General features: G+C 41.1%; 1 pseudogene; it reads left to right on the forward strand.

Moving 5' to 3' along the window:
* The first annotated feature begins 12411 nt into the window (after positions 1-12411).
* LOC114699429 lies at positions 12412-58473 on the forward strand (annotated as a pseudogene).
* Positions 58474-61806: the final 3333 nt, after the last annotated feature.

Here is a 61806-nt window from a genome sequence, read left to right on the forward strand (position 1 = left end):
AGCCAGAACCTGGAACAACCCAGATGCTTCTCAACGAAGAAGGGCTAAGAAATGTGATACATTTACACAATGGAGTACTACTCAGCAGTTAAAAAACAATGACATCATGAAATTATAGCAAGGGATGGAACTAGAAAAAAATCATCCTGTGAGGTAACCCAGATCCAGAAAGACAACACGGTTGTACTCACTCATAAGTGGATATTAGATGTAAAGCAAAGGATAACCAAACTACAATCCACAGCCCAGGGAAGCTAGGTAACAAGGAGGACCTAAGAGGGACGAATGGATCTTCCTGGGGAAAATAGACAAATCTCCTGGGTAAACTGGGAGGGAAAGTAGAGGGGGGGGGGATGGGCATGGGAACATGAGGGATAGGGATGGTCGAATTGGGGGAGAGATGGGGGGAGAACAACAAAAGAGATATCTTGATAGAGAAGGCCATTATGAGGTTAGGGAGAAACCTGGTGCCAGGGAAACTCCCAGGAATCCATAAGGATGACCCCTGCTAAGACTCCTGCAGTAGTGAAGAGAGTCGAGAGTACCTGAACTGGCCTTCTCCTGTAATCAGATTGGTGACTACCCTAATTGTCATCACAGAACCTTCATCCAGTAACTGATGAAAGAAAATGCAGAAATCCACAGCAAGCACTGGAGTTCTTGGAGTCAAGTTGAGAGGGGAGGGTTTATATAGCAAGGGGCGGGGCATAAGATCACCACGGAGAAACTCACCGAGACAGCTGACCTGAGCTTGTTCGAGCTTATGGACTCTAGACTGGCAGCTAGAGATCCTGAATGGGACCGACCTAAGCCCTCTGCGTGTGGATGATAGTTGTGTATTTGTGGGTCTAGCAGTGGTACCAAAATCTGTTCCTGGAGCATGAGCTGGCTTTTGAACCTATTCCCTATGGTGGGATGCTTGCTCAGCTTTGATACAGGGGGAAGGAGCTTGGTCTTGCCTCAACTTGGTATGCTATGCTTTGTTGACTCCCATGGGGGCCATTACCCTTTCTGAGGAGTGGATGAGGGGAAGCAGAAGGAGGTGGGTGAGAGGAGGGGGGGAAATGGTGGTATGTAAAATAAATTTTAAAATTGAATAAAAAGAACTATCAGGAAGCCACCTCACAGGCATGCCTAGGGTGTGTTTCTAGATAACTATCAAGTAGACAGGATTTACCATCATAAGAGGCAGAGATGCAGGATTGCAGAATAGCCGACAGGAGCTATTGTTTTCTGCAAAGGAATGTAATCAGTGCCAAGCAGAAAGTGGTCTAGGGAGTTAATATCCATCTCTCTTATGTCTGACTTCTCATGCAGACAATTCCATTGTGAAACAAGTTCAAGCCAGAAGCCAGAGGAGAAGAGGTCCATATAGATGCAGCCTGCTGGAGTGCAGAGCAAGATGGAGAAGAGCCGAGTAGCTCTGCAGCACCCAGCACAGTGGAGCCATCATCCAAAGTAAGACGCTCACAGACAGGCTGGTGAGCAACCTGCATCCTCCCAATAGAGCTGCGTGTATCCCTTCCATTGCAACTCTAATCCTGTCCCTGTACGTCTAAACCAGCTGCTAGATAATCTGCCCAAAATTCAACTATGATCTCTCAACAAAATATACTCTGCTCACTTGGGTGTAATGGCGCATGCTCATAAATCTAACACTCTGGAGGCAGAGACAGGTGGATCTCTATGAATTCAAAATTAGCCTGGTTTATCTATTGAATTCTAGTCTAGCCAGGGCTACATAGTGAGACCTTGCCTCAAAAACAAAAAACCCACTGTTTACACATATATCTAAATTGCAGGGACAACGGATTTATGGATTTGCTTCTTTTTCTTTTTTCCAGAACTGAGGACCAAACCCAGGGCCTTTCAATTGCTAGTCAAGCACTACCATTGAGCTAAATCCCAACCCCTGGATTTGCTTCTTATAGCTGAAAGTGCTAGATGAAAATTGGATATTTATGTAATCTTGGAGGAGATGAGAGCTCCTCCAAACACAACCTTAAAGCAAACCCACAGAAAAGATTAATAGCTTGTGGTACACAAAACGAGAAACTTCCCTTTGACAAAACCCACCATGAATAGTTGAAAAACCATAAAAATCACCAAAACAAAATAGTATCATTTCAGCAAATTGAAGAAATAGGAGTCTTGTCTAAATACATAAAGGACTCATACACATAGATAAGAACTGACCAAAATTTGGAGGAAGGCAGAAGAAAAATATCAAACAAATAAAAAGGCATGAAAATAAAAAGACACATAGGCTGAGGGCAGCACAGGCAGAAAAATGTTTACTCGAAGGAATGCCATCTGAACAGGAAACTGTTCTCCAACCAAAATCTCAACGGCTGCTCTCAGTGAAAACAGCCCGTCAGGCAGGGATTCGAGGAAAGGGCTCCCCTGAGTTGTTTGGAGGAGAATGGGTTATTATATGCTTTTTAAAAAGGCAGCTGTGAAATATTAAATATTGTAAAGCATTAAATATTCATCCCCTACACCCAACATCTTCACTTCCCCAAATCTAACAACGTAACTTTCTCCACACAGAATGAAGTCCAAGCAGCTCACTGCAGTATTATAACTTCCAAGTCCCACTCCACATCTCCCGGCTGCCATTGGTCTCTCCATCAATGGGAAACTATCTCTACTTGAAAAGCCTCTCACCTCCTTCTCGGCTTCACTCACTCTTCTGCAAACAGCTAAGCTGTCAGGTTTTTCCTGACCCGCATCCACTGAGTCAGGTTCCTTCTCCATGTTTTCATTGCACTAAGGACATAGTTCTTTACATAATTTACATAATACTTTCATATTCATTTACATATACAATTGTGTATTTGTCTCTACCATATTGGTTCCTATTCTTATATTCCCTACAGTGATTTTCAAAATGGGGGCAACTCTGCCCCCACCAAGAACATTTGGTAATATACAGAAACATTTGTTTTTAACATTTTTTAATATTTATTTATTTTTATTTTATATGTATGAGTGTTTTGCCTCCATGTATATATGCGCACCATATGTGTGCTTGATGCCTGTGGGGTCAGAAGAGGGTATTAGATCTACTGGACTGGAGTTACAGGTGGTTATGAGCTGACATGTGGGTACAGGTAACTGAACCCCAATCCTCTAGAAGAGCATCAAGTGCTCTTAACCACTGAAGCATCTCTCCAGCTCCTAGAAGAAAACAACTGGGAGCCAGAAGATGGCAACACTATTTAGTGTAGAGAAGGCAAAGATTTTGTTAAATAGTCAATAGTTCTGGCCAGCTGTCCAGAAAGTATTCAGTCCAAATGTTCATAATTGAGAAACAATGTGCTACATTTAGTTTTCCCCTGTCAGGGAACATAAATGAATACGTGTTCTCTCTCCAATCTCCACAAAACTATACTGAAGCAGGGTAAAACGAACTTCAGTTTTGTTTGTTTGGGGTAATTTAGTTTCACCATGTATCCCAGGCTGGCCTTGAACTGGAGATCTTCCTGTCTCCTGAATGCCAGGGTTACACTTGTGTACCACAATATGTGGATTTAAATGAAGCTTTTGTGCCAGAGTATTTGTGTTTGCATGTTCATGTGTGTGAAGATGCATGTGTGCTAAATGAACCTTTATAATCCAATTTTCTACTCCATGTCATGGGCCAAATACCATCCATGGCAGAGAATAAAGTGAAGGAAGACAAATGAGACAATGTAGAAGTCATGTCTGCAGCAAGGCTGTATTTTCATTGTTACTTTCAAAGACTAAATCATCGACATCAGAAGTGCTGGACAGAGTCATAATGCCTCTGTAGTCAAGTCCTTCACTTCATAGCTGAAGAACTGTGACTGGAAAGGTTAGCCTTGCTGAATCCTTGACCTCGCATCTGAGTTTCCAGCTTCAGTGGTGAAGCAAATTTAAATACATGCATAGAAAGATACTGCAAGCTGACTCCTGAAAAGAAATGATTATCCTTTTGGTTTGGATTATAAATACAATTTGTAGTATGTAAAATTAGAAGAAATAGTTGGAAGCCTAACAGAGCATTAGTTCAATTGAGTAATGTTACCAGAAGTTCACAGGGTTTATTTTAAAATTACATTTCTGGCATTTATGCAAAACAGGCAAATGTATTAAATGCAAAGTTAAGCAAATAATACATTCTTTCTACTGTAGAGATCTATCAGAATCCAGAAATATTTAATAGTTTGTCATAAAACACTCAAATATCAACAGACTTTCTGGCAAATAGGCTAAAATGTAACTACCTAATAATGAGTCAGCTCCTCCTGACGATTCCTGACACAGACAAGCACATTTCTTAGCCAGATTTAACTTAGATGCATCATCAGATCTGAGGTTCCAGATCCTAACAGGCTATGATCTTTTAAGACCATTATTTCTATATTCTTACACGTGTGTGTACGTGTGCACATGTGCATACCTGGAGGTAGAGACAATTTGTGGTTCGGTTCTTTTTCTCCTCATGTGACAACTCAGACTGTCAGTCTTGGTGTCAAGGACCTTACCCACTGATCCATCTCACCGACACCACCTCTGCTTTTTATACCAACACCCACTGTAATCAAATTTAAACAAATTATGGCAAATACATTAAAACATTATATTTTAACAATGTTTAACATATATGGACTTTATTAGGTGTTCCATGTATAGTCATCTGGTATGTTTAAGAGTGAGCAATCATATAAAAGAAATATGTCATAAGTGATTGAAGTAATAAAATCCCCAACTAAATAACATCTCATAATTCATGGCAAAGCATATATTAGATTCATTACATCAGTATATAGCTTAGCAGTAATTCTCCTGACGGCCATAAACCTGCAAGGTGTTGTCATCCTGAAAAATGAAGGGAGGGAGTTGGTGAGGGGACAAAATGGATAAATCTTCCCCAGTGCATGTGTCTTCAAGTTGCAAAGTTGTGGTGCATTGCCCCTAGTGGCAGAATTTGAGTCCTGTGATAAATGGAGTCTGCTTTCTGAAGAAAAGGCGGCTGATCCATCCTGCCATACTCACCTCTGAGGCTGGGCTCTAAAGGCATCCCAGGCACAGCGCCAAGAGCTTTGCTCTGAAAGGGCTGCCTGACCCATCATTTCATACTCACTTGAGCTGGACTCTAAAAGCGTCACACACACAGTGCAAACCGCTCTGCTCCTAATCCACTGGAGTGTCAAGGACTGGGTGTGAGTTTTATGTTCACTTAACCTTTTAATCCAATCACTCTGGCTACTTTCAAAACCATTCAACATACTTCTATTTTTAAAAAATGGTTGTGACTTTGGAAGGATTAATATGGCTGTAGTTTTGGACTTTGATGGGTTTTCATTCTACGTTTGAATTGTTTAGCAGTTAGAATTAATGCAGGGCAATGCCTTGCAGGAGTCCTACATAGATACATAAAATCATTACAATCCATACTCAAGATGGATTCTAGAACTTTAACACAGGTTATCAGGATTGTAGAAAAGACTCCTTATTGAGCATATGGTGTCACACACAAAGACTATCATTAAATATGCAATATGAACTCAGGCCAGCATCAGCATTTGAGATCTGAAGTCCCAGAATGCCTTACTCTACTTCCCACATTTTGGCAACGGGAAGGGTGAGTGACAGAGCAGGCAACCTAAGCCAGTTCTGTTTTAGATGGACTTTCAGAATTCAGTAAAATAAAATAAAAACAGAACATAGACCACACCTCAGTAACAAATATAGCTTCTTCAAGATTTAGGAAGCCATATATTTCAAGCCAAGTTCAAATGGTGCAAAGCAAACAAGTAGGATGTGATGTTTGAAGTCCGAGAACACTGTCAGGCAAAACCTGGAAGCAGCTGGGTTTCACTCTCTCCAAAGCCACTACACAAAACATTTCCTCATCGTCCCTTCTTAGGCAATAGAAACATCATTCAGCAGCAGGTATTCAAGGGAATGATGGAGTGACCTAGAAGAAAGAGCCCCTCAGGCCTTGGTTATTGGACTTCTGTTAGTTTTGATGGGACTTGGTGTTTCCCCAAATAATTCTGTGCTGTAAGGTCTTGACATATAATGCAGTGAGGACATCTTTACACTGTGTAAGATATGTCCTATCATTAGCTTTATTTAGAGTTGAGCCAATTGACGCACAGAGGTTGGTTTCCCAAACAAAAGGGGAGGGGAAAGAATTGAGCGTATGTGTCCTCCAGAATCAGCTTGAGTGACTTGGCTTCAGCTGTTTGATTGCCCACAGTGACTTGCAGAGGAGACAGCTCTCTCTAACACAAAGACTCTCCTCTTTCCAAGGGCAGGACTGCACTGATCTGTTCACAAGTTCTTCCTACTGGTCTCAGTGATCTGAATCCAGTCTTACTTAGTCTCACAACAAACAGAAAAAATAATCATTACAACACTGAAAACATCAAGCCAGTTGTGGTGCATGGTGTTAATTCCAGCACTTGGGAGGCAGGAGAATCTCTGTGAACCAACCAGGTCAAAATAGTGAGTTTGCAGGCCAGCCAGAGCAATGCAGGAGACATCTCAAAACCAAACCAAACCCCAACAACAGTTAGTGCATTCTGCGGTTTTCAGGAAACTCATGCAGATTTGCTCTCCTTTAGAATTCAGTAGCCAAGTGATGTAGATTGGCAGCTTTGTTTTGGGAGGAAGTCCCCCGCAGAACAAAGGCTTCCCTATTGTTGTGCCACTTTCAACTGTGAGCACGTGGCTACCCTGGTACCTCCCCTTCTGTTAAGTCAAAGCCTCTTCTGTGGAAGTCCACTCTTGGGACTACCATTAGTTTTGCTTTAATAGCTTAAATGTTAATGATATTAACATTTTACTATAAGCAAAATCATTTCTAGGAAGGCTCTACCTCATTGGCAAACTGGCAAGAATAAATTTCAGAATGAGTTTCAAATCTGGTCGAGGTTCAGAGAAGTTTTCCTGGAAAATAAATTAGCCTTCTAATCTCTTAAATATTTCTAATCTTTAAGATATTTTGGTTGTTTGGAAAGTCTCACTGTATTACCCAGGCTGATCTCAAACCAAAGAGCCAGCCATCTGTGTTTCCCAAGTGATGGACTGCAGAGTATGCCACCATGCCTAGCACATCTGACTTTAAAATACATTAGGACCATGTTGTAAAGGCCAACGTAAATCTTGTCTTGAACATGTGTGTGAAAGAATGTATATATGCACCTGCACATTTTGATCATTTTATGAATTTTAACAGGAAACTTTGTCCCCACCATCTGAAGCTCTTCCTGCACAGTGGACATTCCTCCCCCCACCCCCACCCACTGCAGTTCCAACACTAACTTCCACCAAAGAAGCTCAAAACTCAGCAGAATGGCTGTTTTTTAATTAGTCTGTGATCTGAAAACTCTTTGCTGATTAGTACCTAGGTTTGTGGTTTGGTTTTGGTGTTTTCCGAGCAGGTGTACATGGCCCTGACTGTCTGGAACTCACTATGTACACCAGGCCTGCCTGTGTCCCGAGTGCTAGATTATAGGCATTTGTACTATGCCCAGCTCAGTACCTAGTTCTCAAAGCGGCATTTAAAAGAAGTATTTGCCTTTGTGGTTTTCCCGATGCCTTATTTTTAATTTTCTAAACTACATATTGATCAGCACAGGGCATGTGCATCTGTACATAGACAGAGAATTATATAAGCCCAGACTGGGATATATACATAATTTCTTTCTAAATGGCAGGATGTAAAATAAAATCTAGGTAAGAGCAGTGTTGGCAAGCTCTGCCCCATGTCCTGGGACACCAGGTGTAAGCCTTCCCTTCTTCCCATGGCCACTCTGGAAACTGATGGCCCATCTGTTCAGTGCTGGTTGCCTCTTCCCTCCTCTCCCAGCTGTAGTTTAGGTCTTGCTAGGACTTCCCAGTGTCTCACTAGCCACAAAGGGAATCTACAGCTGACTGGCTGGCTTGTAGAATATGCTGTATCCTTTAGTAACCTGGCTGGTTATCCAGCCAATGAAAGAGACGATAAAGCAGCCTTCTTGTCTCCAAGTAGTTAAGAAGCAACAGAAATATCTTAGAAGTCTGGAAAACTCTATCAGAAAAGTGAATTCAGTAATTATCCAAGTGAGAGTTTGAATTCAGAAATTCCAACAATGGTTACAATAGGCATTTATTTAAAATGAACATCTGCAGAGCAAATAATTCTTAAATTGTATTCAGCTGAACCAACTCATAAAAATATGCTGAGACCAGGCATATCCACAGATTTAACTACAAGTTCACTTCTTGCCCATTCTTCTCTCTCTTTCCCCAATAACCTCTTTCAGATAGAGTTCAGGAGAAATTGTCCTAAAAATGAAGAAAATAACAGGTCATAAACCACAAATGAAATCCACTGCAATTAATTACTTTTGTTTTGTAACTTAAGAAAATATACTCCAAACCTCTCCAACTTCTAGAACTATGTGCTTTTTTTTTGGGGGGGGCGGTTCGAAACAGGTTTCTCTGTGTAGTTTTGTGCCTGTCCTGGATCTCGCTCTGTAGACCAGGCTGACTTGAACTCAAAGATCCCCCTGGCTCTGCCTCCTAAGTACGGATTAAAGGTGAGCGCCACTACCACCTGGCACTATGTGCTTTTAAATGTAAAACCTCATGAAGATCACACAGTCAGGAAGAGTACCAGGGAAAAGCAAAGTCTACAGCTCTCCTGGTATCAATGAGGCCTGAGGACAGGATTCAACATTCAACATCCAGGAGCTAGATCACTCAGTGGACTTTACAGAACTAAAACTCTGCATTAGAGCAGAACCAGAGGACAGGAGACAATAGTAGCCCATGGGCAGAAACCCTGATTCTAGCCCAGGCCTCCCATACTAGAGACGAGCTTTAGAAGTCACTTCAGCTCCAAGTCACCATGTTCTTCTTTGAAATAGAGCTGACAGTTTCTGCTACTGAAATGCTATTATGTGCGTGACTTGGAGAACACAAATGTACTGCCAAATGAGCGTGTCTCTCCTGTTTATGCACTGTAGCCTGAGTGGCCAATATTGCTAGACATATCAAACCTGTTCTAACTCCTCATATTTTGTCCACTGCTCCTTAGGCAAGATCTGATGCCTCAGTTGGTCCAGGCTCTCTCGATGCTAAAACGTCTGCTGTTCGAAGGTCAGGAAGCCTTCTTAATGGCTTTGTTCACATCTTCAGTCTCAGATGCTGTATGATCTCACATTAACCTGTGAAAGGAACAGATGAACCAGATTAAAGAGCTTCTCAAAAACAGTGTTTGTGTTTTTTTTATGTTGTTGTTTAAACCTTTGAGACAGGGTCTATGATCCCTGGCTAGCCTTGAACTCACTATGTAGACCAGGCTGGCCTGGAGCTCAAGAGATTCATTTGTTTGCCCACCTGGCCCCAGACTCACAACTGTCTTGAAGTACCATCTTCTTGCCTCTGTTTCCTCACTGCTAAAATCACAGTATAACTCACCATACCTGTAGGAGTTTTTCACATGTGTATACGTGCATATATGCATGTGTACCTTCATATGCATGCTGCACTACTATGTCAGCTTGGGTTCTGAACTCAGGCCATCAGTTCTGATGTGGCTCACTAAGCCACCTGCTTTACCCAGACTTGCTTTTCTAATTGGCAAAATATCTTTATGACGTACAACTCAAGACTTGGTGGAAAAAGCACCAAAGTTCAAGTCATTAGTAAGACGGAAACCAAAAGCATTTCACACCCCAGTTATTTCTTGAAGCAATATATGGCCTTTAAAGCCACTATGACAAAAATCACTATTTCCCTTGAACCAACTCAGAAATATTAAAATATGCATCTTGTCCTTGAAAACATGAGTGGGCCACATCTCTTCTGACCTGAGATCAAGGTATTAAGTAACTAGAAACAGTGCAAACAGCTTGGCAGGGAAGCATTTGTTTCATGAGTGTAACACCCAAGTGTATCCCTGACCCCACAGAGAAGGACTCCAGAAGCCCTCTCTGACCTTCACAAGCACAACACCCTGGTATATATGAAAATGATTAAATATTTTTAAAAGACATGAAAACCTAAAATTATTATAAGACCCGTAAGATTTATTGATGCTTTCATTCAGTTTCTAGACCACAAAGTGAAGTTTGTGCAAATTAGAAAGCTCTAAGAAAGCTCACAGATCCATAAAGATGTTAAAGAGCAAACATTTAAGACTTTAGCCTCTTGTCAAAGAACACAAACTTAATAAAATAGTTAATTTTAAGTATGATTCACAGAAACACAAAATAAAACATCTTTCGAACTAAAAGAATTCTTTAAAGTAGTGCATTTGGGAGAACAAGAGAGGAAGAGGGTGACAGAAAACAGACGCTCACCCAGTCTGTTGTTTATCGAATCCTGCAGCATTATGATACCATTCCAAAAATGATCCAGCCACTTCTTGACACTGCAACTGTAATTACCACACTGTCAGTTGCTACAATCCACTTATATTATTGAATGCATCGATAGGCAAATAGCTGTACTCTTATAAACCTAGAAGCAATTTCCCTTCGTATACAATGTAGATCATTATTTCACCTATGAGTCATGGAGAAAATCGTGCCTAATATTCACAGGAATACTTCTACCACTTCAGGTTCTCAAAGCCCAGCCCTCTGTCCTTACATCACTGCTATCATCAGAACTGAAAGGGCAGGAAAGGACTTGGAACATTTCTATCATTGTAGTTGCAGAAATAATTTTTCTCTTCTAAGTGAGTGGAGCTATGAGAGAATCAGGTTAGGTGGTAAACTTCTAATCTCCAAAATTTTTAGTCCATCTTTAAAATATACTTATTTCTGGAAAAACTTTATAGCATCAGTTATCATTTAAATATTAATAAATAATAAAAAGAAGCATATTTCCTCCTCCAACAGCTATCTACCAATCAAAGGAATTGGTATTTGAACATGGATAAAGAAATCCACTCCGTTTTTTTTTTTAAAACTCTTATGTAACAGAGCATGCCTATAATCTCAGCGCGCAAGAAGCTGACACAGTAAGAGTGTGAATTCCAGACCTTATCTAAACAAACAAATAATAATAATAATAATAATAATAATAATAATAATAATAATAAATAGGGCTGGAATGAAGCTCAGCCTTAAAGCTCATGCCTAAGCATGCAAAATACCCTATACAAAAACAAAACAAAAAAATCTCACAAGTCTTTGGGAACAAGTCTGAGCCAAGAAGGATAAGCTAGAAGAGGCCAAGGAAGCAGGACAGTGCTGATGTACAGGACAGAGTGGTACAGGCAAAGAAGTGGAGCAAGCCTAGCCTTCTTTTTAAAATGTGAAGGTGGGGAGCGCAGTGGGAATGCCAGAGGATATTCCTTTTTCATTTCTGCTCTCTGTTGCTGTTTCCCCATCCCCGTCAAAGCCCCCTAGGCTGACTGGCCACTGGGCTCCAGGGATTCACCTGTCTCCACCTCTCCAGCACTGGGTTAACAGCATGACTCGGACCGCAGGCTTTTTTTTCCATTTAGTTTTCTGAGGCAAACTCTCTTCCTTCCTACTCCTTAGTACAGATACTACATGGCTTCTCCAACTTTAGAAATCAAGTGTCGTGTGTTGAAATGTTTTAAGAGAATTAAAATGTAACAAACTACTGACGGAGCTCCAGTGGTGCACAGTGACCACCTAGCATGCACAAAGCCCTGGGTTCCATCTCCAGCAGCACATAAGAATGTGCGGTGGTCACACCTGAATTCCAGCATCCTGAGGGAGAGACAAAGATCCAAAGTTCAGGGTCATCCTTCAATACAAAGTCAATACAAAACCAGCGTGGCCTACAGGACACCTGCTCAAAAAATAATACAAATATAAAAGAATTTAAAAATCTAAAAACAAATGTGTAGGAGATAAACTGTCAACACGATTAGCAGTAATTATGGTAACGGTTAATATTCACCTAACACTTAGAACGTGCCACGCACTACTCGCTCACCCTTTCCACATTGCTGGATTAAAAACCTACTGCAGAAAAGGAAGCAGGCTTCTAGAATGGAGCCAATCCGAGCTCTGTTGAAATCAAGTCTCTAATACCAAACAAAAACCCCGAAGCAGAATCCCTTAAATTTAGTAAGATTCCTTAAGAATTGTCAAGCGGTGAAATTAATAATTTCATAATTTCTGGGACTCTTGAGAAGGGGACCAGTATTGTTTTTAAAGCTGTTCCAATTTACACCGCCAGAGGCAGAAATTAGCTTTTACTATAGGATGGGGACTACTACTTGAAGTGAACTTCGTTTAACATATTCTGGCATTCTATCCCATGACCAATTTGTTCTAGTGCATACGTTAGATAGAAATCCTTCAGCTCTGCAGCTCCAGCTCGCGTTCCAGATACACCACGGTTAACCCGAAACTTCAGGATACATTATCTCCCTGGATTCTTGACAGAAGCTCGCGGGGCGGAATGCGGGCTCAACAGCTGTTTGCTCCCACCACCGTCCCCAGCGTGAAAGAGGAAGACCAGCGTAGGATTTCGGTAGCTACTGCAGAGACGCGTCTGACTGCAGACGCTGCGCAGCCCACCGCGGCAGCATCCCAAGCCGAGGGAGGGAGCCGAACTCAGGCCAGCCACGGCGGACTACCCCGCAGAGCACCAAGCCTCGGCTGCTCAGGCCCGGCATGGCTCAGCGAACCGGTCCTCGTCGCCGACTGGGCCGCCACGCCCTTATGCGCAAGGCTGATCCTTAGCCAGAGTAGAAGGAGCAAGCGCTGGGACACAAACCCCCCTGGATACCCACCAAGAGGACCCGTCCCTTACCGTGAGGAAGCCTGCATCCTGACCCAGGGGCACCGCCGCCTTCTGGATAAGTCTAGAGCGCGCGAGGCTCGTGCGCAGGCGCGAGGAGGCGCACGCGGAGAGCTCGGAACTCATTTTGAGGCTTTCCTGTTGAGTGAAGTCTGCAGAGGGCCCAACAATTTGCGCGCCCTGCTGCAAGAAACATTCTTCGTGACACGATGGGAAAAATATCAAGAAAGTAGGAGACAGGGCACGTGTTATTCGAGGTTCTGTTACAAGAAGCACCTTTGCGGTATTAATGCATCAGTTGCTTGGAACAGGTATGTGGTAAAAGATTTTCAGGCACACAGCTCCTCAGTTAAAGATGGGTGAGAAGGAGGTCTAGGACGCCCGAGGATGCCCTTGGTGGTCGAATTCCTATGTCAATGGTGCAGCATTTAATACAATCCACACACCTTTCCATATTCCTTAAATTACCTCTAGATACTTTTAATACCGGCTATAAAGTAAACGCTACAGAAATAGTTTGTTATACTGAATTACTTTGGAAATAAGAAAGAAAAAATAAACATATATTCACTCGTCCCCAATCAGTGATAGATCGAATCCGTAGGTATAGAAGGTGACTTTGTTCTCATTTAATTCTAACTCTGGTGTAATTACTGTAGTTATCAGTATTAGAGAGAGAGAAAAAAACGTTAAATACTTATCCCAATGGAAGAGTCCAGTTTTTTTCTTTCTAGAATTGAGAAATCCAGTTCAATTCAGACCGCCTTATTCTAGATCATATGTTGCTGGAGGCTTCTCTCCAGGTTCCCCAAGCCCGCAGTCCCACAATCCACTTATAAATAATCACTCAGACGCTTATATCACTTACAAACTGTATGGCCGTGGCAGGCTCTTGCTAACTGTTCTTTATCTAAATTAACCATTTCTATAAATCTATTACCTTGCCACGTGCTGTGGCTTACCAGATCTTACATGCTCTGTTCCTGCGTGGCTGCAGTGTCTCCTCCTTCAGCCTTCTGCTTCCCAGCATCTCCTCTCTCCTGTCCACCTACTTCCTGCCTGGCCACTGGCCATCGGTGTTTTATTTATATAGAACGATATCCACAGCAATCATATGCTGCACAACTAACCCCAGAATACTTAAACTTCATAGGCTTCACTTTCTCTACCTAAAGATTCATATCAAACCATCTTAGTGAAAGTTAGATCAGTTCCCTTTAAAAATATTAAATATAAGGCACATGCCTATGATCCTAGCATTCAGTAGGCTGAGGTAGGAGGATCACTGCTAGACTTGTATACATAGTGAATTCGACACCATTCTGGTTACCCAATAAGACCTTTCCTAAAACAAAACAAAAAATATTAAAACTAGGATATAGAATCTGTATATACTATAAAAGCAGAGCATAGAATGTACAAGTTTCCACATTCAACAGGTGAAGTCAAAGACATAAGAGTAAGGACAGAAAATGGGGAAACTGACCTTGACTCAGCATGCTCTTGCCCTGCTGTACTTCCATCTTAAGCTGAGACCCAGACAGCAAAGAACTGTCTCGTTATGAATTCCAAATGTTATTTAATGCTTTAGTCACAAGTTCTGAATTCTGTTGCCATCTCCCTATTCTTCCGTTTCTGTGCCAATCTTCCTTGATCACTGTGTGCGCTCTAAGAGTGTATGCAGCGATCGATGTGAATCTGAAAGATAGGGATACACAAGCTCATCTGACCCTTTGCACATCGTTTTGCAGAGTGTATTCACTAAACTCTTCATCCTGACAAGTTTCAGCATCATGGTGGAAGTGTCTAGAGGGAAATCATATGCTAAGGTGTGTCAAAGCATCGGATACCCAGCCTTATAGGAAGTGACTGAAGCTTGGTGCTTGCTCATGCTCCTTAGTAATGGTTCAAAATGTTATAGGGACTGGGAGATGGCTCATGGTTACAGACACCTGCTCTTCCAGAGACCTGGTTCAGTTCGAACACCAATGTAAGCAGCTCATCACTACCTCTAACTCCAGCTCCAGGGATCTGATTCCTCTTTTGTCTGTGAGTACCAACATGCATGTGTGAACATACATTCATGCACATATACATGTAAGTAATTACTAAAATAAATCTTAACATTTTACAATTGTTTTATTTCTTTCCTCCTGGCATAGTGATTACACTAATTGCCCTTTAAATTTAGACATACATGTGATGCTTTGTTTGTAAAACCCCCAAACAAGTTTTAAAGAGTAATCTTTAACATTTTTTCCTGTAGTAGACTGGCAATTCCAGTCATTGATGTAGACAACCATGATGCACTAATCTGTACCATTAAACCGCTTATAGTTTCTCATGTTGTAGACAGCATGCATGAGAAACAGACCTTGTGATTTTAAATGGTAAAATATTAGGATTGTTCACCAAGCATCTCAGGCTAACCTATCTTTGTGTGCCTCTGTGTGTATTGTTTGTGTATCAGTATGTGTGCAACCAGAGATCTAAGTTGAATGTCTTCTTCAACCACCTTCACATAGCTTTGAGACAGTCTCTCTGTAGCTAGAGTTTTCCTGTCTTACCACATCGGACAAATCTTTGTCACCCGCCAGTCCACAACCCTCAGACCCAACAATTAAACACAGAGACTTATATTGCTTACAAACTGTATGCCGTGCAGGCTTCTTGCTAACTGTTCTTATAGCTTAAATTAATCAATTTCCACAAATCTATACCCTGCACATGGCTTACTGGCATCTTTCATGCTGCTTGTCCAGGGTGGCGGCTGCAGTGACACTTTCTGCCTTCCTGTTCTTTCTTTTCTCGCTCTGTTAGTCCCGCCTGTACTTCCTGCCTAGCCATGGACAATCAATGTTTTATTTATTGACCATTCAGAGTAACTGACATACAGACATCCATAGCACAGCCAAGTGCAGACATCTCAACACCTGCACTCAGGCCCATGGTCACTAATCATCCTCTATGCAGACTGCTGGGTAAAGCCACAAGAACCTGAGAACGGGCTCCACAGGACATACAGAACATCCCACAGCATCTCTCACTGAACTGAGCTCACCAATTTGACAAGATTGGCTGCCAGCAAGCCCTAGGATCCTTCTGTCTCCATCTTCCAGCACTGGATACCTGTCGCCTGCAGCCTCAACGATTGCATGGTGCTGGGATTAAACTGATTTCCCATATTGAGCAGCACTTGACGACTGAGTCATCTCCCCAGCCTGAAGCTAGCCTGTTCTGAGTGATTGCTCATAAAGGCAAAATGAAGTTCCCAGGAAAAGACAGACCGAAAGGTCTGTGCTTTCTTCTCAGCCGTTTCTTGATTATTCACTTTATCCTTGGAGAACTGATGGAAACCCACATCTCTGTCCCCTTAACCAGTGTATTCTAGAACCCTAAATGTCAAGCTAATAATAGAAATCTGGCTCTGAAAATCATCATCTTAATTACTCAGAGTATTCTTCGGATATCTGACCAACATGGAACTCCGTATACGATAAACCACTTCTAATTTAATGGCTTAAAACACTTGTTATCTCCCAACTTTGACTCACTCAGCTGGGAGTTTTGCAAAGGCTGTATGTAATACACTGCCCACATCACTCAGAGTGCTGCTGGTTGGATGTTTTGACTTTGTTTTTGTTGTTTTGCCAGCTGCAACTGCATTCCTGGTGAGCTACTCTTGGCCTGGCTCCAGAGAGTAGCACCTAGCCCTAATCTTCTTTGTTTAATCCATACCTTTTGTTTCTCTTATACCTTTGGTTTCTCTTATTGCCCTATGAGAATCTTGTCTGAGAGTCGCCAAGATCAAAGGCCTATACAAACTTAGTTCAGGAAACCTGGAAAACCTGGTACCTGAGAAATCAAGGAATTTGCACTTGGCATTGTATCTCTAGACCTCCTTTCAGGTTGCTTTGAAGGTATGAAATTAACTGGCTAAACTGTAAATAGAGAGAAATAAAAATCCCTAGGCAAAGGGCAAATGCTTCAGTCTGAGGCTGGACTCCCCCTAAGCCACCAAAGCTAATTTATTCTAAGGCCCCTGGTATTCTTCCACGGATCCACATGAAACCACACACCTGTGTTGCAAAAAACAATGACAGCCAGCCATCTTTCAACTTCACTCAGTTTCTCCAGTAATTGGAGAAACCCCTTTACAGAGTGCTTCATGGCTACAATAACTATTCCAAGACCACACCTAATATACAAGTTTTTTTTTTTTTTTTTTTGTTTTTTCGAACAGGGTTCTCTGTGTAGCTTTGCGCCTTTCCTGGAACTCACTTGGTAGCCCAGGCTGGCCTCGAACTCACAGAGATCCGCCTGGCTCTGCCTCCCGAGTGCTGGGATTAAAAGCGTGTGCCACCACCGCCCGGCTACAAGTGGTTTTTTTTAAGGCTCTGCTTAATATGTCAATAAGCCAAACATATGCCCAGAGTCACTTAGAAAGGAATTCTTGAGACTACCAATGCCAGGGACAGTTCACTGGGGTGCTACCAGTATTAACAATTGGGTGTTCCTAAGGCAGACAACTAAGGTCATGGTGACTCACTTTATAAACAAAGAAACAAAGACTTAGGGACCAAGTCCCTTTCCTGGTTAACATATAAATGGTAATGGGGCAAATGTACCAGCTCATGCTATAAATCTTGTTGGTGCTAAATTCAAGGTTTCTTATGGATATCACTATGTCTCAGTGGTTGAAATGAATGTTTAATCGGCACTGGTGGTAAACTCTGGTTACTGGCGGAAAAGTCACAGTCATGACAGAACCCAGTATCAGTACTCAGAGCTTTATTAGAGGAAAGGAGGCAGGGGAGAGAGGAGAGCCAGCCTGGAGAGCAAAGAGAGAGAAAGATGGTGGGTAGAGGGAGAGAACCTGAGCAGAGAGAGAGGATGGGGTCTGCGTCCAGCTTTTAAGGGCTCCCAGTATGGAGCTACACCACGCATGCGCTGATTACATGACCACACCACGTATACATAGCCACCAACACACACTGATGATGTAAGACACAAGACTTTTGCTTACTCCTGGACTGAGCATGTGTGGTTATGCAGCTGGCAAGGCAGAATTCTAACTGTGGTTATCTTCAGCTTTTCCTGATTCTAGTAGTCAACTATGAACAATTTTAAATACTTGTGCTCAGGAAGGTGACACGGTAGATAAGCCCAAATGTACTGTTATGAGTAGAGTGGCAGATAGTAGATGAATAATTATTTTGTGCTCTAGTAACATAACATTTCAAGGAAAATAAAAACATCTTGTGACAAAAACTATTTTCAAAGACCAGTGAATGCAAAAGGAGAAATTCCTCCACTATTCTCGAAACTCCACAAGAATGACACCTGGTGCAGGCCCTGTGCATGCCACTTCAATCTCTGTGAGCCTATGTGAGCCCTGCTTTGTTGATTCAGTGGCCATGTTCTCCTGGTGCCCTTCTTCTGCTCAGACTCCTACAATCTTTTTGCCTTCTTCTGTATGATCCCCACATCTCTGAGGGGAGGGATCCAATGGAGACTCCAATTTAGACCCTCCACATAATGTCTGTCTGAGGTCTTTGCATCTGCTCACATCTGCTGCTGGATGAAGCTTCTCTGATGATGCTGAATCTAAGGCACTGATCTAAGAGTATATCAGAATATCATTAGGAATCATTTCATTGAATTTTTTGTTTGTTTGTGTGTTTAAACCTGTAGTGTTTTGTTCTACCCTAGGTTTCTGGGCTATCTCTAGTTCCTGCTCATTCAAACAGTGTCAGCATGGGCTCCCTCTCTTGGCATAGGCCTCAAGTTTAAATCAGTTGTTAGTAGGCCACTCCACAATTCTGTGCCACCCCAATCCAGTTGTCTCTCCTAGTACTCTTCTCCCCCATCCTATCTCCCTACCCCCAACCTGATCCCTCCAGCTCCTTCCCCATCTACCCCCAGTCCAGTCACAAAATCTATTTTTTTTTCTGCTTCATCAGGGAGATCTATGCATCTCCCTTGGACATTTCTTCTTTACTTAGTCTCTTTGGGTATATGAATTGTAGCTTGGTTATCATTTATTTAACAGCTAAGATCCACTTATAAGTGAATACATATCATATTTGTCTTTCTGGGTCTGGGTTACCTCATCCAGGATGCATTTTTTCTTGTACCATTCACTTGTCTGCACATTTTATGATGTCAATTTTTTAACAGCTAAGTAATCACCATTGTGTAAAAGTATCACATTTTCTTTAGCCATTCTTTGGATAAGGGAACATCAAGGTTGTTTCCAGTTTCTGGCTATTATGAATAAAGCCACAATGAGCAGAATTGAGCAAATGTAGATAGTGTATCCTTCAGGTATATGCCCAAGGTATATGTATAGCTCTGTCTTGAGGTAGATTAATTCCCAATTTTCTGAAGAACCACCATATGATTTCCATTGTGGTTGTACAAATCTGTACTACTGCCAGCAATGAAGAGTGTTTCCATTGCTCTACATCCTCACTGGCATGAGCTGTTACTTGTGTTATTGATCTTATCCATTCTGACAGGTATAAGATGGAATATCAAAGTCATTTTGATTTGCATTTCCCTGATAGTTAAGGATGTTGAATATTTCATTAAGAGTTTCTCAGCCATTTGAGCTTCCTCTGTAGAGAATTCTGTTTAGATCTGTACCCCATTTTTAATTGAATTATTATTTTTCTTTTTGGTATCTAATTTTTCAAGTTCTTCATATATTTTGGATATTAGTCCTTTATTGGATGTGAAATTGGTTAAAAAAAAAAAAAAACTTTCCCACTCTGTAGGCTACCATTTCTGTCCCATTGACTGTGTCTTTTGCCTTACAGAAGCTTTTAAGTTTCATGAGGTTCTATTATTATTGTTGATCTTGTATCTGAGCTGTCTGTTCAGGGAGTCTTCTTCTGTGCCAATGCATTCAAGGTTGTCCAACATTTTCTCTTCTAACAAGTTCAGTGTATCTGGTTCTATGTTGAAGTCTTTGATTCACTTAGACTTGAGTTTTTTGCACTGTGATAAGTATAAATCTATTGCATTCTTCTACATGCAGATATCCAGTTTGACCAGGACCATTTCTAAAGATGCTTTCTTTTTTCCAGTGTGTATTCTGGTGTCTTTACCAAACTCAGGAGTACATAGGTGTGTGTGGATTTATGTCTGGTCTTCAATTTGTTTCCAATGATAAACATGTCTGTTTTATGCTAATACCATGTGGGTTTTTTACTACTATAGTTCTGTAGTACAGTTTGAAATCAGGGATGGTGATACCTCCAGCAGTTCTTTTATTTTTCAGGATTGTTTTAACTATCCTGGGTTGTTTTTTTTTTTTTTTTTATTTTTCCATATGAAGTTAAGTATTGTCTTTCCAAGGTCAGTGAAGAATTTGTTAGAATTTGATGGTGATTTCATTGAATCTGTAGATTGCTTTGTAGGATGGCCATTTTTACTATGTTAATCCTACCAATTCATGAGCATGGGAGATATTTCTATCTTCTGTAGACAAATTTCTAAACAGTCTTATAATAGAAAACATGGAGCCAGATATAGGGGTGAAAACCTGAGAGAGAACAGAGGAATAGGAACAACCACACACTAACTTTACCTCACAAACTCCACAGCTTCCAAAGCAAGATACTTTCTGTCTACCCACACATATGCCTTTCTGTTCTGCCATCTGATTTGCTCTCTCTGTCCAGCTACATCACTTCCTCTTCCTGCCCAGCTCTGCCACTTCCTATTTTTCTGTACAGACCTCCAGACCTTCATGGTTAACTAATGTTGGAATTTAAGCATGTGCCACCATGCCTGGCTCTGTTCCCAGTGTGGCTTGAACTCACATAGATCCAGACAGATCCCTGCCTCCCAAGTGATAGGATATAAGGCCTGTGCTAACATTGCATGACTTTTGTGTTACTTGTAATGGCTGGCTTTTCCTCTGATCTCCTGACAAGCTTTATTTATTAGAGCACAAATAAAATATCATCACATTCCCCTTTTTGTCTAATAAAAAAAACAAAAAAAGTTTTAACTAATATAAGAAAAACTATATACAATAAGTGCAATAACTATATACAGTATATACAAACAATAAAAATATCAACAATGTCTAATCCATTTGCATTTGGCAAATTCAGCAAAAATATTCCATTATGTATCTATTTTGGTGAGTCAAAATGTACCTAATTCACTTTCTATCCTAACTTATATTACCAACAGAAAACTATCTTATGATGTCTTTCAATCTTATGCATTTAACACCTCTTAGTGAGTTTCTTTTTTGAATTTCTTAACAAGGAAAACTGTAACTACAACTATCTAATCTTCAACTTCCTTAGAGACCCAAGAAGAAATAATATTACCTAGTAAAACAGGTTATAGAAAAATCTTTTTTAAACCCTTACTATTTGACATGATGTTTTTTTGTGTGAAATTCTGAGACCTCCAGCATATTTCCTATCAACAGTTTATTGATCTCATCATTACCTTGTACTAAAGGGCCTGACAGACCATATGGGATCGAATGTGAGTTATATATAAGGGATGCTTCCTATTCCTGATTATATCTTGTAACTGAATAAATAACAAAGTTAATTCTGACTCATCAGGGATAAATTCTGCAGTCTCCATATGTAATACCACTCTTTCAGGTTATTGAGTGTCAGTAATTATGTTAGAGGTTCCAAAAAAATCCATTAGTACCAACAGAATAGCATACAATTCAGATTTTTGAACTGAATTATAAGGACTTTGAACCACTTAAATTTTATGATTTGTAACCTGTCTTTCCTTGTTTGTTTGCATCTGTATAAAATGTACGGCTCCAGATATGAGTGTTTCCCTTAAAATGGGAAATAGAATCCAATCAGCTCTCTATACAAGTTGAATTCTATCACTTTTGGGATATTTGCTATTAATCCCTCCAAAAAAAATTACTTCAAGCTCTTTGCCAAGGGTCACTTTCTGTCCATAATTTTTCAATGTCCTCCTTAGTTAAAGGTATTACAATTTCTGCTGGGTCTACTCCTGCTAATTGATGAAGTCTCAATTTCCTTTTAAAATCAAGTCAGGGTCTCTTCCACATAAGTTTTTAACTTTTTACTCTGTTTATTTGGTAGAAATATCCATTCCAATATAATATCTTCCCTCTGCATTAAAATTCCTGTAGGAGAATGCTTAGAGGGTAGACTAACCAAAACATAATCAAGCTTTGGATCAATATGATCCACGTGTCCTTCCTGTACTTTCTTTTCCACCAAAGCCAGTTCTCTCTCAACTTCAGCTGATAATCTCTTTAGACTATTTAAGTCCTTGTCACCTTCTAAGATTTTGAACAAATTACTCAGTTCATCATTTTTTACCCCAAAAACAGCTCATAGATGGGAAATGTCTCTGAATAATCTTTGAAAGTCATTAAGAGTCTGTAATCCATCTCTCCTAATTTGCACTTTTTGGGCCTAAATTTTTGGAGGCCTATTTTATGTCCTAAATAATTAATAGACTCTCCTCTTTGTATCTTTTCAGGAGCAATTTGTCATCCCCAACAAGGCAAAATTGTCTTCTTCAAACATTTTTTTCTAAAGTATCTGCATTTGAATCAGCTAGTAAAATATCATCCATATAATGATAATTATAGATTTAGAAATTGTTTACTTCTAATGGCTGTCATACAAAATATTGGTACAGGTTGGGCTATTCAACAGTCCCTGTGGGAGAACCCTCTATTGATATCTCTTAACCAGTTGAGAATAAGTAGGCACCGTAGAGGCAAATCTTTCTCTGTCTTTTTCTTGTAAAGGTATTGAGAATAAACAGTCTTTTAAATTGATAACTACAAGAGGCCATCCTTTAGATAAAAAAGTAAGCAAAGGAATTCCAGACTGTAGAGAGCCCATTGGTTGATTTACTTTGTTAATTGCTCTTAGGTCTGTTACCATTCTTCATTTACCAGATTTCTTTTTAATAACAAATACAACAGAATTCCAAGGCTGGTTGATCTTCAATATGCTGAGCATTTAACTGCTCTTGTACCAGCTCTTCTAAAACCTGCAGTTTCTCTGTCATTAAAGGCCATTGCTGAACCCATACTTGCATTTGGTTATTTAATTGCTCTGAGAAGGAGTTTCTTTTATGATGGCAGGAAAGGACTGACTGAATTTCCATGGGGACCTGCAAGTTTCCCTTGTTGATCTACATTCATTAATCCAATATTTACCTTACCATACCTTCTGCATAATCCAGAAGGGAGGGGCATTCTCTTGCCATTGTCCTGAATCACATTATTTCTAGGAATGCCCTGTTTACAGACCCTTTTCAAATGACCTTGTTTACTACAATTAAAACATCTGACATTATTATTTTTCCTCAAAGTTTTTTATATCACTTCTCCTATCCACATGTCATCATGGTCATAAGACTCGATATTAATTGTGTCCCTAATCCAATCCTCCAAGGGTGCTGATCTGGCCTTTAACAACCTGATTACCCTCTTGCATGCTGCATTTGCATTCTCAAAAGCCAAAGATTCAATTATTATCTGTCTAGCTTCTGAATTTGGTATCATTCTATTTACTGCTGAAGACAGCCTTTGTAAGAAATCTGTAAAGGATTCTTTGGGGCACTGTATAACTTTTGTAAATGATTCAATTTTCTCCCTACTTCTCAATCCTGTCACATGCATTCATGGCTGCCATGTGGCATAGAATTAGGGTTTGGTTATCATATAAACATTGTCTTTGTATATCAGCATAATTGCCTTCTCCAAGAAGCTGATACTGGGAAATTTCCACACCTCTAGTCCTACATCATTGTTCTACCATTTTAGCCTCCTCTTTAAACCATGTTCTAAACATGTTAAACTGTAATTGTGGATTGGCCTCTAGGACAGCTGTAATTAATTCTTTCCAGTCCTGGGGATAATTCTATTACAAGTTGACCATGAGTTTAATATCTGCTTTACAAATGGAGAATGCATGCCATATGATACTGTAGCTTCTTTAAATCTCCTTAAATCTAACATTTCCACTGGAGTCCATTTATCTTGTACACACCCTTGAGCATTTGTCAGTTCCTGTAAAATTACCAGGTAGATTAAAGTTTGCTGTCTGGTAACCTGAGGCTGTTTTCTGTAACCATATAATTCAATCCTGAGCTAATTTACCTTTAAATTCTTCTGTCTGGGTCTGAATTTCTCTATGATTCATTTAACAGATTTTTCTAAAGCTTTTATTTTGGCACTTAAATTGACCAAACTTTTTAATGCTAAAATAAAAATCATCAAACAAATAACATTCATAATTGATGTTACATACATCCCATTAACATTAATTATCCTCTCATTTAATTGTTCCATTTTCAGACTGCCTAATGTGTTATCAAACAGTGACCAAATTCCTTCCATTGTAAAAATGTTTCCATTTTTTAATGTGGGGAAAAAATTCTCTTTTAACTAATTTGTACCTTTAAGATATCTTAATTGAAATGGAAGGATCTCCCATGCTCATGGATAGGTAGGATTAACATAGTAAAAATGGCAATCTTACCAAAAGCAATCTACAGATTCAATGCAATCCCATCAAAATCCAACACAATTCTTCACAGACTTGGAAAGAAAAATACTCAACTTTATATGGAAAAACAAAAGACCCAGGATAGCTAAAAGAATCCTATACGATAAAGCATCGTATGCCTTGGAGGCATCACCATCCCTGACCTCAAACTCTACTGTAGAGCTATAGTAATAAAAACAGCTTGGTACTGGTATAAAAACCGACATACGGACCAATGTAATCGAATTGAAGACCCTGACATTAATCCATGCACATATGAACACCTGGTTTTTTGACAAAGGAGCCAAAACTATACAATGGAATAAAGAAAGTATCTTCAACAAATGGTGCTGGCATAACTGGATGTCAATATGAAAAAAGATTACAAATAGATCCATATCTGTCACCATGCACAAAACTCAAGTCCAAGTGGATCAAAGACCTAAACATAAACCAGCTACACTAAACTTAATAGAAAGAAAATAGGAAGCACTCTTGAATGCATGGGCACCGGAGACCATTTCCTAAATAAAACACCAACAGCACAGACCCTAAGCATAACAATTAATAAGTGGCACCTCTCAAAATTGAGAAGCTTTTGCAGGGCAAAAGACACAGTCAATAAGACAAAAAGACAGCCAGCAGAATGGGAAAAGATCTTCACCAACCCCACATCTGACAGAGGATTGATCTCCACAATATATAAAGAACTCAAGAAACTAGACATCAAAGTACTGAACAGCCCAATTAAAAAATGGGCTAAAGAGCTAAACAGAGAATTCACAAAACAAGAACTACAAATGGCTGAAAGACATTTAAAGAAATGCTCAACATCCTTAATCATCAGAGAAATGCAAATCAAAATGACTCTGAGATACCACCTTACACCTGTTAGAATGGCTACGATCAAAAACACCAATGACAACCAATGTTGGAGAGGATGTGGAGCAAAGGAACATTCCTCCACTGTTGGTGGGAATGTAAACTTGTACAACCACTGTGGAAATCAGTATGCGGTTTCTCAGAAAATTAGGAATCGAACTACCTCAAGACCCAGCCATCCCACTCTTGGGCATATACCCAAGGAATGCTGATTCATACCATAAAGATACATGCTCAGCTATGTTCATAGCAGCACTATTTGTAATAGCCAGAACTGGAAACAACCTAGATGCCCATCAATGGAAGAATGGATGAAAAAAATGTGGTACATATACACAATGGAGTACTACTCAGCAGAGAAAAACAATGAAAGCATGAAATTTGCAGGCAAATGGATGGAACTAGAAAAAAATCATCCTGAGTGAGGTAACCAAACCCAGAAAGACAGTTATGGTATGTACTCACTCATAGGTGGATTCTAGATATAGAATAAAGAACAATCAGACCACAACCCATAGAACTATAGAGGCTATATATATAGCATGGAGGTCCCTAGGACGACTGTGGCTTATAATAAATTTCAGTTTTACTCAATGATTTAAAAAAAATAGCCAAATGAATGGAAACACATGAACACTGAACCAAAGGTTGAGGGCCCCAGCTGGATCAGGCCCTCTGAATAGGTGAGACAGTTGATTGGCTTGATCTGTTTGGGAGGTAACTAGGCAGTGGGATCAAGTCCTGTGCTCATTGCATGAGTTGGCTGTTTGAAACCTGGAGCTTATGCAGGGACGCTTGGCTTAGTCTGGGAGGAAGGGACTGGACCTGCCTGGACTGAGTCTACCAGGTTGATCGCAGTCCTCGGGGGAGGACTTGTCCTGGAGAGGTGGGAATGGGGTTAGACTGGGCTAAGGGGAGGGGGTGGGAGGGGGGAGAATAGGGGAACCCATGGCTGATATGTAGAACTGAATGGTATTGTAAAATAAAATATATATATATATATATATATATATATATATATATATATATATAAGATATCTTAATTGACTTACCAAGTCTGTTGACTGTGTAGAACAGTAGAAGTCTGAGGGAATTTCAGAGCAGCTACCCAGTGTTGTAGTAGTTCAAGATGGGAACCAGAGAGAGTGCACCACCCACCAGGAGAGAAAAAGCCAGAGATTCTGGCCATGTGCTCCAGACTGAGCCATGCAATGGGCCTGATCCAGGGCCCAGTTTATCCCACAAGTAGCTTTTTAATGAATTCTTGCCATGTTGGAGTGCCAATTGTAGATGAATTTCTAAATAGTCTTACTAATAGAAAATACAATACATCACAGTTACCCTTTTTTGTCTAATAAAAAATAAAAAGTTATAACTAATATAAGAAAAACTATATACAATAAGTACAATAACTATATACAACATATACTGTTATGCCCAGATCGCATCCCAAAGAGACCACTAAAGACCGATGATGGCCAGAATGCCAAAACAAGGTTTATTTCCATTTCAAAGCTGAGCAGCAGGGAACTCATCCCAGATACTCACTCATATCTGTGAGGTTGGGAGGAGCCCCCCTTTCATTGTAAGGCTAGCTTTTAAAGCACAGACCACATAATTCATTCCCCACAGCCTCCCTCCATCTCCCTAGTTAGTATCAGTTCCTTTTTTCCCAGTCTTGTATGTTATCTTTAATGTTTTGTCTGTTCAGCAACTATGTCAGGAGTTTTACTAGCTGTCTCTGGAGTTGGGATACTTTATGGGCAATTAGTCCCTACCAGATGGCTGAACATTCTGACTTTGTATTTTAGAGTTCCTGGGGCTGGCACTGTCATTTCTGGAGCTTGAAACTGGCCTGGGCCTATCTATATTAAGATATCTTTGTCTAAGCCTCCCTCCTTCTTTGTCTTAGAGAACAGAGTGAGGGTCTCACAATACAAGCAATAAATATATCAACAATGTCTAGTCCATTATGGTGATGTATTGAGTCCCCAAATATACTGTGTCTCCCAATAAAATTTACCTGAGGATCAGAGGAAAAAGCAATCACTATAGTAAACAAAAGTCATGCAGTGTTAGCACAGACTTTTAATCCTATTACTTGGGAGGCAGGGATTTGTCTGGATCTATGCGAGTTCAAGGCCACACTGGGAACAGAGCCAGGCATGGTGGCACATGCCTTAAATTCCAACACTAGTTAACCATGAAGGTCTGGAGGTCTGTACAGAAGATAGGAAGTGGCAGAGCTGGGCAGGAAGAGGAAGTGATGTAGCTGGACAGAGAGAGCAAATCAGATGGCAGAACAGAAAGGCATATAGGTGTGGGTAGACAGGAAGTATCTTGCTTTTGGAAGCTGTGGAGTTTGTGAGGTAAAGTTAGTGTGTGGTTGTTCCTATTCCTCTGTTCTCTCTCAGGTTTTCACCCCTATATCTGGCTCTGTGTTCTTTATTTAATAAGACAGTTTAGAAATTCGTATACATACATGGGAAACATCTGAGAGTTTTATGGGTTTTTTAAACACTGAAATGTGCTGTGGAATAATTCCTTTATATACTGTGAAGATTTGCCACTGTGATTGGTTTAATAAAGAAATTGACTAGTCAGTAGCTTAACAGGATAAGTTAGGCAGAAGAGCCAAACTGAGGATGCTAGAAAGAAGGAAGGCAGAGTCTGAGGAGATGTCAGCAGATGTAGAGGAAGCAGGATGTGTAGAAAATGAGGTAACAAGCCATGAGCCACCTCAGAAATAATGCTGCCAGGCAAAGAGATGAAATTTCACTGACAGCAACAATGACAACATCCCAGCAAATGGGAAGTTTAAACACAGAGAGTACTTAATGCAGCGTTGAATGTGCAAAGATGGGGAATCCTTCTTATAAAGGAGAGTCCATCAACTCTCTAAACTTGTCCTTGCTTAACAACAAAAATACAGTTTTGAAACACTCAAAGATAATGCTAAGTTGATAGTATTGCAGAATATGAGTAACTAAACAAGATAACAAGTTACTACACTGGTACCTTCCACACTGTTCTCTAAATTACACAGAATTCTAAAATTTTCTTATGTTCATAATAAAATGCCAAAGCAGTTTTCCACTTAAATGTGACATTCTGGGAACCTGCCTTGACTTCTCAACAGGGTTTCCATCTTGTGGCCATGCTTTACCCAGAGTCCCCCAAAGACCACCAAGAGACTGAATCCCATGCAAAAGCAAAAAGTCTTTGTATTGTTACAAGTTAACTCAGGACTCTCCATCCATCTGACGCAGCAGCAGAGCCAGGAGAAACCCCCAAGTAGTGATGGGGCAGGTTTTAAAGCAAATGGGTCTTAGGGGTCTACAGACTTCATAGGAACAGACTCAGGATTGGTTTATGTGAGTGACAATCATGTTAATAATTTTAATTGGCTAGGGTTAGTTGGAGGCTACAGTTATCTATTTTGGGGCAGACCTGGACAAGTCCCAGGCTTTGTCCTTGAGCTGCATGGAGGCTGGCTGGCCTAGCACATACTGACTGTGGGAGCTGACTCAGTGGCCCAGGCTCTGTCCTTGAGCTGTCATGGAGGCTGACTGGCCTTGCACATTCACATTGACCCATGCATGTAGCTCTAAGTCGGTGAGGGGTCCCAGAGAGTAAACAATTGACTGAACCTTGAGCAGTCAGAGTATGTGCAGAAAGGGAGCTACTGCAAAGGATAAGTCTTTTGTTCACTGCCCTCCCAGAAACTGCTTGCTCAAGTCTCAGGAAACTGAAATTGAAGCCTGATCTCTGAGAGAAGACTGAGCAGCCTGTGTATAGGCATCTGCTTTGTTCTTTCAGCCATTGAGTCAAAAATTCTGTTTCCACAATCTGAACAGTATGAGCTACTTTGGGATGTAGTTTGAGTGTTTGGTCCTAAATTGTCCACTTTGAGCTAAGAACTGCAGAAGTAACTGGTCTTAGTATTGTTCAGACCCACAGTTCTAAGTTCTCTATGAAAACAGATTGTATTCATTATCTTATTGTTGCTATTATGAAATATTAAAGGCAGGCTGATGACTAGGGCCTGACATCGTATAACATTTCTGGATGAGTCCATTGACACATAGCACAGAATCATACGACAGGAGACAGCCACATATTTTTGTCTGTCACTCTGATTTCTCACACTGTTTGAACTAAATCACCAAGATTTAATCGTGGAGCTCTATGTAATGATTTTTATTTAAACCTGATCACTTCACCAGGCCTGTATTTCAAAATGACCTTAACATTTACATGAAGCTTGAGGTCTCTCTCTCTCTCTCTCTCTCTCTCTCTCTCTCTCTCTCTCTCTCTCTTTCTTCTCTCTCTCTCCTCTCTCCCTCCCCCCCCTCTCTCTCTCTCACACACACACACACACATATCCAGAGAGAGGAGAGGAAGAGAGGGGAGGAGAATCCAACTAATCCAACAATGGTTGGCTATGAAAGGACAGTCCAAGAATCCAATAGTTTGCTCAGTGCATAAGGCTGGATGTCTCATCTGGTCTTCTGTATATGCTGGAGTCCCAAAGAAGTAGGCTCTAATCCCAGCAAAGGAACACACTTGCTAGCAAGGTAAGAGCATGCAGGCAAAGAGCAAAAGCTTCCTTCTTCCATGTTCTTATTTAGGCATTCAGCAGAGGGCATGGCCCAGATTAGGTCTGGATTAAAGGTCTGGATTAAAAGTGTGTCTTCCTACCTCAAAAATCTGGATTAGAGGTAGATTTTCCTACTTCACAGTAAGCAGAAATCCCTCACAGGTGTGCCTCCATTTGGGGGTTTTAGTTAACTCCAGATGCAGCCAAGTTGACTACCAAAAATAGCCATCACATCACCCAAAAGCAAATTTTTCTTAAGGTAAAATTTTGGATGGTTGAGTCACTACTGATATGAAGAATCTAATAAATTCAAAGACCCAGAGCATCCAAACCAAAAGAAAATGACGAAGACAGGCCGTTAGTATCCAGTAAGTGCCAGACAGCCACAGGGTAGCCCTATGTTCTGAACACAGTAATGAGATTCTTAACTGAACAGGACTGTTTTGGAGCAATATAGTTAAGCAACCTAATAAGGCCATGTTTGTTTATATGGGGGCAGTAGGAGACTTGGGCTAGGAAACAGAAGCCTCTCTTCAAGCCATCACAATGAAGCATTGTTCTCTTGAATGAAGAGAAAGTGGGAGACTCTTCTACAAGAACTCTGCAGTCAGTGAGTTTGGAATCTTTCCCATACCTCTTCAGGCAATCTGGCTCTCCAGGATAACAGACACCTTCTTATCCTATTATGGCACTGCTGAAGCATTGCCCTTTCAGGAACTTAAGTTGACAAGGGAAGAAATAAGGCACTGCTTAATGTCTGCCAAATTTACATTTTAGTGTCTCGTTGTTCACCAGACACAGATGGCTTTATAGAACTCTGAAATGCTCACAGTGCAGGCTGTAATGTTAAATGTTGGGCCCTCTCTTACCGTTACCTGAACTGGTAAACACTGCATAACATTACAGTTCTTTCTCCCACATCCCAAATGCCCTGAATCCAGAAGTTGAGACATGAAAAGGGAATGTGCAGTATCAACCAGATGATCTAATTGAAAGTTCCTAAAACACTTGCTTGTGTCCCAGAGGCTCTGAGCTCGGCTTTCAGAGATTATAGCTCTCATTCTGCTGACCTCACTCAGTGTTGGGGGATTTTTGAAAGGTTAAAAACTCTTGCTTCCCCATGAATATGCAGTTTAGATGAGGCTTAGTGGGAACAGCATCAGACTAAGAGCGCCAAAGAACAACTGTGGAAACCGCTTTCAGGCTCCCTCATTCATGTCTGAAATCCTGACTGAAGACTCTCTGTTGACTCTGAACAAGCCCGCTGCTACCTGGTAATGTCTTTAGATTCGTCAGCTATGGCCAACGTACATGTGGTAGGCCACATGCATCCCAGCATAGCTATGAATGCAACTGAGATGATGTCATGCTGCAATGTCACATGATTAGACACACTCGCTGAGTGACTTGTTGTAAAAAAGGATGTAAAACTAACACTTTCCCCTGCTAGGGACAGCATCAGCACCCAAAAGGAGGGCTTGTTCTTGATAAGTAAAATGAGTTTACTGGGCATAGATGACTACATAGAGCTTCATTTTCTTAAAAGTAAGAAGCCCTCTGTGGAGCATACATGAGCTGCAAAGATGGTGTGGAGAGGAGATGATGCCAGTGCATAAAACAGCTTGTAACAAGGAAATGAGTATAGGGTGACCTTTGAAATGATTGGTTGGCTCCTTCCACCCCCTCCTAGGGTTCTGAGGATTTTTGCTATAAAAGAGGCTTACTGCCTAACAATAAGTGAGTTCTTGCTTGACTTGACTCCACATTGCATCTGATTGTCTCCAGGTTAGAGGAAGGCTGGGAAATGGGAGCACTCAGTTCCACACCACCTCTTCAGAGGTGACCTAGTTCCCAGTGGGCAAGACCCACAGCCCTCCACACACACTTGCAAGCTCCTGTTTCACATGGCTCTGAGTCTGCCATGGGATTCATGCAACCTGGGTTTAGAGTGCTACACAGTAGGAAAGCCTTAAATGTTGTCCATTGCTCAGGCACTAGGACAGACAAATCAAGCCAACCTTAGGAAAGGTTTGTATGCACTCCATCCTTGGCCTTTGCTGATTCTGTTGGTCTTGGAAAACATCATCACACCATGGAAAAGATGGCTTCTTGTCCTGCAGTTGGATACATGGCCAACTAAAGTGTGGCTTGCTGAACATGGAGTTGCTCTAGTGAGTGTTCAGAGAACTAGTTCTCACTATGCACACTTAATTGTATAGACCTATCTTACTCCATTAGGTGAGGTATACTCCATAGGATGAATATATAAAGATAGGTCATACATTTTTCATTGGCAAAATGTGAGGTCAGTGGGATCACTGATCGGCTTCTGCCTACTCACAACCCAGCCTCCAGTCCCACCAGCATCTCAAATCATCTGGTGGACCTTCCACTGTGGGATTCTGGGAGAGAATGCAGTCACTTTCCATGTGAAAGCCGAGCTTGAAAACCTTTATCTCTGAAGTCTAGCAAATGGTATCCCATGGGTATAACTTAATGGCTGAGGGAAGGATCAGTGGTTGGGAATCTAATCCAGTAGATGTATGCAGTAGACTGGAGAGTGTACCCTTCATCCCTCGTTAGCTCCCTGGTGCTTGTCCAAGACATCACTATCAGCCCAACCCTTTGATACCTAATAATACCTTCAGATTTTAAGCTTATAAAACTCAGAGATCATGTTTCACATTTGCAGCAAAGAGCACTCACTAATGCACAAGCCCCTCTTTTAGAGTAGGAATATATTACATTTAAACTCAAATGATATCAAATGTTCATATTTGTTTTTATTGTGTATTTTTTCTACTAACTATTTTTTCCAGCCCAATCATGTTTTCTTCCTCCCTCCCTGCTTTCTCCCAGTCCTGCCCCTCACTCCTTCCCATCCACTCCTCCTCTTTCTCTTCAGAAATGGGAAGGCTTCCCATGTATATCAGCCAGTCATGGTACATCAAGTTGTAATAAGACTAGCACCTCCTCTCCTGTTAAGGCTGGGCGAGGCAACCCAGCAGAAAGAAAGGGTCCCAGAAGCAGATGACAGAGTCAGAGACAGATCCTGCTCCCACTGTTAGGAGTCCCACAAGAAGACCAAGCTACACAACTGTCACATATATGCAGCAGGCCTAAGTCAGTCCCATGCAGGCTCCCTGATTGTTCAGTTCAGTCTCTGTGAGCCCCTATGAGCCCGGTTAGTTGGTTCTGTGGGTTTTCTTCTGTTGTCCTTGACCCCTCTAGCTCCCACAATCCTTTTCCCTCATCCACAGGATTCCCTGAGCTCTGCCTGTGTTTGCCTGTGGGTCTCTCTGCATCTGTTTCCATCAGTTGCTGGGTGAAACCTTCTTGATGACAATTGGGCTAGGCAACAATGTGAGTTTAGCAGAATATCATCAGCAATCGTTTCATTGACTTGTTTTCTTATTATCAGTCATGTTTGGTTTTATTGTAGGTCTCTGAGCTGTCCAGCCTCTGGGTCCTGCCCTCCAGGCAGTGATTTTTAAAATCACTTTTTTAATCTTTATCCCATTCTTGAAACTCAGGATTTAATTAGACATCTTTGTCTTGCATTTGCCTGTTTTGAGATAGGAACTCATATAGCCCAGTTGGCCTCAAAACTTGGTATGTAGCAGATGATAACCCTGGATTCCTGATGCTCCTTCTCCTCTCCACATGCGAGTGTTATAAGCACGTGTCTCCACTCCTAGTTTCTGTGGTGCTGGGATCCAACCCAGGGCTTGAAGCAAACTAGGTGAGCACTCGACCAGTGAGTTACCACTGAGCCGGTACTTTCACTGTGAGAAGATCTTTAAAAAAATCCTCTTCTGGACCTTCTGAAGATGGTCTCTTCTTTCATTTTTATTCTGTTTCTTAAATGGGGTCTGAATGCATGTGTCAGCTTCCGTCACTATCAAGTGCCTCTATAATCAGCTTATTTTAAAAAAGGTTTTCTTTTGATGCATGGCTTTAAAAGGATCCAGTCTGTGTTGAATTACTCTCTGTTTCTTTGAACCTATGGTAAGACAGAAGAGAGGATAAAACTGCTCATCTCATAGCAGGGTATAAACCAAAAACAGAAACAGAAGAAAGGGTGGGTCCCATGGTGTCCTCCATAGGCACATCCCAGTGAGCTGAAGATCTCCCTCGAGGCCTCTTTAGTATTCGCCACCTCCTGATGACACTACCCTGATGAGCAGTGTGTAGCCTGGGCCCTAGGAGACCATGTCAGATCCACGCTGCAGTACAGATCGCACAGATATGTTTAAGAGACCATGTCGGATCCACGCTGCAGCAGCACAGATCACACAGATACCTTTAGGAGACCATGTCGGATCCACACTGCAGTAGTACAGATCGCACAGATACCTTTGCATTCATCCCAAGACTTCTTTTCTTCTGCCTTTTCTTCTTTTTTTTATTAAAAAGTTAATTTTACCTTTGCAAATGAGTGTCAATGCAGACAGTTTCTTGGTTGGGTGGGAGCCCATGTCCACTTCCCCTCTCAGCACTGGGATCCCATCTGACTTGAACCTATGTAGGCCTTGTGCATGCTGCCACAGTTTCTGTGAGTTCATATGTCTATCAGTCTGTTGTGTCTGGAAGAGGCTGTTTCCTTGGTGTCTTCTACCCCATCTGGCACTTACAACACTCTTTCTGCCTGCTCTTCCCACAATTCCCCGAGCCCTGGGCGGAGGGTTCTCTGAAGACATCCCATTTAGGACTGACTGTTCCAATCCTTCTCATTTTCTGCTTATTGTCTACTTGTGGGTAGTATTAGTTCCCATCTACTGCAAGAGGAAACTTCTCTGATGATGGCTGAGCAAGCCCTGATACATATGTGTAGGAAATTGCCATTAGGAATCATTTATTGCTATGATCCTTCAGCAGACAATTTGAGTGTTTGGTTTTCCCCTAGCCCATGGCCTATCCAGTCTTAGGTTTTGGCCACCCTAGCAGTGTCAAGAATACGTTCTATCTTATGGAGGTGACCCTAAATCCAATTAGAGAGTGGTTGGTTACTCATACAATATCTGTACCCTGGTGAAATCGCATATCTTGCAGGCAGGTCACAGTTGTAAATCACAGGGTTTTTCATGTTTAACAGCTGAATAGTACTCCATTGTGTAATGTATCATATTTTCTTGACCCATTCATTTGTTGATGGACATCTATGTTGTTTCCAGTTTCTGGCTATTATAAATAGAGCAGCAATGAACATGGATAAGCACTTGTCTCTGTGGTAGAATGGAGAGTCCTTTGGATGTATGCCCAAGAGTAGTATACCTAGATCTTGAGGTAGATCTATTCCCAGTTTCCTGAGAAACCACCACACTGATTTCAATCATGGCCCTACAAGTTTGTACTCCTACCAACACTGGATGAGTGTTCTCCTTACTCCACATCCTTGTTAGCATGAAGTCTTTTTTTTTTTTTTTTTTTTAATCTTCGACATTCTGACTAGTGTAGATGAATCTGAACGTATTTTGATTTGCACTTCCTGATGACTAAGATGTTGGTATTTCTTTAAGTGTTTCTCTCCATGTTTCTTTAATTCAAAATTATTTCTAGAAAACTGATGTTATTCTGTTAAAATACTGCTTCTGCCCATTCTTATCTCATATTCTAGGGACTGGTATGTAGAATTCTCACTCTGTTTTCTGGTGCTCTTGCCATAACTAATCCTTAATATGTGTTAAGTTCTTGGTTCTTGTAAAGCTAGATATCTTTCACTGCCCATGTTGTTACCAGAGTCGTCAGGGCAGAATCTGGGTCCTGGCAGATCTAACAATCTGGGGTCATCTATCTATCCTCAGGAGGCCAACTAAACAGAGAATCACCAGGAAAACAGAAGATGCACTCAATGTAGCCCAGTGGCAAGAGGAGCAAATAAGAATGTCAGTGACCCCTATTCCCCAGCACCCCAGTCCGTCTTCTGTCTTACAAGAGGTTCAGTACATAGAGGTTTAAATAGGTGGCAAGTGGCATGCATAAGTAAATATCTGGCCAAGGTGTGGTCCCACCCATGATTGATGCTCCACCATCTCAGCTCTTATCTCCCAATAGGTGGTCTGCAAGTTGTCAGAAATGTGTAAAATCTCTTCCTGAGAGCAAAGTTCTTCTCTGACCCCACCACTTGCTTCACTCTCCTTCCCACACCCCAGCAAGAGATTCTGGTTCCTTAGGGACCTAATGGGGAGGACATTGGTATTTCTTTAGCATGCCTTCATTCCTGGCAGGGCGTTAGAGTTACTGAAGTTTTTATCTTTTATTTAGAAATAGCCGGGCAGTGGTGGCGCACGCCTTTAATCCCAGCACTCTGGAGGCAGAGGCAGGCAGATCTTTGTGAGTTCGAGGCCAGCCTGGTCTACAGAACGAGATCAGGAAAGACGCAAAGCTACACAGAGAAACCCTGTCTCGAAAAACCTAAATAAATAAATAAACAAAACAAACAAAATAAAATAGAAATAATTTGAGCTATATTAAGCCCATCTTTTCCTAGAAGATTCTTTGCCTACTCTTACTAGCACCAAGTAGTATTACAGTCTGGGGTGCTTAATCTAAAGTTAAAGATTGGAGGTTCTTTTATACTGCAAATAAAGATTGCAAGTCAGAGTGATGGCTGTTATTTCTCATTGGACTTTGCCATCTGGGTGCCTCCTTCAGAATCTTAGCCTAATATGTGCATGCTTGCTCTGGAAAAGGAGACAGTACACTATCTGACTTCCCACTATTTGTGCCTTTAAACTTTCTTCTATTCCTCTTGCAGTCAAAACTGTTTCTGTAAATCCTCACTCGGTTTTCGCTTGTCTTTTCCTTTTTGAAGCATTTGCTCCTGAAGGTCCAAGCAGACACCATAAAAGGCTGCTCAGTCTTCTTTCAGAGATCCAGGCCTCAATTTCAGTTTTCCTAAGACTTAAGCAGCAGTTTCTGGGAGGGTCAGGAACAAAAAGACTTAGTCCTTGCAGTAGCTCCCTTTCTGTACATACTCTGACTGCTCAAGGTTCAGTCAACTGTTTAATGTCTGGGACCTCACCATCTTAGAGCTATGTGCATGGGACAGTGTGAATGTGTGAGGCCAGTCAGCCTCCATGGCAGGTCAAGGACAGAGCTGGGCACTAAGTCAGCCCCACAGTCAGTATGTGCTAGGTCAGCCAGCCTCCATGGCAGTCAAGGACAAAGCCTGGGACTTGTCAAGGCCTGCCCCCAAAAGATAACTGTACCCCAACAGTAAATTCAAAGGTTACACACCTCACCCAATCATATGACACAAGCTGTAACCACCCTGTTTGCAGTTTTTTCCCTTTAAAAACCCCTCACCCTGAGAGCTCAGGGCCGTTTCCTTCACCTGGTTAGCCAGCGTGTGAACGAGAACCAAGCCTGGGATTGCTTGTTATCAATAAACCCTTGTGGTGTTTTGCATCGAATATCGGCTTCTGTAGTGGTTCTTGCTCAGGGGTCTTGAGAAGTGGCCACAACACCCCAACTGCTTAGGTGTAATAATATTGTAGGTGAAATCTCTCATACTTTTCTGCTGTTTCAGGGGTTGCTCCAGATGAGTTCTTCCAAAGTACCAACCTTCCTTCTCTGCTTTTTATTTGACCCGTATGGGACAGGGTACTGGAGCCTGAATGTGGGCCTCACATATGCCGGAAAAGTGCTCTTCCACCGAGATATCCCAGCCTGGTTTCTACTTTTTATCTTGAGACAAGATCTTCTGAAGTTGTCCACATCGGTCCTTAGCTTGCTCTGTAGCCCAAACTGGCCTTCTTGTGGTCTCTTGTCAAAAGTCTTAAAGCTGAGTTTGCAGCTTCCCCACCAGACTCCGCCTCTCTATTTTTGACTCTACATGACACACTGTAGATATCTGCTCATTCTTTGTTTAATCTTTAAAGTCTTAGGAGAGAAAGGGACTTTACTCTTGTTTTACTCCTTAAAACATCAATCAAAGGACTGGAGAAATGACTCTGTACTTAGAGCATCTTCTGCTCTGTTAGAGGATCCACATTCAGTTCCCAGCACCCATATCAGGCAGCTACAACGTGCAGTGACTCCAGCTCTCGGGATTTGACAGCCTCTCCTGACTCCACCAACACTCGCATTTATTCTCTCACGCTCACACACAGACAAATACACATAGCCTAAAAATAATACTAATATTTAAGAGAGCAAATCAAATAAAATAGGTAGTAGAATATCTTAAACAATTCTTATCACTAATATAATAATATGTACTTGGAAGAAAGAATGAGAGTTCAGGCAATCACATGTGAGCCTAAGATGTGTTACAGCTTTGCCTGTCTAGTGCTTATAGGAAGGTGAGATGATGCACACCATACATCAGTAATAGCTTGCTGTGTTGCAGATCAAGAAAGAGATCAATTTTCTCCACTTTTCCATGTACTAAATATTATCAGAATGAAATATTATTTAAATGTAATTTAAATTACATTAAATTGCATTGTGGATATTATTTAAATGTAAAAATCAACTATTAAATTACTGCACAATTCCCCAAATAGAAAAACATTGATTCCCTTATCCCTAGATAGAAGAAAGGAAGAGAGAAACATAAATTGACATAAGTATAGACAGGAACAGAAAGAGAATTTGGGTCATATTACATATATGCTCATAAAAGAACTTTGGAAGAAAATGACTTTCTGATCTATTCTGAGGCTGAGAAGCCATAGTAGTTTGTTCAAAGATTTTTTTTTTTACTGCTCATTCATTTCATTTGCTTCCAATGCTTTGAGATTGTTGGCAGAGAAAAGTTTATTCTTAATCTCTGAGTAATCAATCAATAAATATATCAACTTGGACATAAATGTATGTCATTGCTAGTTATGAAATTACAAATCACTGTGTAATATAAGGACTACATAGAACGTTTATATATTTATTGTGATTTTCCTGTGAAGTTAAATGTCAAGTTTCCATATTCTGATGTATGGTTGCTCCTTCACCAAAAACATTTGTAATTTTTATAATTTGCTAAAATACTTTTGACAGTTAAATTTTTAAATTATTCTTGAGAAAACCTAACTTTTTCATTACTTCACTTCAAACAATAGTAACATAAGTTCAACGAATCCAATATTTTAGTGGAAGAACTTGGGACATCACTGCAAAGAGAGAAATTCTATGAAAATGGAAAGGAACCTCTGGGTCAACCAACAGCAGAGTGGCCCTGTGCCTACAGCCCATTCATCACAGTTAGCAGGTCTGGCCCACAAGCTCTAGCCACTAAGAAGTGCCACTTAATGCCTCACATATGGGGCAGTGAGAAAGAAGGTGGCCACCATGATTATCATGGAAAAGAGGGGGGAACTATAATTCCTTCACTCTTCTCAAAGCAAACAATATACTATCTAAAACTCTGTATTAAACTAACTTCATTAAGATTCAATTTACATTCAATAAAATGGACCTTTTATTCTGCAATTCAATGAACTTTAAAAAAAGTTTGCATGGGCTAGTGTCTTAGTTTGCTTTTTATTGCTGTGATAAATATTGTGTCAAAAGGCAACTTGTTTGTTTCATCTTATAACTTACATTAAGAGAAGTCATGGCAGAAACTCAAGGCTGGAACTGGAGGCAGGAACTGAAGCAGAGACCATGGAGGAACACAGCTAACTGGCTAGTCTCCACGACATGCTCAACCTGGTTTTTGTTTTTGTTTTTTATAAAACTCTGGACTACGTGCCCAGGTGTGGCTCTGCCCACAGTGAGCTGTGCCTGCCTGCACGGTTATTATTAATAATAAAAAAGTCCCACAAACTTACCTACAGGCAATCTGATGTAAGTGTCTTCTCAGAGTTCTCTCCTTCCAGATGACCATAGCTCGGTCAGTTCGACAAAACAAACAAACAGACAGCCAGTGGGTAACTCAGTGGGTCAAGCCCCTGCCAATGAGCCAGACTACCTGATCCCAGTCTAGGACCCACATGGTAGAAGGAGAGAACCAAGTCTCACAGTTGACCTCAGCCCTACACTTGAGCCCTGGGGTATATGCCCAGGATGTACACACTAAATAAATAATAATAATTTTGTAATGATCTTGTCAATGAAGTTAGCAGTGTAAGCAGGATGCAGACTCTTCCAGCAGTTGAAAAGTTTCTTAGGACCTTTTGCCATCCTGCCCTACCACTTGGGATGCAGCAAATAGTGAATTGTTTTCTGTTAGACTTTAAACATGAATGAGGAATGGGTATGTTTGTAAAGAAATTAGTGAAGGCTAGTAGAAATCTATTACCATCTATATAGGAAACCAGGTGTGCATTCCTGGATGTGTTCTAGTCTGTGCTACTCAACATGCCAGACCACAAGGCATTTGTTCTCTGCTTAGTTTAAGATACACACGTGATGACAGTTAGGGTATTCACTGATCTGATTATCGGATAAGTCAGTTCAGGCACCCTCTCCACTATTGCTAGTAGTCCAAGCTGGGGTCATCTTGGGGATTCCTGGGAACTTTCCTAGCACCTGGTTTCCTCCTGTCCCCATAATGACTCCTTCTATTATGGTCCTTTCATTGTTCTCCACTCCATCCCTATTTCAGCTCGACCATCCTTTCCCTCATGTCTCATCCCCCATCTTCTACCCTCCATTGCCCCCTCATCCCCAGTTTACTCAAAGAGATCTCATCTATTTCCCCTTCCTAGGTGATCCATGTGTCCCTCTTAGGGTCCTCCTTGTTAGCTAGCTTCTCTAGAGCTGTGGGTTGTAGTCTGGTTATCCTTTGTTTTACATCTGTATCCACTTTTGAGTGAGTACTTACCATGTTTGTCCTTCTGAGTCTGGGTTACCTCACTCAGGATGATATTTTTAGAGCCTTTCTCTAGTAATTGATGGAAGCAGATGCAGAGATCCACAGCCAAACACCAGACTAAGCTCCAGGAGTCCAGTGGGAGAGAAGAAGAGAGATTCTATGAGCAAGGGGCATCAAGATCAAGAGACAAAAACCAAACTAGTGGAACTCATGAAATTAGATCAACAGCTGCGGAGCCCTGCATGGGACTGGACTAGGCCCTCTGCATAATCAAGACAGTTGTGTAGCTTGATCTGCTTAAGGGGCCCTCTGGCAGTAGGATCAGAATCCATCCCTGGTGCATGAACAGGCCTTTTGGAGCCCACTTCTATGATGGGACACCTCACACAGCCTTGAGGCAGGGGGAGGGGCTTGGACCTGCCTCTACTAAATGTACCTCCCTGTGAGAGGCCTTACCTTCTTGTAGGATGGAAGAGGGGTGGGTTGGGAGGGGGAGGCTGGAGGGGCAGGAGAAGGGAAGGGGGGATCTTTGGTTAGTAAAATGAATAAAAAAAAGATACACTCATAAGAAAGTAAAAGATACATGATTTACAGGGAGGGTCTCAGAAACTTTTCTAGCCAATGTTACTCCTCCTACATCCAACCTCACAATTTGCCTCTCTACAGATATTAGTATATTTAACAACAGTGCAGGTCAAGAATAAGATGCAAGAAAAGAGACCAAGGAAACCCTGAAGCTTTGCTGCAGACAGAAACTCTTTACCTCAACCTCCAACGGTGTGATTCACTCCCTTTGTTTTGTAATGACTGAAAAGAATCTGTGCTGGACCTAGAGCAGGAAACATATCAGGAGTTTTCTGTATCGCTTAGAATTTTAGCTCTGTATACAATTCCCACTTCAACTCCCACACATCCCTCTCACTACGGTCCCCGTCCAAAATCCTGTCTTTCTTTTTTCATAACCCACTAAGTTAGAAATGAGTCTTCCATGACTCATCTAGCTCTTAACCAAACAAGAATGCAAATGGGGAAAATGTCAAGCATGAGAGAAAAAAAAAGGCCAAGATTCTATTTCTGCTTGTTGATTGACTTAAGTTACTTACACACGATCGGAAGAAACACTGTGATAACTGAGGCATTGAAATTGTCCTGGATGCTTTCATCATAGAAAAGACCCTGGAGGGCTAAAGATGGCAGTTGGCTTTTAATAAAAATTTTGAAATTTTTTGAAATGTACTATCATGAAATCAGAAAGTTACCCATATGATCAGTCAGTGTTTTCATCTCATTTAAAAAGTAATAAGCTTGGTTTGGTCTCCATTAAGCCACCCACATTTACATTTTCCATGATTATCTATACTACATAATACCTGAGAATTGAGAAATGATGAGATCCTTCTTGTATCAAGCACTGGTTGTTCATAGTCAAGCAAGTGCACCTCTGACAACCATTTCTATTAACAAGGAGCGGAAAGAATGGGGTTTTGTCATCTGTATTTTGCTTAAACTGGCATACTTGAACCTTTGGGCAGACAATTGACAGATGGCATGTTGGCACAATCCGATCTGTCAGTGCAGATTTCTTTACCATACCCAGAACGTATGATACAGTTCCACTCAGCACGTGGACTGCTCCAAACATAAGGCACAAGTGTTGGGATCAGCTGGTCTGATCGTAACTCTGTCTTTGGAACCTACAATTGGCTTAGCATAGTTCTGTACCATCACTAGACATGTCCTTCCTCTGAAACAGAGTCAAGAACGTCTAAACTACTTCTCAGAGCTGAGGCTGTAGCTCAGTGGTAGAGTGCTTGTCTGACATGTGTAAGTCCCTGGATCTGGCTATGATCCTGAAAATTCACATGACAAAGACAAATAGTTTGCAAATAAATATTTCACATCAACAAAGACAGGAATGCATGAGTGTAGAGACAACCTTCAGAATGGGGAAATACTAGTCAGTCACTGATCTGATAAGGCCTTAGCATCAGGAATACACAGAGAGTTCCTTAAAGTCAGCAACCACAGACTTGCGGCAGTTAAGCCACTCTACAAAGGCTTCAGTGGACTATCCCAACGTGCCTCTGAGCCCCACAGCTAATCACAGCCCCACCTCCTGCTTTACTGCACTGGAGCGTTATGTCTCTAACACAGTCCAACCATAGTGAATATGTAATAGCCTGTTACTAGATTATGTTCCTTAATTTTTAAGCAACATCTAGGAAATGTCAGGACAGGGAAGGTCAGTTCTGTTCTGCTTACCTCTAGTCAACTTCTGCTCTGGAAACAGCCCACACTTCTGGGGAGGAACACAATCATCTACCAGGACTCTAATATAATCAGGAAACAAAATGAAAAGGAAAATATATCAAGCCTAAAAATTAATAGGACCTTCAAGATATTATTTTATTATGGAAAAATGAAAAACTAAGGGAAGAGGATGCTTTAGCAAAGAAAAATCTATTAGAAGGGAAATTTAATGGAACATTAATTCCTAAAGTAATCATGAGGAGGAAATTACTCCCATCTCAAACTTTCTGGACACCTCACATGGAATTTTTAATTGTGGTCAAATATAGAACTGAAGGTAAAATGAAATTTGTATCTCAAAGAACAAAACCTAATCTGGCAAAGCCAATCAGTGGTTTCCTGAGCTGGCACATGGTGGAGGAAGATAAGTGAGAGGAGCCAACATTACTAATGTCATCTCAGGAGCTCACATTTGCCAAAACTTGCTGCTTTCATTATTTAAAAGAAGTGCATTTTATTAACTGTAACTTATGCTTCCCTGAAAATTATTAACAAAACAAAGAGATGCACAAAGCATATTTATTATTTAAAACAAGTTATATCTTCAGTTACTTTTGGAAAGTCATGCGTGAAAGCCCCAGTGTGTGGTGGAGTTCATACTCCTTTTTCAAAGCTTACTCTTTCTCTACTTCCTTCCGTTTTTGACTCTACTGAGTAGTAAGTAGACTTTATAAGGAAGTGGACAAGCCTTAACTAGTCCTTCTCATGACATCTGAGTAGTCTCTTTCTGTAGGAATGAGCATAAGCAGCATGTGTAGGATGTGGGTGGGCAGGCATCTCTGCAAGGTGCTCAGTGATCCCAAACATCTTTGCTTTGGAGGAGAGTCTGTGGAAACAGCACTGCCACATCTTGCCAGAGTCTTGAAATTCTTATTAGACTTTAAACACATTTCCTGTCTTTCAGATGTATTGTAATATTCTCTTGCTATTTACAGCAACTTCTCACATACTTTATAGTTTCAAACAATATGAACTTCCAATCACCAATCACGCATTTCTGGTCCTCCGTGGCTTGAATGAGTTAAAATCCACATATTGATAGACTGCATTTGTCCAGTGAAAGCTTCTAGAGGCCTCACCTGTGGCTCCCTCCTACATTATCACAGCGTAAACTTCCAGATAGGTTTCCATTTTCTGTGTCCTTCTCTGACACTCTTGCCTCCACTCATGAAGATCTACAACACTGCTGTGGCTCACAGACATAATCCATGATAATCTTCCAATCTTCAGATCCTTCCCAGACTTAATTCACTGCTGTAAAATTCCTTCTCATAGGTCAGTGATTGCAGGCACCAGGTCTGGAGGATAAGGACAATGAACAGCATTGGAAGACCAGTCCCAATTACCAAAGCATTAAAAAAACAATGGCAAAGAAATCTCTCCCTTAAAAAGCAAATGAAATCAACAACAAAAGACAAGCAACACAAATGAACAATAAGTAATGGATCTGAATAGACGTTACTCTGATGAAGATATGTCAGTGGTCAACACTACATAGAAAGAGGCTGTGCACCATTGGTCAACAGAGGAATAAAACCACAACCACAATGCATGCTGTTCCACACCTACCGCACTAGGATGGTTGTTACAAAAACAGAAAATAACCAGCATTGGCAAGGCTGTGAAGAATGTATAAGGTTTACATTTAGTGATGGGAAAGTAGGCTGGAGCTTCTATGTAGGAGTTCCTTCACAAGTTCCATACCAACTAGCAATGATCAGCAAACACTTCTATTTCTGGATATATCACTGAGAGAAGAGAAAACAGTTCTTTTTTAAACTTCCTTTTTATTTATTTTTTGTCTTTTACATCATATATCTTGAAACCATTTCCCGTCCCTGATGTATCTCACCCTTGTCCCTTGCAGTGACCCCACCCACCCCCAGATAAAATGTAAGAGAAAAGAAAAAAGTGTGTGTGTCGGGGGGACTCATTATGGAAGCTGTAGTGTGGCATAGTGAATCATGCAGTTAATTCTTTTATCCATACATCTTTACTTGTAAGTGTTCATTGCGGAGTCATTGGTCAGGATCAAGGCCTCTAGTTTCTGCTACATTATTGATGCTGGGCCCTCACTGGGACTCCTCTTCTTATCCTGCTGTTGCCTGTGTTGTGGAGATCCTGCAGCTTTGGGTCTGCAGGACTGGTCCCTTCATGTGCTCCAGCAGATCATAGATGGGGTGGATATTGAGGTGGGCCAGTCTGGTTCTGGGCCTGGGTAGTTGCAGGGTTGATCAGCCCACCAGCTCTCCCTTGTCCTCACTACCAGGGTGAGCTCTCCTACATTGCCTTGGCAAGTTCACCCTTTGCAGCAATGAGCAAGGGGGCAGGACCAGTTCTGCTTTGATGTCCTCAGGGTCAGATCTCCCACACCTACACCTTTAGAGCCAGCTCGACTGTGTTGCCCAGGTGTGGCACAGGAGCCACTCTCCTGACTGCTGTAGAGGTAAGGGCAGACTAACTCTCCCACTCCTAGGATGTCAGGGTCAGCTCTTCCACCTGCCTCAGGTGTTGATGGGCAGGGGTTTGGGAGGCTCATCTCTCCTCTGCTCATGGTGCCATATGACAGCCAGTAGTGGGGACAGCTCTCCCATGCTCACCCCCACCGACAGGATTGGCTCTGCTGTGCTGCCCAGGCGAGGTGCAGGGCCTGCTCTCTCTGAGGGGTTGCAGGTGGTGGGTAGGGGCAGCCCTCCCACCCTTCTTACCCCGGGGCCAGCTCTCCCACCGGCCTCAGGCATTGATGGGTGGGGGGCACAGGAAACAGTTCTTAACACCACTACTCACAGAACAGCAAGGTGGAAACCACAGGAAGCCACATCCATGAGTGGATGAGTGGAGCAGCAAAGCATGGTGTACGTACACGCAACAGAATTCTACTCAGACATGAAAAGCAACAGTCTTGGTTCATGGCACAATTTATTCCTTGAAAATATGCTAAATGAAAGGAGCACTATTCACAAGGTCAGGAGTTGTCTGTTTCTATTTATTTCAAATATCCAGAACAAGCATATTTGAAGAAACAGAAAGTAATTGCTTAGGGGTTGGTGACTACAAGATTAAGGAAGGAAGGGGAATTATTACCAGATAAGGAGATTTCATTAATAGTGATTTTAATATTCTGGAAGTGGATAGTGGTGGAGCCACAGCATTGTGACATATGGAGCAGGTGGTAAGGGTACAACACTGTGACACTCAATGCCACTAAACAGTAAATTTTAAGATGAATAAAATGATAAATTTGTGTTATGTGTATTTTACCATGGTTTTGCAAACTAATAGAGCCACACCTAGAGGCACAGGACTGTCATCCCAGCTACTTAGGAAGCTAAAGAAGGAGAATCTCAAGTTCAAGGCCAGCCTGGGCAATTTAGTGAGAACAGATTAAAGTAAAAACTAAGTTAATGGATGAGCATATAGTTAATGACAGAGTACTTGTGTAGTATATATGAGACCCTAAGTACCCTAAATTCAGTCCCCAATACTGGAACAAATACCTAAACATAAATGTAGCTTAATTCATGTCTTTCAAAGTTCCTTCTCTCAATATTTATACACCAGTATCCTGTTGCTCTTACTCACTTAAGTGTTTCAAATTCAAATCATGCATTTTCTCTACACCTAAGCAATGTATGAGTTGGAGAGTCAGTGAGGCAATGGGATGTTTCCAGTTCCTGGACCCAGGCAGGGAGAACAAGGTTAGTTTCTGGAGTACTAGTTGGGGTATTTTCTCTTCTGAATCATTAGCTATTTCAATGGCATCCCATAGAAACATCCCAGATCATCAAGAATGTAAATATCTGCCTAGAAGTCACTTTTAAAAGCAAGTAGCTGTCAACCTGAAGACTCTTACGGTATCTGCCTTTCATGGATCCTAGGTAGTGGGAATGAGTGAGTATTGCCAATCTAGGAAGCAACACATGTGACTGTCTCTTCCTCTGGCAAGTCTGTTAGAATGAAAGGGAAAAGGTGCTCTTGAAAACCTGACCATTTAACTGTAGGCAAAAATTAGAGACTATTAAACCATGATTATATCAAGAGTAGATGAAACAGATTCTGTATAACACAAACAGCTCACACCACTGAGAAACATGTAAGAGCTACTGCTTAGAATACTGCTTGGCAGCTTGGGCCCCAATGTCACCATGGCCCTGGAGGCAGGGCAGGTCACTCAGATCACCCCCGCCCCTACCGCAGCATAGCTCCCTGTTGTTGGCCATGAGTTTTTTGTTTTGTTTTGTTTTGTTTTGTTTACTTTTTACTCTTTACTCTTTGGGGGCTCACCCCCCCCCAGCTGCCAAATAAACACACGGAGTCTTATTCTTTTCATAAATGTCCGGCCTTAGCTTGGTTTATATCTAGCCAGCTTTTCTTAAATTATCCCATCTATCTTTTGCCTCTGGGCTTTTTTCTTTTTTCTTTTTTTTTTTTACTTCTATGTATCTTATTTTTACTCTTACTTCATGTCTAGCTGTGTGGCTGTGTGGCTGTGTGGCTGAGTGGCTGGGTGGCTGGGTGGCTGGGTGGCTGGGTGGCTGGGTGGCTGGGTGGCTGGCCCCTAGTGGCCTCCTCTCCTCCTTTTCTTCCTCCTTGATCCTCCATCCTTTTTGCTCTTTTTCTCCTATTTATTCTCTCCGTCTACCAGTCCCACCTATCCTTTCTCCTGCCCTGATATTGGCCATTCAGTTTTTTATTAGACCAATCAGGTATTTTAGACAGGCAAAGTAACATAGCTTTGCAGAGTTAAACAAATGCAACATGAAGGGATGCAACATATCTTTGCATCGTTAAACAAATGTTCCACAGCATAAACAAATGTAACATATCTTCAACTAATATTCCACAACAGCTCCCAGGCACCAACATGGACTCAGGTGGCTGTCCAGATCCTGAGCATCTGCTCAGCCTTCAGTGTTAACTGAAGCCATGGACATCAACACAGACCCTGGCTGCTCTAGGGTCATACATAGACCTAGACATGCCCCTTGGCAGCAGCTTAGGCCCAGATGTCATCCTGGCCCCAGGTGGCAGTATAGGCCACTCAGGTTGACATGGCCTCTGTGGCAGCACAGCCCTTGGATACCAATGTGGTCACAGGTGGTGGCTCAGACTCTAGTCACCCATGTGGCCTTTGGTGGTAACATGGGCCAAGGATGTCAACAGAGCCCCTGGCTGTGGTAGGACCATGGACCCAGACATGGCCCTTGGCAGCAGCCCAGGCCCAGAGGTCACCATGGCCCTGGGTGGCAAGCATGGCACTCACACCAGCCTGTTCCTCACCACTTCGCTTCTTCAGTTCCTCCTCTCTTCACAGCACACAAATTGTTCTGCTCCTCTTTCTCTCCCATTTCTCCACCATATATTTGCTCATCGTAATGGCACCTACAAACCAGGCGACTTGTGGTGCTGGCCAATCCTGTGGCTGTCTTCAGCCAGCCTGGGCTACGAGGACCCAGGCAGGCCTGTGAATGTGACATCCAGTCCTGAGCCGCAACTGAGAGCCATGTCTGGGTCCATGGCTACTGCAGCCAGGTTCTGTGTTGATGTCCATGGCTCCTGTTACCATCAAAAGCCATGTGGAAGGCCAGGATTGGGCTGCCACCTGGGGCCATGTTGGTGTCCCAGGGTCTTGTTGTCACCAGGGCCATGGTGATAACTGGGCTCCAGCTGCTCCTGAGGGCCATGCCAGGCTCTGTCGTCCTGCTGCCGCTGGAGTCTGTGTTGATCTCTGTGGCCCATGTTACCACAGAGGACCACAGGAACAGTGCACGTTGAAATCCAAGGGCTGTGCTGAGCTGACACCACCCTTCACCGGGCTTGGGAGAGCTGGCCCTGTCCATTGTTGGCCACTGAAGCAGAAGACCTCGTCCTGCCTCCCATGGGAGAGCTGGCCCCACACTCAGAAGAGCTGGCCTCAATGGCATGGGTGTTAAAGAGCTGGCTCCACTCCTCACCTGAGGGGGGCAGTCCCTCAGTGGCCCAGACTGACCAGATCAGCTACCACCCAGGCCCATATCTAGGGCCTTGAGTAGGCCCGCTTCAATATCTACCTGATCTATGACCTGCCAGAGTGTGTGAAAGGACTGGTCCTGAGGAACCATAGCCGCAGGATCTCCATGACTCAAGGCAACGGCAGGACATCAGAGGAGGGTCCAGTATTGATGGTATACCAGGAGGCACAGACCTTGAACCTAACTAACGATACATTATACAATGAATGTTCGAAAGTAAAGTGGAGTGGACAAAACAATGTACTGTGTGACACACTGCACCTCCCAATGCCACTAAAATGAATGAAGAGGGAAAAGACAGAGGAGTGAAGAAGGGTTTTTTCTTTGTTTGTTTTGTTTTTAATTAACATTTTTAAAATTTTCTTTTGGGGGACACTATAGGGGTAAGGAGTGGACATGAATGGACTGGGAAATAAGTGGGATTGGGGTGCATGATGTGACATTCCCAAATAATCAATACAAAATTATGTTTTTTAAAAAAGAATACTGCTTTGCACCTTCATGGCTGTGCTGACTTCCTTGGTCTTTGATGGATGGAAGCAGTCATCTGCATTTCATGATCAGGAATGCAGAGCATCAAATCTGTATAAGCAGTTTCAAACACTAAGTTCAGCTTTGTAAGAATACTGCTACCAACATATATCCTATGCTCAATAGTCAGCTTTATCTTTGTAACTAGACATCTTTAGATTAAATGAAGATTAGATGATATTGAACACTGTGACCACCTTAAGAAGCTTGGACATCCACAGGAGCATATTGAAAGTTTGGGGGATTCTTGTGGCAGAGAAACTTGATAGGTTTGTTTTAGATAAGCAGGAACCAAGAGAGCCAGCCCATCCTTTTAGAATTCATTGTTAAAAGCAATACTGCTCATGCTAGACACAAAGCTCTTAGGGAATGATATCCACAGTATTTATTCTTACTAGAATGTCATGTATAGCTCATCATTTGTATGTGTGCTGTAGCATGTGTTCCTGTTCATGTGTGTGTGAGCACCTCTGTGGAAGCCAGAAGTCAGTGGGGGTGTTTCCCTCTGTCACTCTTTGTAGTGGGTAGCCATTCCAGCTTTGATCTGGAAGGTCCAACCACCATTGAGGCTTCAGTAACTGTCACGCCTACAAGGCAGGGCCAAGAGAGGACCCTGAAGACCCGAGATCTGGATGGGCTGGCGCTCTTGGTTCCTGGACCCTGGACGCTGGAGGTAGACCCAGCTCCTTTAAGAGTTTCTGCCTGCTGGTGAGCCCTTGAGCAGCCAATACATTAAGTAGGAAAAAACAACAACAACTAAAAACGCCTGCCACAGCACAAGCATCAGCATTCTAGAGCTCTAGGAAGGTTGAATGCAGTTCCTGGTCAGACAAACCTCTTACTGGCCACGAGTTTCACGCTTGGCTTTCACGACCCAAGAAATAGGCAGAGCCAGGTGAGAGCTACATGTGAAGGATCCAGGTGTGCCTTAGCAGTTTAAATTTTGCTCATGTTGTCAAAAAAGGCTGAAGATACACAATAAAAGAGGCCTAGATGGAAAAACCTCTAAACAGGTTATAGAGTGTTTAACAATGTGCATAGGCTTAAAAGAAAAAGGGTATAGTCATAGAAAGAAATGAATAGTTTGAAAATAAAGTCTTTAAAGAGAGAGTAAAAGTAATATAAAAGAAAAAAGACGTATAAGATGGGAAATACACAGGGAGTCTGAATCCTGTATGTTACTGTGTTGATTTTGAATTTTTTGACCCATGAAAAGCAAAGGGCAGCTTTAAAGAAACCTGGTATTGAAAATGGGACTGTTGAAATAAATCAGCCTATATACTTTAGAAATGACTTAACTTTTAAAAAGTCAAAAAAATATATTTGTTAAATGGAAAACAAAAATGCTCTGGAGAAGAGTTTTTGCTTTTGTTTCCACAAGAGACAAGAATCTGTGGATTCCTTCAGCAATAATATGGATCAGGTTTGATCAGGCAAGACCTTCTAAAACTTGACAGATGATATCGATCAGCAGAAGTCACTGCTGGTCTTCCCAGGACTTGGTCATTATATCAAAATTTCCTCTGGGACCCTAAAAATAGTTTGTCCACAGACAGCAGGAAACAGTTTGGAGAATACAATGTCTACATTCCCAAGAGGGGTGTGGGAGGCTTTTGGTTATTTGGTGGGTTATGGATGTTTATTATCATTTAGAGGAATATAGTATATTGATACAAATTTAAGATTATTTTTGTTATGTTGTATATATGTTTCTACTCTTGTTTAAAGGATTTTTGTATATTGATAAAAATTTAAGGTTATTTTTATTACAACATATTGTATATATGTTTCTATTTTTGTTTGAGATATTGTGCCTATTCAGTTCATTTGGAAATGTAGGGTGAAGTTCTAGTTTTTGAAAGCTATTATTATAAACGATATAGGATAATCAGGAAACATAGGTTAGTGGTTAGTCATTTATAAAAATCAAATTTGTAGATATGTTAGGTATGCTCTTAAGATTATATAGAGATATGTTTTTAGAAGACAAATGGTTTTTCAGACACTTCAAATACCTATAGAATTTAAAATGTTGTTAACTTAAGGTTTTTCATGACAATGAGACACATCTGCTCCTGACAGCACCAATTTACTTCAGAGATAATGGACATTGAAGAAACTCCTTATGTAGTTGCTTTCAATGCAGCAAGGCTAGCCATCTGGGCGAGAAGCCGCTCATGCTGGCCTGTTTGACAGTATGTTGTATCAACTGGACATGCAGGACCCACAGGAAAGTGACCACTGACCTTTGCTAAAACAAGGCAGGACAGTCCAAAATTCCTGCTTTATTGAAAATTCTGCCAGATACTATGAGCCTATAGGCTGAAGATGGATATTGCAGAGAAACTTTGGGTGACTGTCCAGGCAGCCAAATGTCTCTGTTGTTAGTTAATACTACATCCTTATGGGTCTTTGATGGAGTTGAAGACAAGATAGTTATAGGTGCAGGTTTTCTTAGTTATGATAGAAAGTAAGTTAGGTGTAAAACATTGGATTCACTAAGATAGGATAGATAATGCATTTTTTCTTTGAATATGCTAACTACAAATGAACAGAATATTATAAATGTAATTCTTACTTGATAACTTTTGTTATATGTAGTCATACTATTTTAAATTTAAAACATTTCTTTTTATTTAGACAAAAGGGAAATGTTGGGGAATATTGTAGATGTAACACAGAACCAATGTAAAAGAGAAAGCCAAGAGGTCAGAGCTCAGAGCTAAAATCTCACCCTTCCTCCTGCGGTTGTTCTAGATCTCCGAAAGAGACCTATTTCCAGTGTGTATGTCTTTAAATAGTCTTTTTGTTCTGCCTTCTCATTGGTTGTAAACCCAAACACATGACTGCCTCGTCACTGTCTGTATGTACAGCCCCCCAGGTCTTAAAGGCATGTGTCTCCAATGCTGGCTGTATCCCTGAACACACAGAGATCTACCTAGCTTTTCTACCAAGTACTGAGATTAAAGGCATGTGCCATCACCGCCACACTCTTGCTATGGCTCTAATAGCTCTGACCCCAGGCAACTTTATTAACATACAATCAAAATCACATTTCAGTACATTTAAATTCCACAACAGAATATTATTTTTGATTTTATTGATTTTTGTTTATATTGATTACATTTGTTTAACACTATGAAGCTGTGTTGCTGTGCCTGTCTAAAATACCTGATGGTCTAATAAAGATCTGAATAGCCAATATCAAGGCAGGAGAAAGGATAGGTGGAGCTGGCAGGCAGAGAGAATATATAGAAGAAGAAATCTGGGGGAAAAGGAGATAAAGAAGTAGCCAGAGAAGGAGGAGGACATCAAGGGCCAGACACTCAGCTACACAGCAAGCAACAGAGTAAGAGTAAGAGAATGATAAAAGTACAGAGCAAAAGCCAGGTGGTGGTGGCGCACGCCTTTAATCCCAGCACTCGGGAGGCAGAGACAGGCGGATCTCTGTGAGTTCGAGGCCAGCCTGGGCTACCAAGTGAGTTCCAGGAAAGGCGCAAAGCTACACAGAGAAACCCTGTCTCGAAGAACCAAAAAAAAAAAAAAAAAAAAAGTACAGAGGCAAAAGGTAGATGGGATAATTTAAGGAAAACTGGCAAGAAATAAGCCAAGCAAAGACTGGGCATTCATAATTAAGAATAAGCCTCTATGAATGATTTATTTGGGAGCTGGGTGGCAGACCCCCCAAAAGAGCAAAAACATCCAACAACACACATACACACAAACACACATGCATGCACGTACACACGCATGCGCACACACACACACACACACACACACACAGGAGCAGGGAATAGTTAGGTTGAAGAGAGTCAGCAAAGATGGAAGAGGGTAAGGAAGAGTAATAAGGGGTGAATATGATCACAGTACATTCTGTACATGTATGTAATTGTCAGCAAGTTGTAATGTTGTTTGAGTTGATGACTTGAGATTTATAAAAATAAATGCTCAATGAATATTGAATTGAAATTAGGACAGAATTTCTAAAAATGTCTAAAATGTCATAATTTTTCATTTTGCTCTCCATATTTATGTACAGGAATGACAATTATAAAATAAAAATATTAACCAACTCTAAAAAACATTGACAATAGTCTATGTCTAAAGTGTCAAATATTTAGCCAAAATTTAATACCGTATGTTGAAATAAATAAGCATGTCCATCTCCATAGTATGAAAATTTTCTTTAATCATGTTTTAAAAGGGAAGATGACTGGAGAGATTGCTCAATGGTTAGCATTTGCTGTTCTTATAGAGGACTTGGGTCCAGTTCCCAGCACACACATGGCAGCTTAAAACCACACTTAACCCAGTTCCAGAGGATGTGACACACTCTTCTGGCCTCCATGGGCAACAGGCACACACATGGTGCATATATATCCATGTAAACAAAATACATATGTGCATAAAAGAAAATAAATAAGTCTTGTCTTTAAAAAGAATTGTTTTTCATGTGTGTGTATGTATTAGTGTGGGTGTGCATGTGTGTATAGGTGTGCATATATATGTATACATGTTTGTGAGGCTGGCAGAAGTCACTATTAGGTGTCATCTTCTGCCACCCTTCATCTTGTTTCTTGAGGCAGATTCTCTCTACCTGGAACTTGCTGATTTGAGTAGAAGGGTCGATGAACCAGACCCAAGGACCCACCTGTCATTCACCGCCCCCCCCAATACTGAGATCCCTTGTATGTGCCAACATGCCTTTTTTTTTATGTGGGTTCTTGGGATTGAGCTTTGGTCCTCATGCTTGTGTGCCCAGTTCTTTACTGCCTGAGTCTCCACATCCCAGTTTATTTTAAACAAATATCTTTATGATTCATCATCAGTAAATGTTTACATTACATAACTATTTTACATACCTACATACCTGTATATACCTGTGTCATACAAAAGCTTCTCAGTAAAAAGGCATCACTCGTGGACAAAAGTATAAGAAGTCCTGGTCTCCTGCAGTTGAGAATCTCTTCTTCATCCAGCTCTAAATAATGGCTATCGAGCTATAAATGACGATGGAAGACAGGGATTTCATTGATGCAGAGTGTAAGAATCTATCACCTTCACTTTCATCTCATTCCACTCAGTCCTTTTGTGTAGTAAGTTTGCCTGTGTCCCTGAGGTTGGGGCCTCATTCTAGATGGAGCAGTGTTTCCATCACCCTCACGGAGGCCGGGGACAAAGGGAGAGGACTGATGTGTGTATGTGTTTGTCACAGATGAGGAAACAAATATACCAGTGAGTCCATTGGATGTGCCCCTCCTACCCGTCACTTCAAAAAAAGTATTAATGAAGCATTATACATACTCATGAGGTGCAGTGTCATGTTGCAGCCTGTGTATGCAGTGCACACTGATCAAGTCAGGACAGTTAGCATCTTCATCCAGAATTTATGTTTGAAGCTCTCATGTTCTTTCTTCATATAATATATAAAGCTCATTGTTAACTCTAACCTCTCTCTATGTTACAGAACTTCCCTCTTCTGTGTTTTGGTACCTAATATCCAACTTTCCTCTATTACCTGCCTCTCCTATCACTCTCAGCCTCAGTATTCCACATACAGCTAGAAAAAAATTTAACTTTCACGTGTGAGAGAGGATATATAGACTGTGTCTGTATATAGCTTATTTCACTCAAAACAGTCTTCTCTAGTTCCATTCAGTTAGCTTAAAAATTAAAAATAAATGCAAGATTATATATTTCTTAATAAGTGTCAATGCTCAGCCACAAATGGGACATCTGTGTCACACCCATACCCCAGGGCTCAGAAACCATCACAAAAGATGGGGTGAAAAGATTGTAAGGGCTGTGGTTGAGGGGGACCACAGCCTCACAGTGTCTTCTTGACACGAGAGGACCACTGTACTCACGAACTCACAGCAGCTGTGCTTGCTTAAGTCCTGCAGAAGAACAAGCAGCCAGCGTTCTCTCACGGAGGGCAGAAGGGCTTGGGAGCCCCTGATCCTAACTGAGGAACAGTTGACAATTGCTGACTTCGGTTGGAGAGTACATTTTCCCTAAGGGTGTGACCGTAGTATGTTGACCATGTACCCATGCATGACCCCATACCCATGAGTGTATGAGATTCATAAATTGGACTCAGTGGGTTATTTAAAAAAAAAACAAAAAACAAAAAGGAAAAGGTAGTGGTGGATCTGAGTGCAAGTGTAATTCATCAAAAACAAATAAATCATGACACTATCCCTAACTCCAATTCAAAACGTGAGAATTTAAAGCAGTGGTTCCCTCAATGTTCACACACTATTTTAAAGGTCCACTCTGAGTGAATTAATTGTAAGGGTTCACTCACTAAGTGATTTTGTGGATAAATGAAAACCAGAAACTCTGACAGGCTCTACTACGGCCAGTGAAGCATCAGAAAACCAGTCTGAAAGCTTGGTTCTAAAACTAGGTGATAAATGACAGATGGTATAGATAACGAGGCAATTGGAATCAGCTCAGAACACACCCCAACACCAAATTTTTATTTATTTATATTTATTTTATAAAAAGAAATTTATTACCCAGAGAGGCAAGCAGGGCAGAGCGTGTGTGAAGGTGTGCTGGGGTTGGGAATGGGGGTGGGGCGCTCGGGATTGGGCAAAGGCAAGAGCCATAGCAGCAGGTGTTTCTTGCAGGAGTGGGTTTTTAAGGAGAAAAGGGGAAGTCTGTGCTATTGTGAGTTGATAAAACCTGATTGGACATGTTAGCGAGTGTAGCCAAATAATGAATTTTGATTGCTGGACCTTGGTGTTTAGACTCAAGAATGAGTCAGTGGCCACATGAGGGAATAGAACTTGGGGCTAGATTTAGGAATGTAATCTAATGGTTTAGCAAGGGAAAGGGAAGGAAAAAGGGCAAAATCTGTAAGCAAAGCTTGGGCCTGCTAGAGAGCCCTACGGTATGAACTGAGCAGAGACCACTGTCTCAGGACAGTCAGGTGGCTCCATGGAAGAAGCGGCCTTCCATTTTAACCCAGAGAGTAAATATGAATGGAACAGAGAAATGGCAAAAGAAACTTTATACAGAAGACTCCAAATAAACAAAGCAACCAAATTTAAGAAGCCTGAGACAGACAGCATTTCAGGATTGATGAAATCAGTTCGGAAATGCTGGGTAATCCTAGATGCAAACATTGGTGCAGACTCCACACTCCCAGAAGACCTACAAGGAGGATACTAACTTTAACACTGTTAAACTGAGGAGACTAGAGCACAGCAATCTGAGGGGTTGTCCTGGACTTCTCCAGCTGGTGCAGGGCGAGGCTAGTGCCCAAATTTAGGAAGGCTGTCTACAGAGCCTACATTCCTAACTGAAGCACCAAATTTCACGCTGGACCCCACTCTGCCCCTTCTGCACTAGCTCTCCCTTTTCTTCCTGTCTCCCTATTTCTGTCACCCCATCCACTTGAGGGCTTTTCATCAGAAGTTTCCTTGGTTGTTCTTTCTCTCATCCCTGCTGCCTATGAATTGCCAAGCCTGACCCTGTATAACTCAGGGATCTCTTGGCTTTTCGCTTTTGTCCAATCCCTCTGACTCCTCCGTAGTCCAGGCCACCCTCGTTGTTTGCCTGGAATGGTAACTCTCCTAACTATCCTTGCACCCTGGCTTTCTCTTTTGTCAGTGAATGGCTCCCAAAAGTGTGTATCTTCTGGGAGTTTGCAATAATGCAGATTCTCAGGTTCTCCCAAGGTGTGCTCAGAGATGTGTCTAGCAACACATTTTCCCACTGGGGATTAAGAGCTTTTGCTCGAACAATTTCTTTACACTGCAACCCACATGTGCATCTGAAGATGCAAATTAGATCAAGCCCTTTCCTTGAATACCTGTCACCCATTTTAGCTTCACAGTTCTTCAGAGATGTTGTTCCACTCTCTCATTTGGGTTTTCCTATTTGTTCTCGATGTCTTCTTGGCAGGAGTCACCCACTGTCTCTCGTTTGTCTGCACATGCTGCAAAGGCAGGGATGCCTTTCTCTTTTGATGCAGTCTGAGCATTTTATACAGAGGGCCTTCTGTTACATAATAATCATTTGTAATAGAGAAGAACAGACAAAGAGAGACAGGAAATAAAGGAGGAAATAATAGTGAAAGCTGTGTCCGGAATATAAGCCTTAAAAAGTGAAAGCTTCGGTGCAGAAAACTCTAGTGTGCAGTCCATTGCACTGCTCTCTAAATTCCCAATGCCCATTTCCAATTCCCAATTCCCAGGAAAGCCATTGCTGAAGATGGTGATGCAGAAGCTCTAAACACAGTGGCTTTGAGGAGGCTAAAATTTGGTCTTCAGGTTGTAGCAGCCAGAGCTCCAGGGTTTGGGGACAATAGGAAGAACCAGCTTGAAGATACGGCTGTTGCACTGGTGGTGCAGTATTTGAAGAAGAGGGGTGAATCTAAGTCTTCAAGATGTCCAAGCTCATGACTTAGGAAAATTTGAAGAGGTTATTATCACCAAAGATAACATCATGCTCTTGAAAGGAAAGGTGACAGCTTAAATTGAAAAACATATTCGAGAAATCCACTGAGCAGTTAGACACCACAACTAGTGAGTGTGAAAAAGAAGTGGAATGAGTGACTGGCTAAACCTTCAGATGGAGTAACTGTGCTGAAGGTTGAAGAGCACTTTAATCATCCCTTCAAAGGATGCTCTCAAAGCTACGAGAGCAGCTGCAGAAGAAGGGGTTGCTCTAGGAGGGATTGCTCTTGCTTTGGTGCAACCCAGCCTTGGATTCACTAGAGCCTGCTAATGAAGATAGAAAATAGGTATGGAAGTTATTCAAGGAACATTCAAAACTCCTGCAGTGACCATTGCTAAGAATGCAGGTGTTGAAGGATCACTGATAATTGAAAAAATGCTGCAAAGCTCCTTGGAAGTTGGTTAGGATGCTATGCTTGAAGATTTTGTGAACATGGGTGGAAGAGGGGATCATTGATCCAACAAAGATGGTAAGAGCTGCTTTACTGGATGCTACTGGATGGACTCCTTGTTAACTACAGCAGAAGGTGTAGTGACAGAAATTCCTACAGAAGAGAAGGGCCCTGGAATAGGAACAATGGTGGGAATGGAAGGGGCATGTTCTAACTCACTTTCTCAGTGAACTGTGACTACAAACTCAAGGCAGGTTCCTCACAAATAACTTCAGAGAAGTCACCTGAAGAAAATGGCTGAAAAAAGATTAGCTGATCACTGTAACCATCAGTTTTCTGGTTTCCATTGATAATATATAATGGTTTACTGTGGTCATTGCCCATGCCTACAGATAATTTATTTTGTATTTTTGAATAAAGTCATGTGTATGTTCCTGATATGAGGTGGAAGAGCCAGTGTTCTGCTTTCAGTTTTAAACCAAAGGCATTTTCTACTATTCCTGCATCACCAGACGAGAAGTTCAGAATCAGCCTTTCTGTGGAGAGTGAGAATAATTGTGTACAAAGTAGAGAAGTCTCCAATTATCTGACAACCTTTGTGTAATAGATTTTTGTTTAAAATTACAAAAACAAGAGGGAGAAATTCTTAAAGTGCACCTCAAATGCAAAATGTCACAGTGTTTCATGGAAGAAAATAAATATCATGCTAATTAGCATTTAAGCACTTCAGATAGCTGATTAGATATTAGATTTTGGTTGTTTTCCTTTTTATAAATATTTAGGACAAAATTTTCTGAACAATCTATAAAGGTTTTATGAATTTAGGTTTTTCTATTAAGTGTAAATGCCAATATATAATCAGTGTACTCAGATCTTTGAAGATGGCCCTGCTCCAATCCAGAAAGTGACTAATAGATAAGACTCAGGCACTATACACAAGAAAGCAGTAAAGAATTTTTTCCCATTGAGACAAAAGAGGCCTCAAGTCTTACTAGTCACAATATCATATCTATGAGAATGGTAACTATCAGGAGAAAGGAACTTACCTGTTTTACCTGTGTGGTAAATGGCTAATGGCTGTCTTTCTGTTAGAGTGAGTCATGGCGATGGTCATAGGATCTTTTTTCTATTGTATTGCAGAATTTAATAGCAATGCATAGAGTCAATGATCACTGCAAATAGAATGTAATGTAATGAATGATAGATAGATATAGCCTCTTTTGTTGAGTGTACTATTAAAACCAGACCACCTCTGACTACCTTGTGATACATCAGGGGTATTCTTGCTTGTGGCAATTTTAGTCTTCACACTTCATTTTCATTGGGAAGAAAAGAGTTGTAGCTTTCCAGAAGATTCTTCTTCTGGCCGAACTGAGATACCTTGATATCTTTGTGGCATTATTTACAAAATGATGAAGGCAACCACATTACCCTTTTTCTTTTTCTTTTCTTTTTTTTTTTGGTTTAATAATTGTACTTGACTTTATCTTTCTATTCTAGAATCAAACATTTTCTTATATGTAATAAGACAAGTGTTCTTACAGAATGAGTAGAAGTTGTCCTTATAAAGTAAGACAGGCTGGAAAATGTAACAGCAAAAGGGCATTAGCAAGTTCCAAGTTAATTTCCTTGAATGGCAGAAACAGAACAATAGAAAAGGTTGATTGTTACAACAGGGGTATTTTGGATGACTGCTTTCCATATAAGGGTGAAAGCGAAGCCTTTCTGTGAAAGCGTCTTTTTAATCCTGTTCTCTTAGAGGAACAGTAATCTTCTGGAGATTGGGAGTCTGGTCCCAGTGGTCATGAGAAAGCTGTCCATAGCAACACCATCACCTCCCCTGGTCTGTCATCCATGCAACACCATCACCTCCCCCTGGTCTGTCATCCATGGCAACACCATCACCTCCCCTGGTCTGTCATCCATGGCAACACCATCACCTCCCCTTGTCTGTCATCCATGGCGACACCATCACCTTCCTGGTCTGTCATCAGAAAGCCTCTACTTATGGTCAGATAAACAGCTCAATTTTGTTTAAATTTTTAACCTTACAGACATTATCATAATATTTTCAAGTAAATAGAAGTATGACACACTAAAATTAGCCAGAACCAAAGTCTATACAGCTCAACAAACTTCTATAAGGTTAGAATAGGTATTCTGGATGAAAGTTGTGCAAGCATCACATGAAATTTTACAATTTCAGTATTGCATATATTTTAATGTACTTATCAACATCAAAACACAAAAGCACATGACAGAATTAGACCATAGAAACAATTACCTTTGTATCTTCTCTCATAATTCATGTCCATTACTTAAATTCAGTTGTGTCTCATCCCCTTATAGTCAGCCTATCTTGTTCTTTTTCCTTCCTGTTATAGCCACATGTACATTTGTTAATATATATACATGTATTATATGTGTATAGATTCCGCAAATGAGAGAGAATATAAATATTTTTCCTTCTGAAATTATGTGACCTCACTTAATATTTTACAGTCTAAGTATAATACATTTTCTTGTAATTTTGAAATTATTTCTTTTATTATGTGAGATTATAATTAATTACATAATTTCCCCTTCACTTTCCTTCCTCCAAACCCCCATATTTATACATACCTCTTCCTTGCTCTCTTTCAAATTTATGGCCTCTTTTTTCACTAATTGTTGTTACATACATACATACATATATACATACATACATACATACATACATATATATGTATATTTATATACATGTATATTCTGAAGTACATAAATGCAACTTGTCCAGTCTGTATAATGTTACTTGTATGAATATTTTCAGGGCTGACCATTTGGTATTGGATAAATAACTGGTGTGTTTTTCCCTGAGGAAGATTTTTTCTTCCTCTCTCACTCAGCTTCCTTGGTTGTCTGTAGTTCTAGCCATACCATATTTACTAAACCATTATTTTTCTTCTCTACTATCAATAGGTGACCACTGACAGAAATACACAAAGTTCTACAAACCCTCTTAGCTCAGCAAAAGATGGATGAATACCAATTTTTATAATTATATTTTGACAATCACAAATTATCTTCATTATATTAAATACTTTAGTGAAAACTTTCCTCAAAAATCTGAACAGCTTATATAATCTTTAAAAAAAAACTACATGGCCAGTAACTGTATACAACATTCTTTTAAATGCATTTTATTTCACTTAGAACACTCATGAGGAAACAAAAATTTCCATTTTATAGATGAGAAACTGAGGCTCACAAATATTTAATGATGCTTGTAAAACTATTGAACCAGAAAGAGATGTATGCACCGATCCATCCATACACCTGCTTCCTACCAGTCACTGCTCAGAAAATAGTGGTTTTTTATTTTCAACTACGAGTGCATCATTCTTAAATCCGGGAAAGTATTCTGAATCCTTTCCTAATGTATCTAAAGAATATGATTGCTATATAGGAATTAATTCAGTTCAATTCTCCAAGTGTGCTCAAGAAACTCCAGCACCATAACTTATACTCATATCACATGGGTTGTAGAGGCTATTTCTGTGTGCTTCAGAATGCACAGGCTTGAA

The sequence above is a fragment of the Peromyscus leucopus genome, unplaced genomic scaffold (assembly GCF_004664715.2).
Source record: "Peromyscus leucopus breed LL Stock unplaced genomic scaffold, UCI_PerLeu_2.1 scaffold_440, whole genome shotgun sequence".
Taxonomy (NCBI): domain Eukaryota; kingdom Metazoa; phylum Chordata; class Mammalia; order Rodentia; family Cricetidae; genus Peromyscus; species Peromyscus leucopus.